Source organism: Hippichthys cyanospilos, chromosome 1 (assembly GCF_059441005.1).
Source record: "Hippichthys cyanospilos isolate Australia breed blue-spotted pipefish chromosome 1, RoL_Hcya_1.0, whole genome shotgun sequence".
NCBI classification, from domain to species: Eukaryota; Metazoa; Chordata; class Actinopteri; order Syngnathiformes; family Syngnathidae; genus Hippichthys; species Hippichthys cyanospilos.
Window position 1 is genome coordinate 35762046 of NC_142369.1, and position 61040 is coordinate 35823085.

At 39.7% G+C, this 61040-nt stretch overlaps 2 protein-coding genes across 3 annotated transcripts; both read right to left on the reverse strand.

Moving 5' to 3' along the window:
• Positions 1-4005: 4005 nt before the first annotated feature.
• On the reverse strand, positions 4006-8626 carry LOC148430237 (uncharacterized). The gene has a single exon (XM_088418451.1). It carries the CDS (start codon positions 8581-8583, stop codon positions 7357-7359), a length of 1227 nt encoding a protein of 408 aa, XP_088274577.1. The 5' UTR covers positions 8584-8626; the 3' UTR covers positions 4006-7356.
• Positions 8627-25746: 17120 nt separating this feature from the next.
• On the reverse strand, positions 25747-56117 carry oclnb (occludin b). Of its 2 annotated transcripts, XM_088419879.1 has the most exons (9): positions 56009-56117; positions 48629-48705; positions 43412-44108; positions 38334-38492; positions 36021-36136; positions 31463-31567; positions 31131-31302; positions 26361-26402; positions 25747-26272 (listed from the first exon to the last, which is right to left on the reverse strand). In XM_088419879.1, exons 2-9 carry the CDS (start codon positions 48679-48681, stop codon positions 26174-26176), a joined length of 1443 nt encoding a protein of 480 aa, XP_088276005.1. In that variant the 5' UTR covers positions 48682-48705; positions 56009-56117; the 3' UTR covers positions 25747-26173. The 2 variants fall into 2 exon arrangements, with proteins under 2 accessions (XP_088276005.1, XP_088275997.1); XM_088419871.1 differs by lacking the exons at positions 48629-48705; positions 56009-56117 and adding an exon at positions 45749-45979.
• Positions 56118-61040: the final 4923 nt, after the last annotated feature.

Sequence of the window (61040 nt, forward strand, 5' to 3'; positions counted from 1 at the left end):
AAGTTTCATAGCTGTAGGTCAAACCAAACAGGTTTGACTGTAATCTTTCGACTAATGACATTTTTTGCAGCCACTAGGTGGCGCTAGCTGGAATATATTTTTGTCGATATGTTCAGGAGAATATTTTCATCCAATGTGTGAAATTGTGAGAAGATCAGATCATCTGGGTCAAATTACAGCAAATTTTACTGGACAGATAAAGCTTCGGAATGAAAATGGTCGTAGAGGCCACGCCCGTTATCAAAACTTCGTAAAATTTGGTGGAGGTCAGCAGGGCTGTCTAGAGGCTTTTCAGACTTAATTTCAGCGATATTACTTCAAAGGGCTCAGCTAAACACATAAAAACGTTTAAAAAACGCTATATTTTTGACTGCCACTAGGTGGCGCTCGCATTATAACAAAAAAATACGTTGATAGGTGTATTCCGCATTGGAAACCCATCAAATATATGAAGTTTAGAAAAGATAAGACCATCTGGGACCAAATACAGCAACTTTGTTCGTTTTGGCGAGACATCAGACTGACATTTTTGTTTGCCACTAGAAGGCCTTATAAGCAATTGAAGAAATTCTTAAACACATGTGTTAAGGCTTTAAGTCTTCATGTGTCTGTGAAGTTTCAGATTTTTCCAAGTTTGTAAAGCTGAGTTATAAAGGTTTGTGTCACATGTGGCAAAGTAAACATCAAAGGCATAATATGAAGCCCCGCCCCCAACATATTTGATGGCGGATCTTCACAAAAATTTGAACACTTGTGCCTCCCAGTCTGATAAAACACCACAGCAAATTTGAAGTCGGTTAAGTAAAGCGTTTAGGAGAAAAAAGGAGCAGGTTGGGACCTGCAAATGAGCAAAAACGGGCCAAAAGTGCACATTCAAAAATTCATAACTCTTTTTCTGTACATCTGAGCATATGACTCGCGCTGACTTTTTTGTAGGGCTTGAGGTCCTACATAAGGCTACAAATTTTTGTAGCTCTAGGTCAAACGGGCCGGGAGTAAGAAGCTATTTTCCACTCATAAGGCCATTTTGGGGCCAATTACAGCCACTTTTTTCGTTTTGGCGAGTCATCTGACTTTGAGGTGGCGTGCAGACCACACCCATTATCGAAAAGTCGTAAAATTTTAAAACCGTTATAATCCATGTCTTAATAATATTCTGACCAATTTTCAGTTATTTTACTCTAACAGACTAAGCACAATACATGAAAGAGTAAAAAATGACATTTTTATCAACCACTAGGCGGCGCTACTAGCTATTACAAAATTGTTTTCACCAAGATGTTAAAGACATAAATCTCCATGTGTCTATGACATTTTAGATTTTTTTAAGCTTGTATATAAGAGTTATTAAGGTTTTTGTCACTCTTGGCGAAGGAAAAATTGAACACATAATTTGAAGCCCCGCCCCTATCATATATGTCGGCGGATCTTCACCAAATTTTGCCCAGTTGTGCCCCTATGTCTGATAATGCACCACAGCAAATTTGAAGGCGACTGGGTAAAGCGTTTAGGAGAAACAAGGAGCAGTTTGGGACCTGCAAACGTGCAAAAATGGGCCAAAAATGCACATTCAAAAATTCATAACTCTTTTTCTGCACATCTGAGCACATGGCTCGCGCTGACTTTTTTGTAGGTCTCTAGGTCCTACATATGCCTAAAAATGTTCGGAGCTCTAGGTCAAACGGGCCAGGACCAGCTGCACTTTTTCAACCTTGGGTGGTGCTGCAGAGCCATTTTTTTTTGCATTGTTTTAGAAAACACTAAAATATCACATTTTTCAACAGGCCCGACAACTGTGCAAAATTTGGTGACTTTTTGTGCATGTTTAGGCCCTCAAAAATGGAAAAGTTCTGCACAGTAAACAATAATAATCCGGAGAAAAACAAGAGGGCTCTTGCAGTGGTAGCTGCTTGGGCCCAAGCTAGAGCTGCAAGCAGCTATAAAGGGCCCTCGCAGACCTGTGCACGTTGGGGTATGAACAGGTCGGGGTATGAACAAGGAGTATGAACGATGAAAAATTAGTTGTAGATGACTTCAGTGCAGGACTCTTATCAAATATGTAAAATTTAGAGGTGGGACAATGTGGGTTGAGTAACTGCAGCTTTTATTGTTACAGTTGTGTGACTTCCAATGCTGTATAGGCCAAGCCCATTGTCAAAACATCGTACTATTTTGTGGAGGGCATTAGGCATGGCCAATGGCTTTTCAGACAACATTTAAGGCATAGGTGTCGAACTCCAGTCCTCGAGGGCCGGCATCCTGCATGTTTTCCAGTTTTCTTTCCCCAAACACCTGATTCAAATGATTAGCTCATTAGCAAGCTCTGCAAGAGAAATGATCCCAGTCATTTGAATCAGGTGTTTTTGAGGGAAAAGGTTTCAAAATGTAGGATACCGGCCCTCGAGGACTGGAGTTCGACACCTGTGATTTAAGGGATATCACTTCAATGGGCTCAGCAGAGTACATAAAAAATGTTAAGGAATTGCTATATTTTTTGCTGCCACTAGGTGGCGCTCACACTATGATAAAAAATAGGCTTGTAGGTGTGTTTCACATTGGACTCCCATCCCATATATGACGTTTGAAAATATCAGATCATGTAGGTCCAATTACAATAACTTTTACCGTTTTGGCGAGACATCGGACTTTGAGTTGGCATAGAGGCCACGCCCTCTATTGAAAAGTCATAAAATTTAAGAACCTTCATGTTCCAATGTCTCAAAGCTTTTCTGACCATTTTTGAGTTCATTTAGTCAAACAGGCATTGCACAGTACATAAAAGTGTAAAACATGATATTTTTGTTTGCCACTAGGTGGTGATGTAAATGATTTGGAAGTTTATCACATAGCTATGTTTAGGCCCTCAAAAATGGAAAATTTCTGCACGGTAAATAATAATAATAATAATAATCTGGAGAAAAACAGGAGGGCTCTCGCAGCAGTAGCTGCTCGGGCCCTAATAATAATAATAATAATAATAATAATAACTAGAAAATGTGCAATTCCTGAAGAAATTGCGTGTGAAGGTGTAACCTTTGAAGGTTTGGGAGTTGAAAAGTTTGAGTGCTTGAATCTGTGACATCATGTGAATGATACAGATTTGGAATTGTTTGAAAAGGTCAAACAATGTAGAAGATACAAGAAAACACTGAAAAATGAGGAATTGTGGGAAAATCTTGAATTGTAGGAAGAGAAAAATGGATACATGAATGGAATAGCGGGAATATGGGGAATCGATTAAAGTTGGAATGGTAGGAATCGGATGAAGAATGGCAAAGATATAAGGGAAAAACTGAAAAAGTGGAATTGTGGGTGATTTTTGAATTGTGGGTAAAAATGCATTGGCGGGCATTGGGGGAATTGATTAAAATTGGAACGGTCGGAATTGGATGAAGAACGGCAAAGATATAAAGGGAAAAACAGAAAAAGTGGAATTGTGGGTAATTTTTGAATTGTGGGTAAAAATGGATGGGCGGGCATTGGGAGAATCGATTAAAGTTGTGACTGATCTGCTCTTACCGCAGTCCTGTCAGCTATCTGAGGACAACTAACAGTCCTGACCGACTCTCCGTGTAAAGGGTTAAGACGTCCCGTTAGTCCAGCACAGCTCTAACGCTGTATCGCCAGGCGACGGACATCTGCGTAAGCCGGTGTCGAGGAGGATACGTTCTGGTGCTCACAGCCTTTAAGTTTTTAAGCGTCTACCCATCTTACTTTAATCCGCCGACTCGGTGAGTAACCGTTGAGACGAGAAGGTAGAAAAAACACGCAAATTATATATGGCTGCTCCTCACTCTAAAAGATCATTTGCACTTGTTAAGACCAGAATAGGGTTTAGCAGTCTTATACGACCACTCGGGTACGTTTGTTTTAACTTCAACCAACTCTGAGTAACTAAACTTTAATCAAGAATGGCACTGCCGATGTAAAGGCAATATCATTATTTCACTTACAAAAGACTAGGAGGTTCTCTAATTTTGGTCTATAAAAATGACAGAGATAGAATAAAGGATGAAATTTTGAAGTATTTATTTAGCGAAAGCAAAGCAAATAATTATTCACAGTATCAAAAAGTACATGGCTGGGCCTACCATGCCCTCTTAATACATAAAACACAAAAACACATTCAATACATTTTGTCTTTCAGCTAATAAATGATTAAGATAAAACTTCGTCCAAGGCTATGAAAAACCATGCACAAAAACAAGTATAATGAAATAAAGAATTTAAAACATAATGAAAGGAGTGGAAAGTTTCTAAAAAGTCTAATACCAATTTTGGAAGGGAATCAACGTGATCAGTTTCAATTCTCCTACATTGCGAATTAATGACATTATTAGTTGGGCTATCGGATGGATTTAGAATTTAGAATGACTTCCTTACCGGTTTGCTGCTTGAAATCCTCCGAAGGCTAACAACGTCGCAAGAATTTAAAAAGTGTCCAATTCAGAGAGTGACAGAGTCCTACTCCGACTTGGTGTTTTACACCCGAAGCCTGGAGAGGGTCCTCACGCTTTTGGCAGGCAAAGGCAAAAAAGGAAGCTACGAGTTTTGGGTGTTGGCCTTTTTATAGGACCTCAATCCCATGACTCGATGTACGCGTAATGGAACATACTTTGAACGATCTTAGCCTTAAATGGAGGACTTTGAACGATCTTAGCCTTAAATGGAGGAAGTGAAAGTGTCACTGTGACACTTTGAGCACTTTTAATCGAACGATCGGACATGACTAATATCAACTCAAGGCCAGGCAGCAGCCTTTCCACCAAGAATAAGCATACATGGGCATTTGTTCCTCTTTTGGTATGCTGACCTGGCAGCTCAGTGTCTGTGCTGGCCGTTTAGTAACTTTCCACTTGAACACACGAACATTCCAATATGATTCAGCTGTATCTTGATCAAAGATACAGTTTAAAATGGTAATAACAAATTGCATATTTCAAATCAGGCTAAAAAAGGCAATAACATATCATATGTGCACATTTACAGAATAAACATGAACATAGGTCTTAACATTTGTGATCAATTGACACTTTTTCCAATGGCAGTTACAGAGTAATATTGAGCATGACTTATTGCTAAAAGCTTGCTTTGATCTTATGGCCTCACAATGTGTCTTCATTGTGAGTTGACTTCATGGACTTCTTTAATGTTGGTTGTCTTCAGAGATGATTTGGTGTCTGCTGTTTATAATATATTTATTTATAATATATTTATATTTATATTCTATTCATTTATTTGTTTTATTCCAGTCGAGGTCAATTCTGACTGGTATCTTAAGCCAATAATTTACATGGTAATTTTACATCGATTTGGCTCAATGTTACATCAACATGGCGCATTATTCCATCACATCGCTGCACTACCTGCGTTCACCACTATGTGTCGCCATTGCCCTCATCACATGACACCCCCTCCTTGGATTCAGTACCAGGCAGCCTTGGCATGGCCATCCCGGAGAACCCTCAGAAGTCGTAGTCCAACTGATGTTCCCGCCTAATCTCGTCGAGCAGATCCTCAACCCCAGTGTTGGATGACTGCGGAAAGTCAGTCATCATAGCCAATGTGGATACATGCAATGCAGCATGCAGAGATAGCAGGGGCGAGTCAGCTCGAGGAGGGGCATCAGTGGGGGGAGCCTGGTCATCATCATCCACAACGTCCTCCTCCGAATCCCCATGGGTATCCCCATCATTAAGGTCTCCGCAATCGCACACCATGGGCGAGCGAACCTGGGGTGACAGGGCCGGAAGGGAGGTTGCTCCTGACCACATAGGCGAGACCGGTACAATTACCGGGCTCTTAGGTTGTACTGGGATGCTCAAGGGGGCCTCAGTGGTAACAGCGGGAGCCGACTCAGGGACCCCGGCGTCAGCCACCGGAGGACTCGGCTTGGGCATCCTTCTAGGGCTTGTAGCGACACAAAGACCACTGTTAAGGTGAGAGGTAATACAGCGACTGGAATCAGGAAAACGCCAAGTTAAATGAGTCAAAGAATGAACATAACCGAGCGCAGTACTTCCATCCCGGACAAGAGATGGAGGCAAACGTGAACTGCCTCGGGTCATCTTAACCAGTTTGGCTCCGAAAATTAGCCCTGTAAATCCTTCCAGGGACAGCCGAAGCTCTGAGAGCAGACATGCATCATTTCTGATATAGACACCATCAGGCAGGAACCAGTTTGGCCCCGAACAGTAGGGTGGAGGGAAGCAACAGGAACCCATGAAGGACTTCCCCACGACCCAGGCGAAGCACACTCGTTCGGTCCCGCACAGGAGACAGGAAGGGAGGCTCACCTATAATTTTCATAACCACAAGATCAAAAAACCGAATTGCTCCTATTCGGCAGGAGCTTCCTTAATTTTTTTGTACATTTTTTGGTTGCCCTTTTTTGCCGCTCGCTTCGACCGAGATACAGAAGAACTGTATTATTCGGGAGCTCCAGGTCGTCCAGCAATCACTGGTGATATAATCTCCAGAGACTGGTGAGGACTAGGGAGCGCGATTCTAGCAACATAAGAAGTAGAATTGGAAAGGTTGTGTCCGGTATAATTTGGTATAGCCGGTGGAGTATCAGTGTAAGGGTGCTGTTGTGGTATGGGTGCATGTGGTGGATCAGTGTGAGTGCGTCTTGGTGATGTGGGTGTTTGGGGTGTGTATGTATGAAGTCTAGGCAAATTATCATCATGATTGGCATTCCGAGGTGGAAGGGTAAAAAATGCAGAATAAGTAAAGAACCAGGCAATTAAAACCAATTGACTAACTATACCAAGCCATAGCAACAGGGAGATTATTCCCCATACTATGCCCCATAGTACTAGCTTGACTGTGCGTATAACCCAGACTTGGCTGGAGCTGGTGCGGCACTTAAGCCGTGTCACCAGGCCCATAACATACAAAGCCAGAGCCATGGCTAGCACACCTTCAAGAATAGTAGCCCCGTAGACTAGAGGGAAGAAAAAGGCAGACACAACGTCTAACACCAGCCAGCAGAGCAGCAGGACAGTTTCCGCTATCCCCACAGCTGTGTTGAGGTTGATTTTCACTCGCCCATGCATGTACACAAGAAAAAGGCCCATGCCATACGTGTAAGTACGGAACAGCAGCCTTAATACCAAAACTTTGGATATAGAAACAATTAGAATTAAAGGTCGAGTAAATTGTCGCCAATCCCAATATCCAGTGCAGCTATATCCTATCCAAATAGCAAAAATTATCCAAAATTCAATTTCATTACTTACTTCAGTGACGGTGCCAGGTCGTCCGTAAGTAGTATCATTAAGATTGTTTGCCATGGTTCAGCAAGGTTACCTTTCCACCTTTGAGTGCTCAGCTTGGACCCGAGAGACCAAGTGACTAGCGTGCCGCTGAGCCGCGGCTCTTATAGGCAGTTTGGCTCCACCCCTCGGGCGCGGTTTCATTTCGTGGGCTGGCTTTTGCGTCATTGGAGGTTGTCTTGGGTCGTCCCCTCGGTGAGATGAATCGCTGGACTCCGCCCTTGGTGATGAGGTAGATACATCCTGCAACGGCGATGATTCCGATTGCCAGCAGAATCCATCTCCACAGTCCCCCAATTGCTTCAGCCATCCAATCTCCAACAGCAGACATCCCTTCCCCCACAATCTCAACGCTGGTTCTAATGGCTGCCTTGGTGGTTTTGACAAAGGCCAGGCCAACCACTTCGTACCATGCGCAATCATGGAGGTCAGTGCCGCTGCCACACTGCAGCCAGTGTTCAGCGGGGGAGTGACAAGTCCCGTTGTTGTAGATCTTATTCGGGCCCACCCAGTCGTAGCCAATCACTTCCTGTCCCCAGCACAGGCTCCTTCTGAGCGCGTGTCCTTCAATGATTTGGCGAAGGGGATGAGGTTGATCAGGCCGGTACCTTGTGGGTGCAGTCCGATGTTTTGCGATGAACAGTTGGTAGTCTTTCATCCATTTCTGGCAGAAAGTCTCATTTCCGTGTCGATTGCGTTTCCATGTCCCGTCGGACTGCTTTGTCCAAAAGGCTCCTTCATCGTCAGTAGAACCGTCATCAGGAAAGTTCTCTTGACAATAATCTTTCCACTGGGGCCAAGTGTTGCAAGGTCGTCGGGCCAAAGTAACTGAACATTGAGTCTTTTCTTTGTTACAAATCATCCTCCAAGGTCTAGGAGTGGCATACAAGTACGGAGTGTACGAGGGCCAAATGTCCTGTTCTTTGGAGTAGACAGTTGCAACATACTGATACTTGACCCAGTAGTTGGTCGACACATTTAGGCAAGGCATTACATATTGTTTCATTTCAGTTTTCCAAAAACCCCACCATGTTCTTGTGAGATCTCTGGTGTGGAATTCTTTCCATTGCTGTAAGATTCCCTTCACAGTTTTGTTGGTTTTTAGGCCAGAACAATTATATAACCATTGCACCGAAATTAGCTTTTGAACTTCGTATAGGGGGCACCTTGGTGAGTTCCCTACAGACCATTGTTGTTGGTGCAGAGCGTCGTAGATTCTATCTGCTACGCATTTATCAATTTTGTCAAAATCATTTTGTGGTACAGACATCAGATCATCTGGGTTTGGGAGTCGCTGAACCCACATGTTCTGAGGCGTTTTGAAAAAATGGTGAGAGCCTTGGGTGGTCCTATATTCATACCAGAGGTCAAGTCTTTTCTCCCATAGCCAGGGGAGAGACACATTCAACCAATGTTCATAGTTTCTGATCATCCGCTGTTTTCCTCAGCTTGGCGTACAGCGGTCGTGCATTTTTCTGGTAGTAGGGAACATGATCTCTGACGTAGTTGCACAATCCTAATATTTTCTGCAGGTCATTCTCGGATTTCGGTGGCTGGATTGCTTCAATCTTGTTCCGATATCCTTCTGATAGTCCCAGGTCCTCAGTCACTTGAAAACCCAAGTAATCCACTTGGAATCTTGCAAGTTGGCATTTCTTCAGATTGAGTTTGAGACCTGCGACTGAGACTCTTTCAATCACCTTTTGCAGCGTGTCCAGATGTTCTTCTTCCGTGTCACTGGCAATGAACACATCGTCAATGTACACTGTGACATCCAGTCCATCCAGCACTTCCAAAACTGCTGTCTGGAACACGTTGGGTGAATTCTTGTAGCCTTGTGGCAATCTTTGCCACACATAGGCTTTGCCTTTGTGGGTGAAGGCTGTTTTTCCTTGCGAAGCTTTGGCTAGTCTCATGGAGAAAAATCCATTTGCAAGGTCAATGCACGATTTGTATTTTCTTACTGTCAGAGTCTTCAGTGAAGCTTGGGGGTTGATGAGGCTGGCTCGATTCGCTACTGTCCGGCGATTGAGAGCCTTAAAGTTGATCACTGGCCTCCATCCTCCTCCAACTGCATCTGGTTTCTTCACGGCTTGTATTGGGCTGTTTGTGATGGGATTTTCTTCTCTTCTGATTATGTCAAGTGCCAATAGTTCTCTCACTATTGTGTCCATTTCTGCTACAGCTCCCGGATTGATTGGGTACTGTCTCACTGGTGGGTGCACTCCTCCTTCGATTGTGTGCACATACCTTGGTCCAAGGTCTCCGCAGTCGTTCTTGAAGTGTGCCACAACTGCTTTGTCCAAGATCTTGGCCAATTTTTCTTTTCCTTCAGGCGACAAATCGCTATCTTGTACTTGTTGTTCTCTTACAGCGGGCACGTCCACTGGCTTGTACCATTCTTGCGGTGGTGCAATTCCTGTTGGACCTACTCGTATTGCTTTCATCTTCAGTCTTTTCAATCTCTTCTGCATTGATTGTCGCTTGTTTTTGGGTCTTTGCATTTCTTCCAAATCTCTTAATGACAATAAATTGTAAGGGCCAAGGATCCAAACAATTCCTAGCCATATTCCATATTTCATTTGTTCTCTTCGTCCATTTGCAACTATTACTGATAGGTGTCCTAGTGGCTTTAAGGCTCTACGGGTCATCGACACCTGTGCTCCTGTGTCCACCAAGTAGGGTACTCCCTCGATGTCAGCATAGAGACAGTCTCCTCTTCGGTAGGCACCTTTCAACAGAATGACCCGTGCCTCGTCTGCCATCATTGCTGGGGCTCTCCAGAGCTCGCTTCTTTACGAGCTTCATGGAGAGCCTTCTTTTCTTCTGGTGTCATTTTCAAATATTCTTCTTTTGAGACATATGCTCCAGGTCCTGTCTTTTTGTAGACCTGCTTTAAGTTGCTGTTTGAACTTTGTCCTTGGTCTTCAGCTGGTTTCTGCTGTCGATCCTTAGAGTAGTTCGATCTCGATTGTTGTTGAGGCTTACTGTAGGCTTGCTTTTGTTGTTGTTGTTGTTGTTGTTGCTGTGGTCTCGGCGCTGGCGTTTGTTCATTCCCTCGCGAGCGATTAGGGGTGGCCGAGGCCTTCCTCTTCTCACTGTAGTGCTTGGCCAGCCGGTCCCATTGCTTGATTGACGCCTCAATTTTGTTTAAAGTTGCATCTAGACCCATCCTTATGAAAGTTGTATCACTTCCTCTTTCTTCTGTAATTCTTCTTAACACTTTGACATATCTAGTAGGGGTTATGACTTGTTTCAACTTGTACCACACATTCAGTAGTGTTACCCCTTGTTTCAGTTGATCTTTGGCTCTGTCGATGTAGGTATCTTCATCCTCCTCTTCGTCATCCACCCATCTTTTGTAGACCTCGTCTGCAGTTTCTTCCGGGCCGACGGGATCTCCGGTGACGAATTGGAGCCACATCTTCTTTGCCACTTCTCCCCATGGTGCATCTCGGACCAGGGGCCATATTGCATACAAGTATTCTCTTGTTGTCTCTCTTTGGTACTTGGGTCTAACCATTGTTTTCAGGGCCTTGAAGGCTTTCATGTCCTTCTCAGGGTTTTCGTGCACAATTCCATATCCCACGTTCTGGACAGGTTGGTCAACCGTGGCCTTGATTCCTCTTTTTGACAAAGTCACTACTCGTGGTGTTGTTTCGAGCGGTGCGGGAGCAGTTGTTGTAGGCTCATCGTCTTGATCCAACTCTTCATAAGCTTTGAGCGCCGCTTTAGCATGATCATAAACGGCCTGCTTCAAAACTCTGCCCATTACGTCATACAAGATAGTCACGAATCCCTCTCTGAAGTTCTTGGTTAGGTCTGTGCATCTCACTAGATTGTGGTATGTTGGCAGTATCAGCAGATTCATGGCATCACTGTAGGTGATCCTCACATTTATGGTCACCTTTTCTTCTTTTCTTTCCAACCAAAACATGGGATGCAAGTACTCTCTTTGTCCTACTTCGGGTATGAAAGTCTTCCTCCCATCCTTGGTCATGAGACATCCTATCTCAGGATTTTTAGCCATTCGTTCAGACGCACGGTGGATGTCCAAAATTGGCTGCGGCTTTTTAATGCCCTTGCGAGTAGCTCCCCTAATCACCTTCAGAGCCTGACTCCCCGTACTTACGGGGGAGGCCGATGATATTACGGACTGTCGATCCTCTTCCTCAGCAGAAGTCCCTCCGTCAGTGCCTGCTGTTTCGGGCACTCGCTCATCTTCGGATGTTTCGTTCTCATCATTGCTGAGGTTTTCTTCCTCGCTCTGCGGGACCTCTGGTACTGGTTCAGGGAACGCAGCCATGCCTTCGTCGTCAGTGTTGTTGTCTGCGCTCTGAGGTGCTGCTCTTAGTGCTTCTAAAACTTCGACACGAGGGGTTCGCGGTGGTAGAGGGCAATAGGAGTCCGTTGACTCCGGTGGTGTTGCGGCTGCAGGGTCAAATGTTACCACAGTGGTCTGACGTCTTTTCTTCTTTGCTTGCTCCTCTCGGGGCGAGCTATTTTTTCCTGGAGTCGCAGGTATCCCGCTGGGGGTTGGTGCTCCTCCGCTCACGTTAACCATTCGTTCTGCTTCATCTGCTATCTCTACTTCTTCATTTCGTACAGGTACTGTTTTGGTTCTTGGTGTGGGTACAGGCGATGGTGTGACACTCCTTGGCGTGGAGGTCAAAATGGATGAAGCCACGCTGGGTGGTTTCAGCCTCGCAGGTTGTCTCATTTCCTGCTGTTGTTGAGCTTCTTGTAGCTGTTGCTCAGCTTTCTTGAGAGCTTGTTCCAAGTTAACTCTCATGGCTTCCTGTTCTCTTTCTTTTTTCTGCCCCGTAGATATCCCTATGACAAACTCTACGTTTTCTTTGGCAGTCAAAGAAGACACATGTACCTTGAGGGCTCCGGCTGCGATGTCTTCAGCAATTTTCCATGACATCCGTCCGGACTTGATTCCATTTACATCAATGGCTACTCTTCTGGCTCCTCTTTCCAATGCCATGTCTACTGCAGTGGCAAGGCTTTGGGCCATTTCCTCTAGGTAGTTTTTCTGTTCCACTTCGATTCCCCACTTCGGGAAGCGAACATGTACCAAAAGATAATGATTGGAGGCTCCGCCGCTCAACACGATGAAGCGATCTCCGGTGTCTTGGTCCAGGAAGTCTATTCTTTCTCTTCTGTAATCTTCTGCCCCTTCACTTAACAATTCCGTTCGGAATTTCTTGTCATAAGGGAATAGGGTCTCATCCGTGATCATGATGAGGGCATCCCCTACTATGTCCCAGATACTACCATAGTACTGGTACAGGGTGATTCCGTTTCCCATGTAGGTTCTCTTGGAAGACGGTATAGGTGGCAGAGATTCTGTCCTCACGAGAGGGCTGAATTGTGATAAGTAGCTCTGTCTCTTGGGAGGTTCTCGGGAACTTCCTTCGGTGCCTGTCACCACCTGGTCTTGATCTTCCTCCTGATCAAGATTTGTGATTTCCATGTCCGAGTCGTTTCTTTCGGACAGGGGTGCGACTTTTCCTTTTTTCTTCTGAACTATTTGAGCTATCTTGTTGTAGAACTTCTGATGCTCGGTGTAACGGGGTGACGCTTTCGTCTCTTTTGGGCCGATCAGCTCACTGGAAATTCTTGCTTCAGCGGCCAACATCTTCACTACGGCGTCCCAGACTTGCGCAGTGCTTGATAATGTTATCACATTGTATTTTTCCAGCATTCCAATCCACCATTTGAGCCACCCCTCGGCTTCGTCCTTGGAATACTTCACTGTGGGGTGTCCTGTCACTAGGATCAGCTGGCCTCCAACGCCAGTGAGCTGGGTGTAGAAGATTCCGCTTGTTCTGACGGCTTCTTCCACTTTTTTGTCCAGGTCTTCTGGTTTGGTGGATGGATTCAACAGTTCGAGTGTTCTCTTTTCTTCTTGGGGCCAATACTGCAAGCCCCCTCCGTACAGCACAAGCTGTACTGGTAGGTCATGTTGTCCAAAGTCTTGAGGTGTTGGTGCCTCTTTCATGGCTCCCTCTTCAAGGGAGAATAGACGGTTTTCTGTCGTCTTGCTGCTAGTGGCCATTGTCTTCCCTAGCAACTTCTTCTTATGTTGTAGGAGTGAAACTGTCGTTTTCCGAAGCCTCCCCTTTGCGCCTTGGGGCAGGGACGTACTACAGTTTCTGGTTACTCAGCTTCACTTTCTATAGCGTTGCTTCAAACTTTTCCAAGACTTCCAACTTAAGCTCGTCGTCTCTTCGTTGGATGTCTTCAACGGTGGGATGTTTTCTTGTCGATGGTTCTAGAGTGTCTTCATTCAAAAGTCACCTTTACTTGTGCACGCTGGTAGGCGAATTCCACGCTGCAAGTCACTAGGATCCACAGGCAATAGAACCCAAGGGACCAACTGGTCCCGTGTAGGCTTGCAATTCCTGGAAGTCTGTATTCAACAGAGTATTGCCAACCACTGCAACAAGTGTTCATTAAAAATCTTGTTCCTCGGATGATTGCTGTTCTCATCTAGGAACCCAAAAAAATCAAAAAAAGGGAAGCTTTGGTCTAAAACTCTTTGAGTTCTTCTGACTTCCAGTTTTCTCTTTTTCTTCTGCCAATCGATAGATTACGCAATCCCATGACACAGTTCCTCTGACTATAGCATTTTCAGCCGCTCTTTCGGCTAAATACATTAACATTAATTTTACTGCGCACCAAAGCAGCAATTGGCAGCGCATTTCAGCCACACTAGGCACATCAGCCACACTAGGCACATACACAATGAGGAAACTGGTCGCCGTTGTCTCACTTTGATACAAGACAGTCTTATTCTTTTCGCCGCAAGACCGCACTAGTTTCGCTTTGAAAAGTTCTTTTCTAGGACGGGCTATTCCTTAAAGATACTATCCTGTATCAATTTAAGCTTTCAGTCATGAAATTATTCAAGGTTAAGTCGCGCTCGCAACGTTTTGGGAAGAAAACGTCTATAAAACCGACTTCTATTTTTCGGAACCGTGGATTCAAATACTCGTTTTTACGCAATATCTGTTAATCGGGTCCCATCTGGGGTGCCACATGACTGATCTGCTCTTACCGCAGTCCTGTCAGCTATCTGAGGACAACTAACAGTCCTGACCGACTCTCCGTGTAAAGGGTTAAGACGTCCCGTTAGTCCAGCACAGCTCTAACGCTGTATCGCCAGGCGACGGACATCTGCGTAAGCCGGTGTCGAGGAGGATACGTTCTGGTGCTCACAGCCTTTAAGTTTTTAAGCGTCTACCCATCTTACTTTAATCCGCCGACTCGTCGAGTAACCGTTGAGACGAGAAGGTAGAAAAAACACGCAAATTATATATGGCTGCTCCTCACTCTAAAAGATCATTTACACTTGTTAAGACCAGAATAGGGTTTAGCAGTCTTATACGACCACTCGGGTACGTTTGTTTTAACTTCAACCAACTCTGAGTAACTAAACTTTAATCAAGAATGGCACTGCCGATGTAAAGGCAATATCATTATTTCACTTACAAAAGACTAGGAGGTTCTCTAATTTTGGTCTATAAAAATGACAGAGATAGAATAAAGGATGAAATTTTGAAGTATTTATTTAGCGAAAGCAAAGCAAATAATTATTCACAGTATCAAAAAGTACATGGCTGGGCCTACCATGCCCTCTTAATACATAAAACACAAAAACACATTCAATACATTTTGTCTTTCAGCTAATAAATGATTAAGATAAAACTTCGTCCAAGGCTATGAAAAACCATGCACAAAAACAAGTATAATGAAATAAAGAATTTAAAACATAATGAAAGGAGTGGAAAGTTTCTAAAAAGTCTAATACCAATTTTGGAAGGGAATCAACGTGATCAGTTTCAATTCTCCTACATTGCGAATTAATGACATTATTAGTTGGGCTATCGGATGGATTTAGAATTTAGAATGACTTCCTTACCGGTTTGCTGCTTGAAATCCTCCGAAGGCTAACAACGTCGCAAGAATTTAAAAAGTGTCCAATTCAGAGAGTGACAGAGTCCTACTCCGACTTGGTGTTTTACACCCGAAGCCTGGAGAGGGTCCTCACGCTTTTGGCAGGCAAAGGCAAAAAAGGAAGCTACGAGTTTTGGGTGTTGGCCTTTTTATAGGACCTCAATCCCATGACTCGATGTACGTGTAATGGAACATACTTTGAACGATCTTAGCCTTAAATGGAGGACTTTGAACGATCTTAGCCTTAAATGGAGGAAGTGAAAGTGTCACTGTGACACTTTGAGCACTTTTAATCGAACGATCGGACATGACTAATATCAACTCAAGGCCAGGCAGCAGCCTTTCCACCAAGAATAAGCATACATGGGCATTTGTTCCTCTTTTGGTATGCTGACCTGGCAGCTCAGTGTCTGTGCTGGCCGTTTAGTAACTTTCCACTTGAACACACGAACATTCCAATATGATTCAGCTGTATCTTGATCAAAGATACAGTTTAAAATGGTAATAACAAATTGCATATTTCAAATCAGGCTAAAAAAGGCAATAACATATCATATGTGCACATTTACAGAATAAACATGAACATAGGTCTTAACATTTGTGATCAATTGACACTTTTTCCAATGGCAGTTACAGAGTAATATTGAGCATGACTTATTGCTAAAAGCTTGCTTTGATCTTATGGCCTCACAATGTGTCTTCATTGTGAGTTGACTTCATGGACTTCTTTAATGTTGGTTGTCTTCAGAGATGATTTGGTGTCTGCTGTTTATAATATATTTATTTATAATATATTTATATTTATATTATATTCATTTATTTGTTTTATTCCAGTCGAGGTCAATTCTGACTGGTATCTTAAGCCAATAATTTACATGGTAATTTTACATCGATTTGGCTCAATGTTACATCAACATGGCGCATTATTCCATCACATCGCTGCACTACCTGCGTTCACCACTATGTGTCGCCATTGCCCTCATCACATGACAGTTGGAACGGTGAAAATCGCAGCAGGAATGGCAAAGTTACAAGGGAAAAACTGAAAAAGTGGAATTGTGGGTAATTTTTGAACTCTGGGAAGAAAGCTTATACCACCGTGGAATGGCGGGACTTGGAGGAATCGATTAAAGTTGGAACGGTTGGAATCGAGTGAAGAATGGCAAAGATAAAAGGAAAAAACTGAAAAAGTGGAATTGTGGGTAATTTTTGAATTGTGGGTAAAAATGCATTGGCGGGCATTGGGGGAATCGATTAAAGTTGGAACGAAGAAAATCGCAGCAGGAATGGCAAAAATACAAGGGAAAAACTGAAAAAGTGGAATTGTGGGTAATTTTTGAATTCTGGGAAGAAAGCGGTTATCACCATGGAATGGCGGGACTTGGGGGAATCGAATAAAGTTGGAACGGTCGGAATCGAATGAAGAATGGCAAAGATATAAGGAAAAAACTGAAAGAGTGGAATTGTGGGTAATTTTTGAATTGTAGGTAAAAATGCATTGGCGGGCGTTAGGGGAATTGAATAAAGTTGGAACGGTCGGAATTGGATGAAGAATGGCAAAGATATAAGGGAAAAACTGAAAAAGGTGGAATTGTGGGTAATTTTTGAATTGTGGGTTAAAATGGATGGGCGGGCATTGGGGGAATTGATTAAAGTTGGAACGGTAGGAATCGGATGAAGAATGGCAAAGATACAAGGGAAAAACTGAATGAGATGTCTGATCAGATATCCAAGATGGCTGCCCCTGAGGGTTGATGGGAAATGGAGTCTCAGTGTATGTAGTCAAGTGTCCAAGATGGCCACCTGACGACCCCATGGGAAATGGAGCACTTTGTCTACCTAAACAGTAGTTCGTGCAGCCCAAACGCCCACACAATGAATTACCTCATTGAAAATGACTTGGTTCATTAAAGGTACAGTATGTTGAATTGTGTTTCTGTAAAGAGCAGGGTTTCCAGTTTGTAGATAATTGGCCCTCTTTCTGGGGCCGGCCCGACCTGCTGAGAATGGATGGCCTTCACCCTAACTGGAAAGGCGCCATTACTCTTTCTAGAAACATAGATTACTGTTTGAGCCTTCCATGACTTCCCACATTAGAGCATGTCGGGTCGCAGGCGAGTAGCGAGCCTGCTAGAACGGGTGTGGAGTCGTTAAGGCTAGAGTTAACCGGCACTAGGCTGGACTGTTACAACACACATAGCATACTTAGTCTAGGTCACTGCAATCCACACACTGTTTCAATACCTAATGCTGAATGCCCTAATGATAAGACTTCTGCTGAGGTGGTGTGGATTAAGGAAAAGAGCCCTGCCTCTCTAATCAGTAAGACTAGTGACAAAGTGCCTAGGCGGAATATTAGCATCGATACGCGCGCTGTAGTCGTCAACAATCGAATTCCTACTTTACTAACATTGCGAAGAGGTTTTAATTACTCAAAATACAGAGCAAGCCCCAGCCATAAAAATCTTGTTGGTATTAGTACTACCAACACGAGGACTCAGAATAGTCTGGGAAAAATGTCCCAGTTTAAATTCGGCTTTATAAATATTAGGTCACTCCCTTCAAAAGCCCTTCTTCTAAACGATCTTATTACAGATCAAAATCTTAACGTGCTTGGTCTCTGCGAAACCTGGCTAAAACCAAATGAATTCCTACCATTAAATGAGGCCTCACCCGCAAACTTTGTGGGCTCACATGTTGCCCGTCCTTGTAAAAAAGGGGGGGGGGTGTCGCCCTAATTTCAGAATCTGATTTTAGGCTTAGCACGAGCACGAGTCACACTTTCAAGACATTTGAGGCTCTCGTTATGCGATCGAGCTCCTCACCACCATTCTGTGTGGTAGTTATTTACCGTCCTCCTGGCCCATACTCTGGATTCTTAGATGAATTCCCTGAACTTATGGCTGACTTAATAACTCACACAGATAATATATTAATTATGGGTGACTTCAATATTCATATGAACTCCCCACTAGAGCCACTTACTGTAGCTTTTCAAGCAATAATCGATGCATTTGGTTTTACACAAATAATAAAAGCAGCAACACACCAGAATGGTAATATCTTAGACTTAGTGCTAACCCATGGCCTAACTGCCTCAAACGTCACAATTCGGCCGCATTCTAACGTTATGTCTGATCATTATCTTATAACATTTGAAGTCCTAGCTCAGTGTGGTCTTGTTGTCCACAACCAAGGCTTTAAGAGCCGTGATATTAATTCTTTAACCACTGCTGTACTTTCTGAATTACTGCCTTCCGCAACAGCTGCCTTTCCGTCTTTCACTGGCTCAGTCGATAAGCTCACGAATGATTTTAATTCGGTTCTTTTAAATTCCCTTAACTCTATTGCGCCGCTGAAACTTAAAACTCGTCCGAAGCGGCACACTCCGTGGTTTACAGAGGAAACGCGTATGTGTAAATTGTTAAGTAGACAACTTGAGCGTAAATGGCGAACAACTAAACTCGAGGTTTTCCGTCAGGCCTGGTGCGATAGCTTGCTGAAATAAAAAGAGGCTCTTAGGTAAGCAAAAACCAATCACTTTTCCAAAATGATTAGTCTTAATAAAAACAACCCAAAGTATTTATTTGAGACGGTAGCGCAGCTAACACAGCAGCAGCAGGTTAATCATAATTCTCTCCATTCAGCACACGATTTCATGCAATTCTTTACTCAGCGGATTCAGCTAATAAGGGAAGAAATAAAAAAGGCAGCGTCGCTCACCACCTCGACTATGAGTGTTGATGCTAGTTCGGACAATCAGGTTCATGAAAGTCTGGCTACCCTGTCCCAGTTTGATTTAGTATCCCTGGAGTGTCTTACACAACTAGTTAATGCAGCAAAGCCGACGTCCTGCATGCTCGACCCGCTTCCAGGCAAACTCGTCAAAGATTTATTCCCGGTCTTAGGGTCATCTGTCTTGAATATTATCAACCTGTCACTCTCCTCTGGCATTGTACCTGAGACTTTTAAGACGGCTGTCATTCAACCATTACTTAAGAAACCTCACCTAGATCCTGAAGATCTCTCTAACTATAGGCCAGTGTCATACCTTCCGTTTATCACCAAAATTCTTGAGAAAGTTGTAACACAACAGCTTAGCGATTTTATGATAGACAACAATAGATTTGAACTCCTTCAGTCAGGTTTTAGGGCCAACCACTCAACTGAGACAGCCCTAGTAAAAGTGACGAATGATCTTCTATTAGCCTTGGATTCCAACGTCTCATCAGTATTGTTACTGCTTGATCTTAGTGCCGCATTTGACACTATTGATCATCATATTCTCATAGAACGTCTTAGATCATGTGTTGGTATCTCGGGATCAGCACTTTCTTGGTTCAGCTCTTACATCCTGGGAAGGACGCATAGTGTTTCTTATGGTGATGCGATCTCTGAGTCTTTCTCCGTCTCATGTGGTGTCCCGCAGGGGTCAGTACTTGGTCCCTTACTGTTCAACATCTACATGATTCCTCTCAGCGATATTATACGCAAACATGCTATTAGTTTTCATTGCTATGCTGATGATACCCAACTCTATATGCCCTTAGAAATAACGGATCCGTGCAAGTGCAGTAAACTGGAGGCTTGCCTTGCCGAGATTAAACAATGGATGTCTTCCAATTTTCTGCTTCTCAACCCTAATAAAACTGAGATGTTATTTATTGGCCCTGCTCATCATCAGCACTTGCTTAAGAATACCACGCTGAACCTAGAAAACTGTATTATTTCCCAAAGTAGTTCTGCAAAAAATCTCGGCGTGATATTTGACTCCACGCTCTCCTTTCGAACACATATTAATAACATGACAAGAACGGCGTTTTTTCACCTCCGCAATATAGCTAAAATTCGCCCTATTCTTTCTCTTAGCGATGCAGAAACATTAATTCATGCATTTGTTACGTCGCGCCTAGACTATTGCAACATTTTGTTTTCTGGACTTCCCATGTCCTACATTAAAATCCTGCAGTGTGTACAGAATGCAGCAGCGAGACTATTGACAAGGATGAGAAAGTTTGATCATATTACTCCGATTCTAGCTGACCTGCATTGGCTTCCAATACACGTGAGATGTGATTTTAAGGTGCTGTTAATTACTTATAAAATTCTACACGGTTTAGCTCCTTCCTATCTCGTCGACTTAGTATCACCTTATGTTCCACCCCGACAACTTCGATCGCAAAATGCCGGTTTGCTATCGACCCCACGGGCTAAAAAGAAGTCTGTGGGATCAAGGGCATTTTCCATTCGCGCGCCGGTACTATGGAATGCCCTACCTATGGAAGTTCGCGCAGCCACCTCAGTAGAAATCTTTAAATCCCGACTAAAAACACATTTATATTCAAAAGCATTTAGTTAATTTAGCCTGTCTGTAGCCTTCTTCTTTTTTCTTTTTTCCTGCCCCCCTCTTCCGGCTGCGAGAGGGGGCTAGCTAGATGGTGAGGGTTGACTTGACCGCCTCCATTGGGTCCTGCGTTGGTCGACCATCACGGGTTAGGAGTTCGGCCGTCTGCAGTCCACCTGGCTGGAATGTGGGATGGTTCCTGCCCAATGGCCTTGCCTGCTGTCAAGACATCACTGCAATATATAGTACAATATGTTTTCTGTAATTTATGTTGTTTCTGTGTCTGGTACATGCAGCATCCACTTCAACCTGTGGGCCTTGAAGGGGGCTCCTCCCACCTGTGGTCCCTTCTGGAGGTTTCTGATTTTCCCCAAATTTGGGGTTTTTGAGTTTTTCCTTCCCCTTCTGGAAGCTTTGACAGCGGATGCTGTTGTGTACCCTATACTGAAAAGATGTCTCTGTACGACCTCTTTTCATTCTGTGAAGCCCTTTGAGACTTCGGTGATTTAGGGCTATATAAATAAAATTTGATTGATTGATTGATTGATTGATTGTGGGAAAATTTAGAATTCTGGTAAGAGGTAAATGTATACACCAAAGAATTGGTCGGGATGGATAGAATCAATTAAAGTTGGAACCGTGGGAATCGGATGAAGAATGGCAAAGACAGAAGGTTACAATGTTTTGGCAAGAACAGTTAACTGAGGAATTATGGGTAAAAAATGGGGAAAACTTGAAATGTTTGGTGCAAGGGTGTTCTTGGCAATCTAACCCATAATGGGAAACACCTAAAGTTGGAACGATGAGTATAGGTCGGACGCAAATGGAGATATCACAAGAGGAAACATAAAAAATCTGATTTTTCGCGAGTTTTAGGGGGCTATTACTTATGCAAAACAGATGCATTGTGGGTAAATGACACTCTGAGGTCATAGGCAGGGTCAAGATGAACAGTTAAATGCTACATTGACCAGAATCGGACAAACACCTGTCGTCATTAAAGTGAAAAAAAACTGTTTTTTAACTTTATAAAATATCACAAAATTTCAAAAAGTGAGAAAAAAGTACACTTAAAGTTCAAATTCTGAATTTTGGGAGGTTATATTTAATAGTTTGGATGTTCAACATTTGGAGAGAGTCGCTTTTATTGTTCTGAGTTAACCAAGATGGCCGCCATCCTGGGTGGAAGTTGGGCTGAGCGCTCATGAGATGTCTGATCAGATATCCAAGATGGCCGCCCCTCAGGGCTGATGGGAAATGGAGTCTCAGTGTATGCTGGCAAGTATCCAAGATGGACACCTGACAACCCCATGGGAAATGGAGTACTTTGTCTACCTCAACAGTAGTCCATGAAGCCCAAACGGCAACACAATGAATGACCTCATTGAAAATGAATTGGTTCATTAAAGGTACAGTATGTGGAATTGTGGGTAAATTTAGAATTCTGGTAATAGGTAAATGAATACACTAATGAATTGGCAGGGATGAATGGAATCAATTGAAGTTGGAACGGTGGGAATCGGAGCAGGAATGGCCGAGATAGAACGTTACAAAGTTTTGTTGAATAAAATGGGAATGAGGAATTATGGGTAATATTTTTAATATATTTATGAAATACTGGAATGTGTTATAATGTGTAATGATGACAATGTGAAATGCATTAGCTGAATGATTTGAATGTGGTATTGGGAAGCTTCAAATAAGAAATGTTAAATCGGCCATTGGAAATGAATTATGAATTGTAATAGGTGAAAAATATGGAATTATGGGAAAATATGAATAATTATGAACTCTAGGAATGATGGGAATGAGCCATAAGGCAGAATGAATGAGTTAAATGTTATGAATATGAAAAAGGAAAGCTCAAAATGTGAAGTGTTGAATCTCCCATTGGGAATGAATGGGAAGCCCTCCCATTGGAAATGAATTATGGATATTTAAAGATGGAAAAATATGGAATTATGGGAAAATATTGAAATGTATTAATTACTGGAATGACGGGAAGGATCCCTAAGACGAGATGTATGAGTTAAATATTGAAAATATGAAAAGGGAAAGCTGTAATAATGAAACGAAAAATGACCCAATGTAAGTCAATGGAACTTTTTGGGGTGGAAAACCGGGAATTCTGAGAAAACTGTGAATATTTGGAATGTGAAAAATGGAAACCCCTCATTCCCGAATAAGTGGAATAATATGAAAGTGGAACGGGGTGAATTAAATAAACTGGGAATGAGTTGAAAGGTGCCGAAAAACCAAAAATTATGAATTCTACAAAGTTGAAAAACTGAGAAACTGAAAAAAAACCGAATGTTTGAATCATAAAAAAGTGTGGATGATCCGAAGTAAAAGCAGAAGAAAAAATACAAAGTTTTTCAACTTTGTATTATTCACATTTCTTCACTGATTCACATCAATCCACAATCCACCTCATTCAAATGATTAGCTCATTATCAGGAGTTTAAAAATGATCCCTAATCAAACTTTTTTAGTTTTTTTTTACTGCTTTAAATATGAATAATACAAAATTGAAAAACTGAAAAAAACTGAATGTATGAATCAAGCTGAGTTAACCAAGCCAGATGCTGTACTAGGTGGAAGCAGTAGTGAGAGGTAATGAGATGGCTGATAAAATATCCAAGATGGCCGCCCATGAGGGCAGATGGGAGTTGGAGTCTTCAGTGGTCTAAGATGGCCGCCCAATGGCATCATGGGAAATGGTGTACTTTGTGTAACTAAACTATAGGTGTCAAACTCCAGTCCTCGAGGGCTTGTATCCTGCATGTTTTTGAATCACACCATTCACTTAACATTAGGCCATTTTTCACGGTAGAAAAACTTGAATTGTAGCTGAAAGTTGAACTGTGGTATAATGTTAATGTGAAGAAATATGAATAATACAAAGTTGAAAAATTGAAAAAAGTTGAACTGTGGAATGATGTGAATGTGTGAAAAAATATGAATAACACAAAGTTGAAAACTGAAAAAAAAACAAATGTTTGAATCATAAAAAAGTGGGGATGATCCGAAGTAAAAGCAGAAGAGAAAAAACAACTGGAAACGTGAAACGCGATTTGCCCGAACCGGGGCACGGACATGTTGAAGATGACAACTCTACCACTGGGCCACGGGGGGGCGGTGTCAGACCACACTGTGAAAGCTTTAAATAAAGAGAATGACGTATGTTTGAACGTGAATCTGTGAAGAACTACGAATAATACAAAGTTAAAAAACTGAAAAAAGTTCAACTGTGGAATGAAAAGTAAGATGAAATGAAAGTAAGAACAGTTTGAAAAGGCTAAATTCTTTAAATATGAACAGTATAAAAAAATGTGAATTGTAGGAAAACGATGTATAGTTGAACCTTGCAAAATACAAAAGCACTTCACGTGAATATGTGGAATGATATGAAGTTTGAACGGCATGCATTGGATGAACTGGGAAGGAGTTGAAACCAAAAGAAAACACGGAATTAACTGAAAAAAAACACTGAATGTGTGAAAAGACATAGAGGGGATCGAACGCACAAACTTGAAGTGATAAGACGTCAATGGAACGTCTGAGCCACAGTGACACGGGAAATGACGAAACCGTGAACGGTTTAAAAGAAAGTAGGAAGAACGCTCCAATCACTTAACATTAGGCCATTTTTACGGCACAAAAACTTAAATTGTAGGAAAACGATGAAAAGTTGAAACTTGAAAAATAGACCCGCATTAAACATGAATATGTGGAATGATATGAAGTTTGAACGGAATGAAATGGATGAACTGGGAAAGAGTTAAAACGAACCTAAAAAACGGTCGGAATAATAAAAATAATAAATAATAATAATAAAGGTGGAGAAAAACATAAGTGTGAAGGTTTCACCTTCACACAATAACTAGAAAATGTGCAATTTCTGAAGAAATTGCGTGTGAAGGTGAAACCGTTGACGGTTTGGGAGTTGAAAAGTGGAATTACGTGGAACGACTGAAAGGTATGAATCTGTGAAGAAATATGAATACAAAGTTGAAAAAGTGAAAAAATGTTGAACTGTGGAATTTGAAGATGAATGAAAAACTGAAAAAAGTTGAACTGTAGAATGATGTGAATCTGTGAAAAATTATGAATTCTACAAAGTTGAAAAACTGAGAAACTGAAAAAAAAACGAATGTTTGAATCATGAAAAAGTGTGGATGATCCGAAGTAAAAGCAGAAGAGAAAATACAAAGTTTTTCAACTTTGTATTATTCACATTTCTTCACTGATTCACATCAATCCACAATCCACCTCATTCAAATGATTAGCTTATTATCAGGAGTTTAAAAATGATCCCTAATCAAACTTTTTTAGTTTTTTTTTTACTGCTTTAAATATGAATAATACAAAATTGAAAAACTGAAAAAAACTGAATGTATGAATCAAGCTGAGTTAACCAAGCCAGATGCTGTACTAGGTGGAAGCAGTAGTGAGAGGTAATGAGATGGCTGATAAAATATCCAAGATGGCCGCCCATGAGGGCAGATGGGAGTTGGAGTCTTCAGTGGTCTAAGATGGCCGCCCAATGGCATCATGGGAAATGGTGTACTTTGTGTAACTAAACTATAGGTGTCAAACTCCAGTCCTCGAGGGCTTGTATCCTGCATGTTTTTGAATCACACCATTCACTTAACATTAGGCCATTTTTCACGGTAGAAAAACTTGAATTGTAGCTGAAAGTTGAACTGCGGTATAATGTTAATGTGAAGAAATATGAATAATACAAAGTTGAAAAATTGAAAAAAGTTGAACTGTGGAATGATGTGAATGTGTGAAAAAATATGAATAACACAAAGTTGAAAACTGAAAAAAAAAACAAATGTTTGAATCATAAAAAAGTGGGGATGATCCGAAGTAAAAGCAGAAGAGAAAAAACAACTGTAAACATGAAATGCGATTTTCCCGAACCGGGGCTCGAACCAGATGATGCCATCGGGCAGTTGGATATTCCTGAAAGGTGCACATCGGGGGAGTTTAGAAGTGGGTATACGCTATGCTTACTCTAAATTAAGTGGGTATACCCTCCACTATACCACTTTCCAGGAGTATCCAATACAATAAACGAGTAAGTAACAAACATTAAGTTTAGAGGTATGTATTTTGATTAAATATCCAAATGTGTGACAAAGAACACAAGACCTATAGTGACATTTTATTTCAGTTACACTGAAAATTAGAATCAAAAAGCAATGTACAAATGTAAATCAAAAACTGGTCAATGATTTTAAATGCTTTAATGAGTACACTATTTGCCATATTTAAAGTGTTTTTTTTTAACAAAAGATATCTAAAATGCTTTAAAGGAAAGGTATTATTCCTTCATTTCGACTTGAAATAAAATAAGCCTATAATTTATGTACTCTACATATGAAAAAGTTGCATGTTATTACTCTTCATAGTTGATGAATTAAAAAAAGGCAAGAAATGCCCTGCAAATCCCCAATATTAATTCTAAAGTATATATTTAAAAGAAAAAAAATGTACAGGCTTGTGATTAGTCATGAAAAAATTAAAAATGATTTGAGAGGTGCTTCTGTTTTGCGCCTTTGCCCGCATAAGGCAAAATTCAAGGTCGATGATCATAGTCACTTATCATCCTTTTGATGTGGGACAGCTTGAACCTGAGATATTTGCAGCGGCTCCTATTGATCTGGTAATTGTGAGACTAAAATGAAAAGAAAGGCAAAACAAAATCTGAAACATTGTCAAGTTAAACACAAAAAGGGCACACATGACACTTGACAATGACATACTTGCTTCAGATTTTTCAGTTTGGTGTACTGTTCCATGGCATCCTGAAAATGAAAACAAAAAAATTAACAAATTAAACAGGTAACAACAGTAATAATAAGCAGACTGGGGTAGATCATGACGATTCTTTGCAAATCATTCGATTAAAGCAAAAATCATTGTCAGTTCAACCAATTTGAATCAAAATTCGTTTCTGAATCGATTGTGGACCCAAAAATCTGAATCGTATGCGAGTGAAGTTGCATTTTTTTTTTCCTCTGGAATTTTTAACCACTGGTTGGCACGATGGAAGACTGGATAGCATGTCCGCCTCACATGCGGAGATCGACGGGATAAACAGACACACCATCATCAACGCTGTATCCAGTGGCAAATATTCCAGGGCACGAAACCTCTCCGTGCCTGCTCTTCTCGTTGAGAAAATGTCCATCAATAGTCAAGAGCCCAGCTGAACAATTCCATGGTTGGATTTTGGAAGAAGACTATTGCATGAAGCTAAAATAATAATAGCAGACAGCACAAAGCAGGAAGATATAGAGTTGGAGTCTAGCAGAGCAAAAATAAAAATCATCCACCTCTGCCGAGAGCTGAACAGAAAAATCAGCACAGAATTCTTAAAGGCTCTGGATGTTGTGGGGCTGTCCTGATCGACACACCTACAATTTTGCGTGGACATAAAGAGCTGTGCCTCCAGGTGGGAGACTGGGGTGGTGTTCTCTTTTTTTTTAAAGTAAGTGCAAGAGGGTGTTTCAACTATAAAAGGATCGCACTACTCAGCCTCCAGGGGGTATATTCAGCGGTGCTGGAAAGGAGCATTGTTCCAAAAGGAGTCGAACCTCAGATTCAGAGTTAGAGTAGCAATTTGGTTTTCGTCCCGGCCATGGAACAGTGGATCAATTCTAGACCCTCAGAAGGATACTCATGGTTGCATATAAGATCACCTCATCATTCTACATGTATTTTGTTGATTTGGCGGAGGCACCTTCTCATGGTGTGGAAACACACATCTCAGCTGCATGCTATAGACTGGAGCAGCATCAATTGAGTGGAGAGAGGGCAAGACAGAACAGGACAGTTGTTTTCCAACTTTGTTCCCAACATACTCATTTTCTTTTATGGGCTAAATCTAAATGCAAAGTTCATGTACACTAGTTGGGCATGGTAGTGTTGAAAACGACCAAAACCATTCAATCAAAACAAAGTGCAGCTGACAGAGTATGAGTCATTTAACTAGACCTTGCACGATCAGGATTTTTGGGGTCGATCACAGATCAAAAAGTTTAAAAATAAACAATGGAAAACCTGATCAATAATCTAGTCACAAGGTGGGGCAATATGGCTAGATAATAGTGTTTATTTACTGCGTATATTAGTATACTGTTTATAGAGATTCAAGAAAAATGTGTTTATACTGTACAGTTGCTACACCAAATATTTATATAACTACTATAAAATGGACACTTGAGTAAATGAAAGCTGTAATGTTGCCACTTAAAACCCTCATACAACATAATAATTTCAGAACATATCTATATCATTCATTGGTCAGTGCAAATTAAGTCGATCATTGATTTTGCATGAAATGCCAAATATCGTTTGATCAAGCAATCAAAGACGTGAACATGTTCCTTTGAACTAACATGTAAATTAGACAAACTTATGCAAAATTGTGACCTACAAAACTGCATGGTTATAGCAAGCGCAAAGCCAGGGGCATCATCAGGTTTTAGAGTTTAAGGTTGGTACTATGAATAACTATTAATTGAATGTGAATGAAATAAAATAACAAAAACATTAAAAATGAAACAAAGAAAGAAAATGCTATCTCTGACCAAAACAAACGGCGGTCACAATCGATTGGTGTTTTCAATATGTCCTGAATTTTCTTCCTTTCCCTCTTTATTTTGGAGCTGTCTTTGGTCCCTTCATACTGAGATGTACCGCGGACCCACTCCGGTGTTCCCAAAAGTTTTTTTTAAAAGCACCGCAGCACATTGAGGAGCTCTCTTTATCTTCGAGCTAAGATGTATAATACTATATATCCACTCAGGTGTCCCAAGAAGTTTTTAAAAGCACCTTAGTGCATGTGTCCAGCTGTGCTTTGGTGTCTCGAAATCGATGCTTTGCAAACTTAAGGCATTACCAGCAGAACCCGTGACATGTTAGCTAATAGCTACACACTGCCTTGAGCAAATATGTTACATGTTTTGCAAAATCCTTTGATTTCTTTGTGACATCGTAACAGAACCAATCGAGAAAAAAAAACAAAACACTATTTCCAGCAGATAGGGTAGGGTTGGAGTTTAGTTGGACTTTGTTTGCATTCGGTCGGTGGAGAGTGGGGTAAAGCTCAGAGGGATGGAGGCCGAGCCTCCACGTGCTGCATCCGCCGTGAGCGCTTCTTGACTGCGAGAAGAGCTGCCCGAAGCTTGACTTAGGCAAATTATGAATAAAAAAATTAAAAAAACTACATATGTATGGATAGATTTGATGCCACCGAACAATTTGAGTCGAAAGAAAAATCAATATTCATAAATAGCTTAGTTATTACGCAGTTACAAAATTTGGAAAAAAATGACGTGTAACTTTTCCACTATAACTGCAAATACCAACAACATGTGCATTCATTAAAAAAATATACTGTTATGAGTTCTTTTCTTATTCAAAGCTCTAATGTGTCATATGGAATTTTCAAGTAGAGAAATATATATATATATATATATATATATATATATATATATATATATATATATATATATATATATATATATATATATATATATATATATATACCCTTCTTTTTTTCATTTTTTTTTCAAATTTCAAAGGTTGTAATCGGCCCAAAGCCAACGTCGAGTAGTTTGGTTGCTGAGCATTGCACCCGCCTTATTGCAGTAAGCATCCACTCACGTCATGTTCAACGTGAGGCCTTTAGATGGCGATTTTATGACTCAATTGGCTATTACAGCTGTCTATTTAACATGGGCCGTTCACATATCCATCTGCACTTGCGCAGAAGCCCCAACTGTTGAAGCGAATACTCTAGCGCCTCCGGGAGCAGGCAGATTACATACAGGCTGTCAACACAAGTTAGCTGAATTCTAATCTGCTAAAAACTCTAACTTAAAACAACACTTGAAGGAGCGTAACCAAAGACATAATATGAAATGAAAAGAACAGAATATGGAGAATAAGTTTATAAATTCAAAAATATTAATACAAACCAGATTCAGTTGAAGTTGGGAAATTGTGTAAAATGTAAATGAAACAAAATACAACAATGTGAAAATCCTTCTCAACCCACATTCAATTGAATACACTACAAAGACAACATATTTAATGTTCAAACTGATAAACTTAATTGTTTTTGCCAAATAATAATTAACTTTGAATTCCATGGCTGCAATAGGTCCAGTAGAAGTTGGGAAAGGTGGCAAAAAAACTGACAAAACTGAGAAAAACTCCTCAAACACCTATTTGGAACACCCCACATGTGGGTCAGGCTAATTGGGAACAGATTGGTACCATGATTGGGTATAAAAGGAGCCTCCGCAAACATGCTCAGTCATTCACAAGCAAGGATGAGACGAGGTTCACCATTTTGTCCACAACTGCATGAGAAAATAGTTGAACAGTTTAAGAACAACTTTTTTCAAGGCAAAATTGCAATAAATTTAGGGATTTTAAGATCTATGGTCCATAATATCATCAAAAGGTTCAGGGAATCTGGTCAAATCACTGCACGTAAGCGCCACGACCGGAAACCGAGACTGATTGACCGTGACCTTCCATCCCTCAGACAACACTGCCTTAAAAACCGACATTAGTGTGTAAAGGATATAACCAAATGGGCTCAGGAAAACTTCAGAAAACCACTGTCAGTAAATACAGTTCGTCACTACATCAGTAAGGGTTAAAACTACCAAGCAAAGCAAAAGCCGTATGTGAACAACATCCAGAAATGCCGCCGGGTTCTCTGGGCCCGAGCTCATGTAAAATGGACTCATACACAATGGAAACGTTTTTTGTGGTCTAATGAGTACACTTTTCAAATTGTTTTTCGAAACACTGCACATCGTGTCCTCCGGACCAAAGAGGAAGCGGACCATACGGACTGTTATCAATGCAAAGTTCAAAGGCATACCTTTGAAGGCAAAGTTCAAAGTTCAAAGGCATACCATCTGTGATGGTATGGGGGTGCATTAGTTCCCATGGCATGGGTGACTTACAATCCTGTGAATATAACATAAATGCTGAAAAGTACATACAGATTTTGGAGCAACATATGCTGCCATCCAAGTGACGTCTTTTTCATGGACGCCGCTGCTTATTTGAGCAAGAGAATGCCAAGCCACATTCTGCATGTGTTACAACAGTGTGTCTTCGAAGTAAAAGAGTCCAGGTACTCCCCTGGCCTGCTTGCAATCCAGATCTGTCCCCCATTGAAAATGTGTGGCGCATTATGAAGCGTAAAATACAACAGAGAAGACCCCGGACGATTGAATGATGTCAGGTTATATTAGGCCAGCAGAGAAGACCTTGCTGGCCCTTACGGCTCACCACTGATGTAAGGTATAATTGATTTCACTTTGTTTTAGACCAAAAATACTGAAATGATACACCCGAAAAATAGATAAAATTTGATGTATAAAATATTTTCTTCAAAAACTGTGAGGACATAATCTATCTTGAAAAATATAGCAGAGTCCAGATTGATTTAGTTCTTGTTCAGAAAACTTAAAATGGTTGGCGTAGCCTTTCTTTAGCCTTACCAGAAACTGAGGGCTGCCATCTGGATGTTTGGCCAGTTCTCGATCCAGAACAGCAAGGTTCTGGTTTATATCCTCAAACTCAACTTGAATTCTCTTGTACTCATTGTAATCCCGCCCAAATTCTTGTTTGTAGGCCATACGTTCCTCCTCATCGACTATGGAAGGAAACAATCTACAGAGGAAGGGAAGCTGCATGTAATGCAAATGCAAAGTAAACTCGGAACACCAAGAGTAAGCTCTTATCAGTGTCCTTACTGGCAATGGTAATGAATCAAACACAACTCTACATTTGTATTAGCAAGCCAATCAAAAATATTGTCTTATCTACTTACTTGCTTAAGTTTTCCTCCTCAAGGCCATCACCTGAATCTGGACCAGTGTCATAATCGTTTAGTCTTGCCTTTGGGTCATCCACAAAGCTAGAGTTATCAGAATTCCTGCAAACAAATTTCAGCTGTATGACCAGTCCTAAAATCCAATCGCAGGGGACACAGAGATAAATGACCATTCATACTCACAAACACACTTAAGGGCAATTTGGACCATTTTCCATCTATTGCATTAAGATAGAGGCGGTTATGATAACATTGCGTTTTGTTTTTTTTGCATGAACTTTTAATTGAATTGAATTTGTTTAATCTCGGGGGAAAAAACAGCACAGCTTCCAATACATACATAATGATGTAATGACGCTGTGAATTTTTTTCTTTTAGGATTATAGTGAAAGTAATGTTGTTTATACAGTACAGTGGGCCCCCGTTACGAACTTAATCCATTCAGCGGCTATGCTCGTAACTCAAATTGCTCATATGACGGACAATCCAAACCTATCTTAATTAGTGAATGCGTGCAAAAACCTGAGGTAAAAACTTCGAATTTATACACATATTAAAAATTAGTAACATAATCTACTGTACAGTTAAATTAAATAACATAAATATACAAAGGAAAAATGACATTTACCTTTGGGGCGACGTGACTTGAGCTGGGTGGAGGCGGAGGGGAAGAGAGACGAACTTGCAGAATTTATTTATTTTCTTAAACTAGAACTTTTCTTAAACGAGAACATATCACCGGCGATTTCCTTCTCTTTAATCCATAACAGAAGAAGCCTCTCCATTTTGTTGCTGACCGAGGTCCGTCCCCTGGCAAGGAAAGTCTTGCCCTTAGAAGATTTCCGAGTGGTTACGGCGATACTCACGAGCGAGGTTAACTATGCGTGCGCCTCCTTCATATTTTTTTATTATCTCCTGCTTTGTTTCTATTGTCATCATCCTCTTACTTCTTCCTTTACCGCCACTAGCAATTTTAGAAGCCATGTCTAACAGATAAAGTTTGCAAAGTCTTCACAACACACCGACCACCTGTGCCATCAAGCTAGATGAAGGCGTTCGGCCAATAGCATATCGGCATTTCTGTGATTGACGTGACGCCCGCTAATAGCATATCCGCATCTCCGTGACTGAGACCGGGACTGTGACCTTAATCGACCAATAGCATATCGGCATCTCCGTGACTGACACCATGACTGAGACCGTGACTGTGACCTTATAAGACCAATAGCATATCGGCGTTTTCGTGTCATGCGAGAACAGTTGATTTTGTTGATGCAGCAAAGCGAAAATAAATAGCACGGACACATTGACATCGGCATGTTGGGGCATGTTTGATTGTTCGTAAGTCGAAAGGTTTGTGCATAAGAAAAATCGCCGCGGTCCACGTTCGTAAGACGAAAAGTTCGGAAAAGAGGGAGTTCGTAAAGAAATTCTGCGGGTTGGTCTCTCCGCCTCCACCCAGCTCAAGTCACGTCGCCCCAAAGGTAAATGTCATTTTTCCTTTGTATATTTATGTTATTTAACTGTACAGTAGATTAGGTTACTAATTTTTAATATGTGTATAAAGTCGTAATGTTTTTACCTAAGGTTTTTGCACGCGTTGCACGAATTCACTAATTAACATAGGTTTGCCAGTCATACGAGCAATTCGAGTTACGGATTCGAGAACGGATTATATATATATATATATATATATATATATATATATATATATATATATATATATATATATATATATATATATATATATATATATATATATATATATATATATATAATCCGTATAAATAACACAGTTCCATGTACACATTATTTTATTGATATATTGAATTTGAAAAATATGAATTTCCTTCAATATATATATATATATATATATATATATATATATATATATATATATATATATATATATATATATATATATATTGAAGGAAATTCATATTTTTCAAATTCAATATATCAATAAAATAATGTGTACATGGAACTGTGTTATTCTAATAAAGATTGAGACGACATAATGTCAGTATAAAGCAGATATGGTCCTGGCCCAGGGGAAATAAAGACAAGTCGGCACCTCCAAAAGGAACAGATGGCATCCCCTGACCAACATTCCACCATGGGCAAAAGGCTAGGTGTGGCCTTCAAGAGAAGATATCAGTCAGAGTTTTATGGTGCTCAGACTTCCTCCCGCTTCAAAGAATGGCCGGCAGAACAAAGACTTTTGAAGACACCATCCCCACGCAAACAGACCCCCACGCACGCACACACGCACACACCGACAGGCACGCACGCACGTGCACGCACACACACACACACACACACACACTTGCATTCCACAGTGGGACTAGATGCCCCAAAAGGGTATAAGAACTGAATGTTGAAGGTGAAAGGTTGCCATTTTCTGCTCCGACCTGTGGCAGGACTGGCCCGAGGCCTCGTGTACTTTCCCACTCTGTCTGGATTAAATCAATTGTTTCACTATGTTGTGGTATGGGCGATCTTTCAACAAAAACGAACACGCTAGGAACTAGTTTAAGGCAAGAAGCTTTTTCTAGATTCCTTCAGTATATATATATATATATATATATATATATATATATATATATATATATATATATATATATATATATATATATATATGCCCACTAGAGGTGAGAGGAATGGTAATTAGTGATGCTTCCCATAGCCGTTGAAAACCCGAATATATTGTGCAACCAAGTTGTTTTTCACTAACTTGTTTTTGGTCAGGGCGTTTTGACCATGTTACTATCTTGTTTTCATACCAAAGAAGAACATTGTTGTGGGAGGTTGACAGTTATTATTGTATAAGATGTTTTCATCAAAGGAGAACATTATTGAATAAGATGCTTTTCAGAGCCTGAAGGACACACTTAAGTGTCAATAGCAAATCGGGAAACAGGTGTTGCGGCGCCAGGGCGGACGGGTAGGCCACCTGCCCTTCCTCGCGCAACTGAAAAGTACAAAAGAGAAATGCAGAGTACAAACAGGTAGAGTCTGCTGCGGGTTGCGTACGAACGGCCAGCTGGTTGACAAGCGGAGCTCTGCCTGGGTGTTGGCTCTCCACCTTCTCGGCATAGGTAAGAGGCTCATATGATGATTTCACGCAATGTCAATTGTATTTTGCGAACTTGCATTTGGTCAAAATAAATACGCCAGTTATTTGGGCTAAATAGCATTTGGGAAAGTTGGTCTTTTGTTGAGTGTCATCTTTGTCTCCTGAGCGCCGACCAGCACCGATCCTTTCAATAAAACAAGAGGTATATGTATATAATCAATATATATATATATATATATATATATATATATATATATATATATATATATATATATATATATATATATATATATATATATATATATATATATATATATATATATATCACTAGAGGTTAGCTGCTACGGTTAGCTAAAGGGGGCCCAAATAAGACACCCAAGCGCCACCAATCAATTGGGGTTCAGCACAACCCTCCCCCTCGAAAGTTCCAGCTGGACCCAGAAAGGCCCTAGTTGCTTGGAGGTACTTAGAATGACTCCAGGGTGTTGTGTTTTCTGCTTTTAAGTTGTGCTTTTTGTTTAGGCTGAATTCACAGTCCCCATGTCATAAAGGGTGTCTTTTTAGGCTGAGTTCACGGTCCATCACGAAGGCTTTATAACCAGCCGGTGCGGGAGAGATTTTTGCCGGGTTATTGCTTCACCACACTCCACGCACCCTTGCCATATCTCCTGCTTTCTCATCCTGCGTTCTTCTTTATTGAGAGACTTTGGGTTTGTACTTTGTTACTCTGAATTGATACTTTACCTTTTGGGACTGTTTTTGTTTCCAAGCCTGGCGTGGAACACTATCATTGACTATCCAATTCCTTGTGTGGTTGGCTGGGGTCCTGAAACCGCTCGAGTTTCATGGTTATTCGTAACACAGGGAACCACTTTACCTGAGTAAAACAGTTTGATGGAGAAACTGCACCATCTCAAATTTACCCAGGTAAATTGAAATTTTCTTCAAAAGTTCCTGCGGTGGAAATTGGTATGTTGTTGTTATTTTTGCTTACTTTTTTAATTGCTCTCCCAAACGTAAAAAAAACTTACTAGAGGGTTTAAGGTTACATTTAAATTCAGGTTAGGTAATTGCAGTGCTTCTCAAATAGTAGGGTGCGAGGTGATGCCAGGGGTAGCCGATGATGCCTAGCCTATGACCCCCAATGAAAAGGCTTTGTTTTTGTCATGTGATGTGTAACAATGTGTAACAGTTCTTGAAAGTTGAATTATACTTATTAGTTTTTCTTGTGTTAATCTTCAAAAGCATACAGGTTTAGGTATACTTACAGTATACAATTTTCATGGATAATATAATCTTATTTATAGTCAGAGCGTCAAGTGGGGGAGTGCGAAAAATGTTCTTTTTCCTAGTGGGGACTTGGCAAAATATAATTAATCAGAACTGGGTCATAGGCACGATTGCCAATTATCATTTTGAGAAAATATTGAAAATATTTGTATATTTTTACATGACTGCTGCTTATGATATGTGGCTTACCCTGGCATGTAAAGAGGCTTGTTTTGGTCCATTTGTTCCATATAGCCCTGAGGTGCCCCAACTTGATCGTTATAGTCGTTCAACAATGTTTCTGGTTCGCCTGACACATTTTTCACCTGTGGCAAGAGACAATGTCACAATTGTTTACACTTAAGTATTTTTCTCTCCGGAAGGAGGAAAAGTTGTGCAGCAAGTCAAACTTGTTCCATCTCTCACTGCATGCCTGAATAAAACTGCACAAATACGTCCAGGAGCCAAAGACAGCCACTACAGAAATGTGAATGTCAGCTTTGATGTCTTTCCTGGGTATGAAAACCCAACCAAGAAGGCTATTAGTATAGTATTTTCGTAGGTTTTGACTTTCATAGAACAATATGATTTCTGGAATTATCGGAGATTGTCATTTATACCCATACACACACTTACAACAATTCCCAAATGACCACACCCAGAAACTGCTCATGAAACACCACGCTTATCACTCTGTGGAAGCACAATGGTGTTACAGATCGCAAACATACATTTTGCAGACCTAAAAATATGATTAAAATACAAAAACAGGCCAAAAATGTAAACATTGGCCCTAAATACACAACAGAAAACCAGATAGGTGTTAGAACATAATAATTTATGATATTCTCAGATGATGTGCACTTGGACATCTTTTTTACGATCACCTAAAAATAAGGTTGTTTCTCCTATTTGCTTATATTTGTGTATTTATCTCACATTATCTTAATTCTTCTGCTGTCAAGCAATGAAACCTTTTCAACTAATTAATCAAACCATTCATCAGTGTTCAACCTCTATTTTCTACAAAACTTTTAACAGATAATTAACTCTAATAAAAATTCTTGAATCAATGTAGAAATCATCAAATAGAAAATATAATTGCATTCAAAAAATTTCTAAATGGACTCTGTTGTGTTTTCTTAAAGAAAGAAAAGTAAAAATTAATAAATTAATAGACAAATAAAAGGCCACTCTTTAAATATGACGTCAGCAGACGTCCTGATTAAACATCTTTGTCACCTGTGCCGCCAAGTCACGTCAACGGTCTTTCAACCCAGTGTGAGTCAACTGGTAACACATTTCTTTCTTTCCTTGTAATCTGGACCTTATTTGAATATTTTAATTGTATTTTCGGACTGTGAAACAACTTTACTTTAGCGTTCACGTTCGTGCTGTTACGTTTATTCGGTACGCGTAAGGATGCCGTAGTGACGTGCAACATTTGCTCGGTACACGCAAGGACGCCGTAGCGACATGTAAAAGCACCTTGATTGTTTAGTTTGATTTGATGTGGGACGCGCACTTTGATCGCTTCTTTGGTTTAGTTCTTCACTAATTTATCCCAAGTTTTGCCTGGCTGTCAAATTGCTCCCTACAGCGGCAAGCATTCTGAGAAATGTAGTCGATTATGTGACGCTACACAACCTTCCTTTTGGGTTGTCATCAGACCAATATATTAAGTACAACGTATTATTATTATTGTTGGTCTTATACATGTATGATATATTTAGCAATATATATGTTATACAAATGACAAATGTTTGGTTTGCAATTGTTTGAAAATGACCATATTTGACAGTGTTTAAATTGGTTAGGTTACTCCTCCTACTGTTGCTGCAGTTTCACCTGCCTCTTTTCATCCATTTTCATGTCACAACCTTGCTTCCGTGAGGAACTTCAAAACAAAAGGATTCCAAGGCTGTTCGGTTCATATAGTACAGGCATGTCCAACCCGGGTCCTCGAGGGCCACCTATCCTGCATGTTTTTGATGTTTCCGTCATCCAATGCAGCGGATTCAAATGATCAGGATTGTTGTCAGGCTTCCGCTGAGCTTGCTGATGACCTGATCATTTGAATCAGGTGTGGTAGGAGGACAGAAACCTCTAAAACTTGCCGGATAGGCGGCCCTCGAGGACTGGCTTTGGACATGCCTGATATAGTACTTGATATTTTATTTTGAAGCATTGTCTGGCTTTCTCACAATGTTTGGCTGTTTGGTGAAAATACAGTGGCTTGAAAGGAAGCAGATTCTCTGCATGCTTCAGTTTACTTCTGGGCCAGCAGGCTAAAGATAAAAGAAAACAGATCTCATCTCTTGGTGACTTCCAGGCAAGTGTCATTTTACTCTTCCCGGCCTGAAAGGAGAAGCGATAAGTATTGCAAGTCTAAGTAAGCTGAGCGAGTCACACTGAGTCTTTCATACGCCATGCCCAAGTGTTTGTTTTTGCTGTGTGGTTGACAGATTAAGATTTTTTTTTTTAATGTCATTTTGAACGTACCAAACAAAAATATGCACTCACCCACTCTCCAATGCTATGACCATCGTTGATAACCTTAACCTCCTCCCATAAAATGCGGTCTCTTCCCCAGCGCCTGATGCTGGAGCGTGTCTTAACAGCAAACACCAGAAGTATGATGAGGGCTATAAACACCAGGAAACCCAAAACGATTGCTATAGCCTGAAAAATCACAAGATCAACTCAGTGTTGAGCAAGATTTAAATGACAAACCAATGATTAAAATCTTGAATATTGTTAACTCCATGTATGGCAGGTCCTACAAAAACAACTGTAAACACAGTAAAAACATAGTTTACACAAGAGGTGCTCAATAGGTTGACGGTGGTCAAACAGTGGACCATCTAGATATTGTTGGTGTCCCGCATAACATCGCACTCCATAACAAACAGCTGAAAAAAAGTGTCAATTGAGAAAAAAAACAAAAATCAATCAAGAAAAAAAAAGTGACAATTGAGAAAAAAGTCATTGCTTGATTTTGTTATAATTGCCCTGAATTGACAATTTAACGTGATCTAAGAAGAACACTGTGTTGTTTGCATCAGAAGCTGCTCACTTTGTGAGCTAAAAATGATCTAGTTGACTTTGCATAGTCGTGTAACCTGTATAAACGCTGTAAAAAATAATTAACAGCTGTTGAAAGTTGAATTATACTGTACAATTATACAATTATACTATGCTTCTGAGAGGAACTTCAAAATAAACTAGAGCTGCAAGCAGCTATAAAGGGCCCTCGCAGACCTGTGCACGTTGGGGTATGAACAGGTCGGGGTATGAACAAGGACTGTGAACGATGAAAAAGTAGTTGTAGATGACTTCAGTGCAGGGCTCTTACCAAATATGTAAAATTTAGAGAAGGTGGGACAATGTGGGTGGAGTTACTGCAGCTTTTATTGTTCCAATTTTGTGACTTTCAATGCCATATAGGCCACACCCACTGTCGAAACATCGTACTGATTTGTGGAGGGCTTAAGGCATGGCCACTGGCGTTTCAGAAAACATTTACTCTGCTGTACTCAGCAGAGTACATAAAAACATTAAGAATTTGCTATTTTTTGCTGCCACTAGGTGGCGCTCGTACTATGATAAAAAATAGGCTTGTAGGTGTGTTTCACATTGGACTCCCATCCCATATATGAAGTTTTAAAAATATCAGATTGTCTAGGTCCAATTACAGCAACTTTTACTGTTTTCGCGAGACATCGGATTTTGAGTTGGGATAGAGGCCACGCCCTTTATTGAAAAGTCATAAAAGTTGAGAACCTTAATGTTCCAATGTGTCATAGCTTTTCTGACCATTTTTGAGTTCATTTAGTGAAACAGGCATTTCACAGTACATAAAAGTATAAAAAATGAGATTTTTGTCCGCCACTGGGTGGCGCTCTAAATGATTTGAAAGTTTATCACATAGCTGTATTATTGCATGACTTTTAAAGTCCCAGGAAAGTTTCAGATGGTTTGAAGGTGTCATAGCTGAGTTATTAAGATTTTTGTCACTCTTGTCGAAGGAATTATTAAACATAATTTGAAGCTCCGCCCCCATCTTATGTCAAGAGATCTTCACGATATTTGGACGATGTGTGCCCCTCAGTTGGATAATGATTCATGCCAAAGTTGAAGGTAATGGGGTGAATCGTTTAAGAGAAAAAGGCACTAGTTTGAGACCAGCTAATGTCTGAGAATGGGACAAAACTGCACATTAAAAAAATTCATAACAATTTTTCTGTACATCCTAGCATATCATTTCTATTGACTTTTTTGTAGGTCTTACAGTCCTTCATTTGCCTAAAAGGTTTCATAGCTGTAGGTCAAACCAAACAGGATTGACTGTAATCTTTCGACTAATGACATTTTTTGCAAACACTAGGTGGTGCTCGCTTTAAACTGGAATATATTTTTGTCTATGTTCAGGAGAATATTTTCATCCAATGTGTGAAATTGTGAGATCAGATCATCTGGGTCAAATTACAGCTAATTTTACTGGACAGATAAAGCTTCGGAATGAAAATGGTCGTAGAGGCCACGCCCATTATCGAAACTTCGTAAAATTTGGTGGAGGTTAGCAGGGCTGTCTACTCTAGAGGCTTTTCAAACTTAATTTCAGCGATATTACTTCAAAGGGCTCAGCTAAACACATAAAAATGTTTAAAAAATGCTATATTTTTGGCTGCCACTAGGTGGCGCTGGCACTCTAACAAAAAATACGTTGATAGGTGTATTCCGCATTGGAAACCCATCAAATATATGAAGTTTAGAAAAGATAAGACAATCTGGGACCAAACACAGCAACTTTGTTCGTTTTGGCGAGACATCAGACTGACATTTTTGTTTGCCACTAGATGGCCTTATAAGCAATTGAAGATTTTTTTAAACACTTGTGTTAAGGGCTTGAGTCTCCATGTGTCTGTGAAGTTTCAGATTTTTCCAATCTTGTAAAGCTGAGTTATAAAGGTTTGTTTCACATGTGGCAAAGTAATCATCAAAGGCATAAATATAAAGCCCCGCCCCCAACATATTTGTTGGCGGATCGTCACAAAAATTTGAACAATTGTGCCTCACAGTCAGATAAAACATCACAGCAAATTTGAAGTCGATCGGGTCAAGCGTTTGGGAGAAAAAAGGAGCAGTTCGGGACCTGCAAATGAGCAAAAACGGGCCAAAAGTGCACATTCAAAAATTCATAACTCTCTCTCTGTACATCTGAGCACATGGCTCGCGCTGACTTTTTTTGTAGGGCTCGATGTCCTACATAAGGCTACAAATTTTTGTCGCTCTAGGTCAAACGGGCCGGGAGTGAGAGGCTATTTTCCACTCATAAGGCCATTTTTGGGCCAATTACAGCCACTATTTTCGTTTTGGCGAGTCATCTGACTTTGAGGTGGCGTGCAGACTACGCCCATTATCAAAGTCGTAAAATTTTAAAAGCTTAATATTTCATGTCTTAATGATATTCTGATCAATTTTCACTTTTTTGTGCCCCTATGTCTAATTATATACCCCAGCAAATTTGAAGGCGATTGAGTAAAGCGTTTAGGAGAAACAAGGAGCAGTTTGGGACCTGCAAACATGCACAAATGGGCCAAAAATGCACATTCAAAAATTCATAACTCTTTTTCTGTACATCTGAGCACATGGCTCACACTGACTTTTTTTGTAGATCTCTAGGTCCTACATATGCCTAAAAATTTTCGTAGCTCTAGGTCAAACGGGCCGGGACCAGGTGCACTTTTTCAACCTTAGGTGGCGCTGCAGAGCCATTTTTTTTGCATTGTTTTGGGAAACACAAAAATATAAAATTTTTCACCGGGCCCGACAAATGTGCAAATTTTGGTGACTTTTCATGCATGTTTAGGCCCTCAAAAATGGAAAAGCGCTGCACAGTAAATAATAATAATAATAATAATAATAATAATAATCCGGAGAAAAACAAGAGGGCTCTCGCAGCGGTAGCTGCTCGGGCCCTAATTAGGCTGTTTGTGTCATACAAGCAGTTCTGGTAGTTTATTTGGAAGCATTAGCTGGCTTTCTCACGTTTGGGCATTTTACTATAATACAGTGGCTTGACAGGCAGCACATTTCTCAAGTATGTCTCATTGCACTTTTGGCTCAACAAATTACTGCATTTCTCTGTGTACAAGTCAACTTCATGCATAAGTCAACCCACCCTTTTTTACTTCAATTTGGGTGAATTTTACAAAAACGCAAGTATTAATCTTCTCCTGATTTAAGTGGTTAGACATATAACGGCTGTCCAATTAAAACACACTGTGTGTATTATTACAATGACGAAATTATGGTACTTTTATATGCATTTTCTCATCCTATATGAATAAAATACTGTGCAGTTATTGGGGAGGAGGGGGTTGGGTGGAAATGAGACAAGTGCAAGACAATGTACGTGTGCGTAGAAGCAAATGTTTAAACTAATGTTGCAACAATAAAAAGATTTGAAGTTTCAATGCTTTATTTTTTTGACACAGCTGAATATGAATTAGTCGAAAAGCCCTAAAAGTCACCATCACTATCTGACACCAAAGCGCACGTCCCATTTAACTTGCGGACGTCTGCTCCTTCCTTTTTGTCATTTGCACAAACATCCTCGTAACTTCCACGGGTAGCCATCTTTGGATTTGTCCAATTTGTTTGAAATGGAGGTCTCCAGAAATGCTTTGCTGAAGCTTTCTTAACCCAAGTGATGCCTGCCGCGAGATCAGTGTGTTCTGCGCCGTGTTTCTACCCCCACCTGGTGATTCCCACGGGTGCCATGCCAATGCGCTTGCATTTTTGTCTTGAGTCAAGTCAAGCCATTTTTTCCTTCTCATAATGGGTCAAAGTCCACCGGAAAAATTCTCCACACAACCTAATTGTTGACAACAAAGAGGCAATAAGGTGGCTCTTGACGAAAGTACATTTGAAAGCGTAAATGCGCTAAACCAGATGTATATGATATCAAATTAGAGGTACTGTGTATATACTGTAATGATTTTAAGGCTCAGAAAGGAAATTATTTTGCATTCCAATTAATGTTATTCAAACACAGATATGGGGATAAAATTGGTCTGGTTTTGAGTTATATATAGGTACTGTTTAAGTAGACTCGCCCAAGTAGACTCGTGGGTTGGAAATGAGGGGGAAAAAAAAACAAAACTTGACTTGTACACTGAGAAATACGGTGAAGAATAAAACATATCGTCTCATGGTTACTGCCCGGTAAATGTGTAGTTTCACATATCATTTTAGTCTTCCCTGCCTGAAAGGAGAAGCAATAATTACTGCAGGCCTAAGTAAGCTGAGCGAGTCACTCTCTCTCTGCAGTTGGAGGAATCCAGAGACATGACACAGTCCAGTAGTGTATTTTCATTTCTATGTTTACTAAACTGATATCACATTTGATATCACTGAAAGAGTAACGATTTAAATATGTTTTTGGGTGCTGAACTGTATTTGCCGCCCATCACTGGTTATTGCTTAACAAAAAAAAAAAATGTGGGAATTTCTTGGATCTTATTTTGGGCATGTATTTTTGTTATAAAATGAATGTCTGAAAATACAAGTACAAACCAACAATGTGAGTAACTCACCTCTTGAGGTTCCACGACACAGTAGTGGTACAGGTATTGGTTGAGAAAGATACCCTGAGCCTGGTTCTGGTTTTGATACTGAGCACATAGCTGGCGAACCTGATTGTAGTAAATAGACCCTGAGGACTGGGCAGTTGGGTTTACAGCCACCAGATAAACAATTGTGGCAATGATCATCAAAAATGCCAAGATGGCACAGATGATGATTGTTACTAGATAGAACTTTGATGAGTGAGCAGCTCTTTGTCTGGACACAACCAGCACAAAAATGATGAGCACAGCTATAAAGGTGATGGCAGCGATGGCGATGATGAAGCCTTTTCCAGCTCTAGGATCCATTTGTGTCGTTCCTCCATAGCCACCATAGGAACCGCCGATGCCTCCTCCATAAGCACCTCCATAACTGCCGCTGTATGCACCACCATATGACCCACCGTATGACCCGCCGTAGGAGCCAAAGCCTGGGACCAAGCCGGTGCCACCGCCCAGACCAATGGCGTTCATATCATAGTCCCAGGCAAGTGTGGATGCCACGCAGGCAAACACAGCTACACACATGATGATTATCAAGATACAAAGTATCTTCATCACACCCGGAGGTGAACTCCAGCGATAGAAGTGAAGCATCTTGTCTGCTGGATGATAGGAAAATGCTGGGTTGGACATGAGCTCACTATGCCTGTATCTGTTACTGTGGCTGCAACAAAAAAAAGACAGGAATTAAGATTTTTTTTTTCAATCAAAAACAACTGAGGATGTATTGCACGTTGTAATAGTAAAATGCCTAAGGTTTCCAGCATGCCAAACAGACGAGTCGATTATAAACACACATGCCATGGACACTCCTCGGATGTGGACATATAATAGTCAGCTCGTAGCTGACCAAACAAGACATAGCAGTCGGTTGACAGCTGAAAATGATGGAGCACTATAGTAGAGTGGACCCCCGTGTTACAGCATCCCTGTCTTACGTTTTTTTCAAGTTGCGATGTGGAATACTGAGTTTTTTCATACCCTCTTTACGGTATTTTGCCAGCTTTGCGACAAAACAACTGTCATGATCCTAGGGGGTGGGCTGTATTTGTGTTTTGTCTCCATCTGCAGGCGTTTTTAGGTAATTGCACTTATTTTCTGTTGCCGACGGAGATGCTGGTCTGCTATTGGTTAGCCTCACTTATTTCAAAATGGCGGAATGTAAAGCTTTTTCTATCGCGAGTGGTTACAAAACCTTATATATAGTGCTTTTTACTGCTTAATTCAAACTTGAAAAGGGTTAGTCATGGGTCCAAAGATTGCTAGTGATCTTTAAAGAGAGAAGTAAGAAGATAATTTATATTGCACAAAATTGGAGATAATCAAATACAAAGCTAGCCTAGCCTAGGCTGCCCTTAACTAGGGAATATGGGCACAACAAGTACCACTCAAAAGTAAAAAAAAAAAGTCCTTTCTAGATTTTTTATTTGTCATGTTTTCTGATTGTATACATGTATATTATATCTACATAGCGCTTACTATACTATTTTGGTACCAATTTTTAATATGTATGTACAAGTTTGATGTTTTTACCTGGGGTTCTAAACGCATTAGCAATTTAACATAGGTTTGAATTGACCGCTATACGGTGAATTCGCCTTACAAGCCTTACGAGATTAATCTCGTAACACGGGGACCCACTGTATTCATTATTAATTCAACAATGTAAAAATGATCCATGTACTCAATTGGGGTTTTTGGTTGTGAAGGAGGAGGTTTCAAGTTCAACAGGAAGACATAAGGCCATTACAATCAATCTAAATGATGGAGGGGGTGACAAGTTTTCATCAGTGCAAGCCCATAAAACGTCTTTTCTGAACAAATGTATGTCCAAATTGCTGCTTTAAATATGAAAAAAGTACTTTGTACTTGTTTTGTGTAGTTTTTTCAAAGCATGTATTGAAGGAGTAAATGATAGTTTTGCAATTATAATAATGTTAATAAAATTCAATCATGTGTTCATCATCAGTCGTTCCTTAAATGTGCCTTTGTTGACTGTTGGCTAAGATTTTCATTTCAGTGCTCGGCCCACTGTCAACAATGTAGCTCGTGTTGTCAATTAACCATCTAGTACTGCAGAAATATATTGCTTTTTTTTTTTTCAGACAAAATACAGCCCATACTGCTCAATGTATCCACGTGACTAAGGCGTCAAAAGTTGCCTCTCGGTTAAACTTTGCTCGCAATTATTTCTTTAAGATTCCATGTTAGCAGGGCGATGCCAGACCCCAAAAAGCACACCAAAAAGTCCACTGAAATGAAGAAGGGAGATTGGAAAAAAAAAAAAAAGAAAAAGAAAAGCACCTTTTTCCAATCGCTATTGTTTTCATCACTGCTTCCGTGATTATCAAGTAGACAGTTGTCACAACCATGCCTCCAGGAAAACAGTGATCCCTTGCTACTTCATGCGTCAATTTTTGCGTCTTGGTCTTTCGCAGATTTTTCGGGGAAAAAAAAAGCTACTGTATTGTATACAAGCTATTGTATTGTGACGGTTTCTTGAATGCCAGACAGACGAGGTAACTATAAACGCACTTGCCACGGGTCGTCCTCGGACGTTGAACTACTGCAGTACACATATTTACTTAAGTCGTAAATGATTAAACCTTGTACACTGTACAGTAAGTGAACAGCTCCCCTTCTCTGAAGTCTGGCGCAGCTGCAGTCATATTAGAAGCGGCCTGGACATTGAATTAAAGTCAAATCTGTACATGATCAAACATGACAACACTGGAGAGTTTACACTTGAAATACCATTTTATTATAAAATAAATCTAGGTAAGACATTTACAACGGTCTGGTGAACGTCGTCTTTGGTCCTCTGTCTGTTGACAACATGTGCCAGGGTGTGTTTAAAGAGTTACACAGCACATACCTGTGGAGTTGCAATCTACTCCCACCCCAACTCCCTCTTATACACCCACAGGGACATGCCGTGTTAGTCATCAAACGCACCCACATCAAAGGCACACACATTGTCGAGGCAAAAAAACAGGAGCAGACGTTTACCAGACCGTTGGAAATCTCTTATTTAGATTTCTTTTAAAATAAAATGGTATTTCCAGTGGAAACTCTCCATTGTTATGTTTGATCATGTACAGATTTTACATTAATTCAACGTCCAGGCCGCTGCTAATATGACTGCAGCTGTGTGAGACTTCAAAAGAAAGGGCTAACTGCTCACTTACTGTACAGTGGTACAAGGATTAAGGTATAAGGTTTAATCATTTAAGATTGAAGTAAATATATGTACTGTAGTAATATTTGTCTTAAATAATATGTATACCATGAATACTTTTTATATTTAAAAAGAAAAATACATTTCAAAAGCGGGGGTACTACTTAGCGGGTTTTACTTTTCGCGGGGGGGGGGGGGGGGGGATTCCCTTCCCATCTCATCCCCATTAACCGTGAAACGAGGGATCACTGTATTTTCAAAATAAAAGCATACCAAAGCCATATATGTCATAAATTCATATTAATGGTACAGTTTATTTTGAAGCATTGTCTGGCTTTCTCACAACGTTTGGCTGTGTCACTATAATATAGTGACCTGACATGCAGCACATTATCTCGTGCTATATGTCTAGTTGCACTTTTGGCCCAACAAACTAAAATAAAAAATCTTGACCCATAATAGTTAAGTGATATGTCGGTTGAAAATTACAGAAAATTGTTCATATTATTTGCACCAAAACCAAATTCCCTCTAACAAAAAAAAATCACTTTTTCATCATTAAAATACCAACATTTTTCTCATTTAAAAAATTCTTCTTTCATTTTTATCCTTTAATTTCTTCATTTAATGACCTGTTTAAGTCTGTCTTACTTTACTTTTATTTTTCAACAAAAAATACAATTTGCACCTTTTCTTTTGTTTCTTTGTGTGATTTAGACTTTTTGACTAATTCATAAAAAAATGTTTTTTTTTTCCTGTAAATTCTACGTTTTGTTTGATTAAAGCTGATTCAACATTAAACTGTTCCTCCTACCATTATAAAACACCCACGATAAAAAAAAAAAACAAAACTGATCAAAAATTTCTGACGTACCATCCTACCAGATAATCAATGTGAAAAACTCCCCTTTTCAACATTTTCACCATTCACGTCGGCGGCGGCTCCTGCCCGACCGATTGCCCTTGACAGTCCCGCTTGCCCGACAACCCCCCCCCCAGCAAGCCACTCTCATCAGCCTCCATCTCAGCAAGTATGTCACGATAAATAAATGCTCAGTTGCTAAACCCACATACCTGTGTGTGCTCTTGGGTCCTCCATCCAGTAACCCTGACAGTTCCAACTTTAAACTGTTCAGATTATACGTCTGAATGAAAAACGTTTTCACAAATGTTTTTACATCACGTGGTTTCACCTTTAAAATGTTCATATTATCCCTAATACGCAAAGAATCCCACTTCAGCATTTTCACCATTAAAAAAAAAAAAAAAAATTAAAAAAATGAAAGTATAATATTGTTTAGTTTTTCTAAAGTAATTAATGCATTTAACAGCCATTCCTACCTAAAAATGTTTTTCTTTTCCACTATAATACAAAAAAATTAATTCTCACTTACACTTAATGTATCATTGTCATCACAAACCCCTTCCCCCCAGGTGGCGCCCATCTTGGTCAATTTATTAGGTACACTCAATACTCTATATCAGTCGTCCCTAACCACCGGTCTGCTGCCCGGTCCGTACCAGTCCGTGGAGCCACTGGTCCACTACTGTCTGTAAATTGTACTTTCTTTGTAAGAATGTTGATGTATGATAATATGCCCAACATTAGTTTGTCTGTTCATCAAACTTGTGACTGTGGATAACATGCTAGCTAATATTAGTTCTTATCTTCATCATGTTAAATAGTGCTGCACTGTATGCGTTTAGCTCGTTTGCATTTTCGTCTGTGCCAAGTATTTCCCTTGAAATGAATAGCTTTTGTAATTCAGTTTTATGATTGACTTGGTGAAATTTGCATAGATTTTTGTACATTTTGAGCCTCCCGGTCTACAGTAAAAATATCAAGCAATGACCGGTACGTGGAGATAAAAAGGTTGGTGATCACAGCTATTTACTGTATAAACCAAAGAAATATTATGTGCATATCTGCTGCCCTAAAAGTGAGGGCATGTGTTTTCACTTACAGACAAAATCTATCATATTATAGAAAATATTAGTACACTCACTGTTTGCTGCCACTTGGCTGGTATGGTGGGATGCTGATTTTATCGCCCGGCATAGTGAAGTCCACATAGAATGCACACTAAAACAAAATCACACATGTTCACTTAAAAGGCAAATATTTTCTTTGCAATAAAATATTCTATATGCCCCACCAGTCTACATATGGTATTTTGTTTAATATTTCTCTTGTGGAATAGGAAATAAGTGGATTAATTCTCTCATTTTCATCAATCTTTGACTACTGCCCTTTCGGCCTATACTCTGCTGTCTGGTTTTGACTGGCTAATGTAAGCCAGCTAATGTAAGCGCAATGTCACGGCTCACCTGTTTTCTGAGTTTGGTCATGTGACATTGATTTAAGTTGACTGCAGAAGGCAGTACAAAAAAAAATGGCAAGACCCTGAAACCCATGAAAGTCCATGGATTTTGCTTACTTCTTTTTCTACAAATGCAACAAACAATATGGCAACCTCGAGTTACATTTTATGTACTACCTTTCAAGTAACGCACAAATTTGTGGGAGAAAAATTTACCCCATTTATATACTGTAGTCAATATATAAACAGCAGTGGGTGGCTGTATTTCCAACTAGGAAATGAAACGGTTGGTTACTTTAAAGCCTACTCTTAGTTCACTGTAGACAACAACAAGAGTGCGGGCATTTGTTTAATCTGCACAGAATGTATAGGAGCAGTATGGGGGCGATATGAGGGTATACCTTGGTTAGTGATGTCACCAAGCGGACAAAGCGTTGCACTGTTTTCCCAGATCGGGGTAAGACTTTTTGGTGTGACCTGAACTTATTCTTGGTTAGAAAATTGGACATCCAAATATGTTTTAAAATTGAGTATGTCTTATTTGTTTGTTTTTTTTATGTGATTCCTGCCCAAAAAGATTATGTTCTTAATCTTGTATGTTTGTTGGCCAAATTCCATATACATGCCAGCAAGTTTGCCTAGCAGAAACCAAGTTTTGTTGTCTTCATATCATATTTGAGAGCCTACCTGGACACGTTAAAGCATTGCACAAACTCGAAAGCTGTGAAAACTAGGACTTCTTGTGAAAATTTTAATTTAATTGTTGACTAAATGGGCCTTATTTTTGTTTATTTATTTTTCTTTACGTATCTTGAGTATGCTGTGTTGTTCCTGTTGCTTATTTGTTGTTGCTCAATTTCGACATTTGGGTGACTGAGTTGTTAGAATGAGTGGCACTTGTAAATAAAATTAAAAAAAAAAAAGTTTTCCCAGATTGGGTGGGAGTGCAGCTATGGGCAGGAATTCTTAGAGTTGGGTCAACAACAAAGGAAAATTACATGTTGGGGAAATTGATGGTGATTAGCATTGCAACACGGTTAACCCCTGGGTGTCTGGGAATTTTTCACTAGCCTGGCCTTATTGTCATCCAACTTGGGCTGACTTTGAAATGCTCACAACATTGTCAAATATATATTTACTTCAACCCCGACCCACATACAGTGGCTTGCGAAACTATTTGGCCCCCTGATGGAGTCCGCAAAAGACCTGAGACTGGGACGGAGATTTGTCTTCCAACAAGATAATGATCCAAAACATAAAGCAAAAGCTACAATGGAATGGTTCACCAAAAAACATATCAAGGTGTTAGAATGTCCAAGTCAAAGTCCAGACCTCAATCCAATTGAGAATCTGTGGAAAGAACTGAAAACTGCTGTTCACAAACGCTCTCCATCTAACCTCACTGAGCTCGAGCTGTGTTGCAAGGAGGAATGGGCAAAAATATCCGTTTCTCCATGTGCAAAACTGATTGAGACTTACCCCAAGCGACTTGCAGCTGTAATTGAAGGTGGCGCTACAAAGTATTAACTCAATGGGGCTGAATGATTTTGCACGCCCAATTTTTCATTTTTGAATTTGTTAAAAAAAGTTTCAAATATTCAATAAAATGTGTTCCACTTGATGATTGTGTCTCAATTGTTGTTGATTCTTCACAAGAAATTAGTTTTATATCTTTGTTTGAAGCCTGAAATGTGGCAAAAGGTCAGAAAGTTCAAGGGGGCCAAATAGTTTCGCAAGCCACTTTATATATAAAAAAAAATGGCAGAAGGAACCTATACCCCCTTTAAGTAGTTGGATCAAAATTTCCCCCAAGGGTTAAAAGCTTCAAAAAGTTGGAATTACCATGATACAGCCCCTTGAAGTGTTGCATTTCTTCATAAAAGCAGATTTTTACTTATTTCATTATCACATTACATTTTTAACCACACACTGCTTAAAATAATGGGCAAGTGTACTTAATTTTGTGGCTGGAATGGATGAATTGCATTTCCATTATTTTCAATGGGAAAATTAGAGTTAGAGGTTTAATTGAGGTTGTAACGAAGTGTAAGTTACATTGTGCCGTGTAACGTGGAGGCACACACAATATAGTATTGCAATGAAAAAACACATCTAGACATCTAGCAAACTGAATCACGCGTGTCGTCACAATCTGAGCTATGCTCAATACCCATTCATCAACAAATTTGCTCAGACAATTTACCAAATAAGTAGCTGTTGTCTCTTGTAACTAAATGTGACAACATAAATATTAGAAGCACCTGGGAATACTATGCAGCACTGATACCACAATACTACAGTATACTGCGAGCATAATAATGAACTGTTAAATGATTGTGAAACTATACTATGAACAACATAGAACATCGCTGTTTTGTCACTAGTAGTAAAGCAGTAATACAGATTGATCCTCACAGGTTAATGCCCTATGGAGTTCAAGTACCTCATAGCAACACAATGTGAGGACCCTCTGATGATGGAATTTGTCATCTTCATTTAAATAACCTTTTACCATGCCCAACATGTGTCAATTTTTTATTTAATATGACCAATTTTAATAGGACATGAAAGCTGAGTGACAGTACTGTTGAATCTGAGATAATGAAAAAACAGTACTACAGTACATATAGCATTTGCATGAAAGCATACAGTACTGTAGTCTGTGTGTACAATGCATTTTCTTTTACCTCAAGACAGCAGGTCTGAATCCAGTTTGCTGTTGTTTTGATATTTTAATCACGCTCATAAAATCACACATATGGGTAATGGAAGACATCTTGTGCTCTAGTTTCAAAGCAATTAGATAAAGTAAGTTTGTGCTCTGTGTGGAAGTGCAAATTCATACTTATAGAAGTCGATTGGTACAGATTGTTCAGGATTAACCCTTTCCAGGGCACAGCGGCTGCTTTTGTCCGAAAGTCAAAAAAAGCAAAATGGCCGAAAGCGTCCGTAACAAACGCAACCCTAAATTTTTCTAAAATCCTGAAAATTCTTCCCTGATTAGGTCTTAAAAATAGAAAAATGTGTGGCTACAAGTGTATTTGATACTTTTCAGTCACTTAATTTTTAACTATTATAATTCACTAAACAATTATAATTAATTTTAGAAAATAAAACAAAGGTCAATTTCCCCCCCAACGGTTGCTGCCAATTATTTTGTCAAAAACTGCATTAAATTTCCTGGCTTCATGGCCTCATTAGCAAGCAATTGTAGACACAAAATGCTATTTTACAATTTAAAAAATTATTACATTTTTAAAAATATATTAAATTGGTTGAATTGGTTGCTTTATTGAAGAATCGTGAAGACTTTCACAATTTATTATAAAATAAAATGAAATGAACACAAATGTCTAATCAGTGTTGGGAGTAATGCATTACAAAAGTAATTATTGTAATGCATTACTTTATACTGTAACGCGTTAATGTAATATATTACACACAAAAAATTGTAATATTGTACTCATTACAAATGAAAGTGAAGAAATGCATTACGATTTCTCCCCCCAAACTCGGCAAAAACACTGCCAGATTGGAGGAGAAAAGTCTGGGGCAAAATGTTTACTTGATGATCTACTACAGCTGGGTGAATATGGACAATATGTACACAAGATGGACATACATCACTTTCAGGTCATCAGAGATAAAGACAAGAAAAATATCATCGCTGAGGGATAACACTTTGACACCACTTTCCACAGTGGATTCACCAGTACTGTATTTAAAAACCTTGTCAGCAAGATCCCTGTCGCAACTAATAATAATGACAAGGTAAGCGTACAAAACTCATAATAGCCAGTACGTTAAAACACCTTAACAATGTCGACTAGCTGCTAATGTTAGCTCCACCGAAACCATCTATTTTTGAAACATCCATCCCTAAGCTTGCCAACTGAACTTGAATTTCAATACAGTACTGTGAAGGGAATCATATATTAGGTTGTTATCATTATGTGCTTAGTTCATTGTTACCCATTTATGCAATCCTAGTTCATCTTGACCCTGTCCTTAGATAGAGCTGTTGACGCACGAAAGTGTGAGCTGGGACCTTGGCCCAGCTGCCGGTGGCGCCCGGCTGGCTCTCTTGTTGTGTCTTGTAATCTGCTATGCTTTTGCTCAATAAAAGCCAGGGGGGGACGGCTGGGCAGTGAAAACTAGCGTTGGAAGACCCACGAGTTACATTTGCCCAAGCTTTTTCCCTATGCCCGGCATAGAAAAGTCAATCTTGGCTGGTCTGAGTTACTCTTTTTGCTGTTTAAGCAGCTAGACTTGTCCTAGTCTTCTTTTCTGAGATTTCTCTGACAAGTACTAACACTGAAATTGTGAAATGCACTGTTTTTGCCTATGGCATAAACAATGCATCACTATGGTGTGAAGCTAAGTAATAAAGGGATTAAAATACAATAAAATAGTGTCCTGTCTTTAATGGTTTACAATATATCCATCCATCCATCCATCCATTTTCTAGAGGCGGTTATCCCCACAGTGTTCGCAGGCTTGCTGGCGCCTATCTCAGCTGGCTTCGGGCAATAGGCGGGGTGTGGCGGTTGGCAAAGAAATACCGTGCATTCGCCGGAAGAGGGCGGTGTTGTATTGAAACATAACCTAATTTTGTTCTGTTCGATTTCTATATTTTGTATTTCGGTTGAAATGGCAACATATTATTTCTAAGTCCACCGGAGCAATAGTGTTAATTTATGGATGATTTTCAATCCGTCAGCTAGCAGAGTTTATTTAGGGTTGCGAAAGGGGCTTCTGGGAAAATCATTAACGCAGCTCTCATCAAGTCAGACGCGACGGCACGCGCATATTCATTGAAGACATAAAGTGTTTCCAGCTTTGTCTATCTTTAGTGGCCCAAAGTGGTATGTATGAGTTTGTTTTATGTTTAAATACATATTATGTTGTCCGTAGCTGACATCTCTTTGAATGTGTCAGTTCTACGGTGTGAACTGTTGCAAACAAGTGCACTCAGTAAACATCAGTACGAAGAAACTTGGTGTCTTCCCCTTTTTTTTTTTGGACAAAGCCGGCATACGGGGGACACCCTGAACTGGTTGCCAGCCAATCGCAGGGCAGACAGAGACAAACAACCATTCACACACCCAATCACACCTAAGGACAATTTAGTATGTCCAATTCACCTGCCATGCATGTTTTTGGAGTGTGGGAGGAAGTGGGCTCGGGGAGAACATGCAAACTCCACACAGGAAGGCCGGAGCTAGGTGGATTTGAACCGGGACCTTTGAACTGTGAGAGGGACGTGCTATTCACTGCGCCAAAGGGCCGCAATTTACAATACAATACAGATGAAATTATTTGTACTGGTTTTTGGCTTAAACTAACCTTTTGCTGGATGTGTAATGATGAGCTACAGTTACACGTAGAAAATCCATATTTCCAGTTATATAAACATAATATAACATAATATAAACATAATGCAATAGTAGTGCAATGCATTACATTTCAAAATACAGTAATATTATAATGCAACTACTTACATTGAAATGACAGTAATAAGTAATTAATAGTGTATTACAGTTTTGAAGTAAGTTGCCCAAACAATATCTATTATAACCCAATGCTATGTCTTTCCTAGATGTTATAATGGATTCTATCTACGTAGGTAGACAGACAACACACTATCAATGCACTACCAAAAGCGATCAAAGGCAGGGTAAAAAAAAAAAAACAAGACTTTGTTGAAGAAGGCACAAATCTGTAACTGTTAAAAGATAAACTAAAACACTTCAAAAACACCCAAATTATTCACAGACCCATGGGGGTCTGTGAAGTAAAGAGTTGACCAAACTTTTACAAGCAAATAATCATCACTGATCCTACATCATCAGTCTGATTTCAATAAACTACTGCTCCTACTGTTGTTTGGTGTGAACAGAAATTCGTGGGCCACGCTCAAAAACCTCGGACCAGGCATTGTTGCTATTTGAGGGCTTTTTGGTCTCAACGCCACTTAAGTGGCTCAAAAAATTGGATCAATCTCTCATTGAAGTAAAACACAAGTTCAATATAAATAATGCAATGGCAATGTCCAACGGCAACACTTATGCTGAACACAACAATTTAGTAAAACATAAATAATGTGACCAAGATCATTGGACTCTGGATCTTTTTTTTTTTTAAGTACAATCCTCTGAATTGCAAATACGTTTTGATTTTGTAAGTCCTCCTATGTAAACAATGTATGTATGAAACAATTCTTTTCATACATTCAGCAAAACAAGACATTCATTCCATAGTTTAGACTTAGAAAACATAATCAACATTTTAGCTTACTCTCTTCTTATGTTTTAGTCCAGTCATTTCCATAATTCTGCCACATTCCAGTACTAAATCTGAAAATTTCCCTGAAGCCCACCAAAACCTCAAGAGAAGAGCCTATTAATAGGGTCAATAATTCTCAAATGAATCATGTATGTGAACAGGCATGCATAAAAAAGAGATCTTGTTGGTAAATCCAATTCACTCTACTAACATGAAGAGTAACTTAACCATTGAATACTAAACGGTCAACAAGAAAATGTCAACATTAAATCACTGATTTACACATTCCAAAACATTGATTTTGTATATTGTAATCATTCAGATTCAAGTGTCTTTGATAGTATCATGATGTTTGAATTTTACTATTAAACAAAAAAAATTGCAAACCGATGAGTTAGCTAACACTTTCATTTGCTCAGTTCATCCAGTCAAGTGATATGTGGCATTAGGTAGTCATCAAAATAAATAATTATTTTTTCATGTAAGTATCTGTGAAATCCCGTCAGATGGTAATGTCTTGTTTTTAACTACTGTGTCAATGTATTAATCAAAACACAATTCTGTGCAACTGACAGTTGCTTCAAATTGAAATTTCTGCACATGGTAGTAGGCCAAAACCAATGCGCACCACGAATATCAACAACAGCTCAAAAATTCACCTTCTGATAATTTAATGGGCGTGAAAATGGCATATAAATCATTTAGCAGCTAATTCAACAAAGCAAGAATAATACGTAAGGTCATCATTCAGAAACAATCAAAATGACTTTTATAACTCACCTATCAACGCGATATATACGATTGATCCTAATGACGTTGCGAAAGTTGCTGTGTACCTGGAAAAAGAGGCTTTTAAGGCGTGGGCTACTGTGCTCATGATACTTGCTCCTCCTTTATACAACTGGACTAACCTGTTAATCCCCTGTCTCATCAACACAAAAGCACAGTGCACTAGTCCCGAAACAAAAACAGGTTTGCATCCCACTTCCTATAAATCTGCTATTCAGAGCATATATATATATATATATATATATATATATATATATATATGACATTGTTTTTAACACACACACACACATATGAGATAAGGAGGCGCTGTGGTGATATATATATATATATATATATATATATATATATATATATATATATATATATATGGACTACTAGCTACAATATAGCTAGTAATATAGCAATATATATATGGACTACTAGCTACAATATAGCTAGTAATATAGCAATATATATATGGACTACGAGCTACAATATAGCAGTATAGCAATATATGTATGGACTATGAGCTACAATGGCAAAAAAAAACATTTGTAAAATATTTAAATCATCTGTTTTGCTGAAAAGACGCCACTGATCTCACTAATCTGATAGGAGACAGGTGCACAGCTGGTGACGCCGCCCTCCCAGGAGCGTTCCTAGCTGTTCTACAATGCCCAAAAAATCCTACAGGGGGACACCAAGAGCAGAGACCATAACAATAAGCATAACAAAAATACCTCCAAATTAGGCAAAAGGATTTATTAGAAAACCAGAGTTTGTAGCATGAAGGAAGGGATGTGAAAGATATGTGTGGTTATTTTGGGATCTCTAACCCAACAAACAGCCAGGCTATTGATGAATATGTTGTCACGGGGGACCCCGAGCCTGAACAGGAAACGACCGACAACCGAGGGGTTGGGTTCAAAGAGTTTATTACAACAGAAAGCGCACATCCGGCGTGGAAAATAAGGGTGTCCAAAAAGGGAATGGGAAAGTACAAACAAAAGTCACAAAGTATGAAATAAGGGAGAGACGAGAATGTCTAAGTGGGATCAGTCCAACTGAGGAGTAAGGCAACGAGGGGGCGGAGGCTACAGGAGAACAACTAGGGACAAAAAATGTAAGATAAACTGGCTGATTTAATAGTGCAACAGCTTTGCTTAATGTATTCTAATTGCTACTTTTCCGGCTGATTTAATAGTGCAACAGCATTGCTTCATGTACTCTGTTACTTTTTCAGACACCACAGCGCCTCCTTATCTCATATATATGTGTGTGTGTGTTAAAAACAATGTCAAGGTCAAGGCCTGAATCGCAAGTTATCTGCAAGTTCTGCCACGGTGCACAATGCTCATGTTGTGTGACGGTTGGAATGTGAGACCCCCACACCTCATTAACAGTTTTTTAATAAAAGGACTGCAGTCCGAAAGCTCGGAGAGAGAGATAGAGAGAGAGAGAGAGACTTTGCAACGAGGCTGACATGGTCACGCTCTCCTTCGAGCTCTCCCCACTGCAGTGGTAAAACTTAATCTCTGACTCCTGTGTTGTTATTTACACCTTTCCTCGGGTCATTTGTGGGGTATCGAGCCCACTTCAAACCCAACAAAAAACATTAAGCGAGCAAAAATACAACTAGAGAAAAGTACCAACCAAAAGATCACAAGCGAGAGGGACGCGAGGCATGCGAGTTCACTGGGCGCAGGGAGTATGACGAAGGAATGACCCAGCCTCGCTCTCTTGTAGCGACCAGCCTTAAAAAGACCCTGATGGGTGATGGGGAACAGGTGTGCAAGGCTGGTGACCCCGCCCCCTCGTGGCACAATTGAACACTGCCTTAGGCACGGAGCAAAACGACACATGACATATATTGGTAATTATTGATCAATAAATATAAAAAATACCCCAAAATGAGGCAAAGGGATTTATTAGAAAACCGGGGATTGTAGCATGAAGGGAGGGATGTGAAAGATATGTGTGGTGATTCCGGGGTCTCTAACCAACAAACAGTCGAGCTATTGATCAATATATTGGTAATTATTGATCAATAAACATAAAAAAAATCCTTAAAATTAGGCAAAGGGATTTTAGAAAACCAGAGGTTGTAGCATGAAGGGAGGGGTGTGACAAATATGTATGGTGACTTTGGGATCTCTAACTCAATCAGCCGCAGAGCTACTAATCAATATATCAGTAATTATTGATCAAAAAGCATTAAAAAAAAATCCTTAAAATGAGGCAAGGTGATTCATTAGAAGACCAGAGATTGTAGCATAAAGGAGGGGATGTGGGAGATATGTGTGGTGATTTTGGGGTCTCTACCCAACAAACAGACGATCTATTGATCAATATATTGGTAAATTAGGATCAATATGCATAAAAAATTCCTTAAAATTAGGCAAAAGGGATTTATTAGAAAACCAGAGCTTGCAGCATGAAGGGAGACAGATGTGTATGTTGATTTTGGAGTCTCTAAACCAACCAAACTCAGCGCTATTGATCAATATATTGGTAAATTATGATCAATATGAATAAAAAAATCCTTAAAATTTTGCAAAGGGATGTATTAGAAAACAAGAGGATGTAGCATGAATGGAGGGCATGTGACTGATGTGTGTGTTGATTTTGGAGTCTCTAAACCAACCAAACTCAGCGCTATTGATCAATGTATTGGTAAATTAGGATCAATATGCATAAAAAATCCTTAAAATAAGGCAAAGGGATTTATTAGAAAACCAGAGGTTGTACCATGAAGGGAGGGATGTGACAGATATGTGTGGTGGGTTTGGGATGTCTAACTCAACCAACCATAGAGCTATTGATGAATGTATTGGTAAATTATGATCAATATGCATAAAAAAATCCTCCAACTTTAGGCAAAGGGATTAATTAGAGAACCAGTGGTTGTAGCATTAAGGAGGGGGGCAGAGTGTAATATAAGGCAAAGTGATTTTTTTTTTCAGACAACCAGAAGTTGTAGCATGAATGGGGGGGATGAGAATGATGCTTGTAGCGATTTTTGGAGTATCCAAGCCAATCAACATTTAAACTATTGATCAATGTATGTGTAAATATTGATCAATAAACATTAAATAAATCATTAAAATTCGGAAAACTATTTATTAGAAAAACATGTAGCATGTTATGGAGCTTGTGATTTATGTGTGTAGTTATTTTGGTGTCTCTTACCCAACCAGCAGTTGAGCTATTCATTAATTATTGATAAATAGTCATTAAAAATATATCAAAAATGTGCAATGTGAATCATTATTAAACCAGCAGCTTTTGCATGATTAGGCTGCGACTGATGTGTGTAGTCATTCTGGAGTTTCTATACAATACATTTTTTTCTTTTCAGTGCTTTGCACTTTGTTGATGGCCCCTGCGCATTCGCTCTGTTGCCGCCTGGCGAAGTAACATTATAAGTCTTGCTGGAAGGACGGCTTGTTTTTAATATTCATCCATATTTTTGCCATTGTAGCTAGTAGTCTGTGTTATGATGGAGGCACAAAGACATATTTGGTGTTTAGACAACGTTTTGGCTGAGAGGTATTGATCGCGAAAGTCCGAATCGGCCAATGTCTTGCCACATTTACGTAACTTATTTTTGGAATGTGGGAGGAACCCACACGGGCTCTCTCTGTCTCTGTCTCAGTCTCTCTCTCAAACGGTTTTTGTAGGAGTGTGCAAAAAATGTTTCACATAAGAATAGGGTTTTAACAATTTAAAACTTCACTATATTAAATTTAAAAGAATAGAAAAAAAGAGATTGATACACGTCCAGTCAGCTTCTGTTTTTTTGTTTAGTTTTTTTTTTCGCTGCCCACATCCATTTTAGGTGCTCTGAGCAATAACGTCACCGCACAGTCAGTTCTGGAATGTCCTGCATGACGCATATTAACTAACAATGGAGGAAATTGAACCGCCCCATCCTAATTGAAAGCAGTCTTGTCCCGTTCTGTAAACTTGTGTGACTCACGAATATGAGTGCAACGTTTCATACTAATCTTTCTGCCGCCTTTCTAATGAATACTTCAACGACAATAGCGGTCAGCCGCCGCCAGTCCTTTCATTCTACTTTTCTCTCAAACATGCACACATGAATTAAATTAGCTAACCAGAAGCAAATGAGTACAGGGCAGAAAGCAAATGGTCCGTGATCAACACAACACAAAACTGCAGAATGTACACAACATAAAATAGACCAAAACCAATTCCAAAACAATGTATGTAAACTACCAAATTAATTCACACACACATATTACTCCCATACATTCAAAAGAAATCATACCTGTATGTTATAATTGGAAAAGGGAAAAGCCTTCACACATGTTATTTCTCTTTGGCACATATGTTATATCACTCATTCCAAATATTTCCATATTTCCCACAATTTCCTGTTTTCCACGCAAAAAATTCCCACTTACTTAACATTGGGAGATTTTACATTTCATATTTACAGCTTTCACATTTCATATTTTCACTATTTAGCTCATTCATCTCCATCATTCCAGTAATTCACACATTTCAAAATGTGCTATAAATCCATATTTTTCACACATTAATATTTCACAATCCATTTTTAATGGCAGGATTACCCATTCATTCCCAATGGGAGATTTAACATTTCACATTTTGAGCTTTCCCATTTCACATTCATAATATTTAACGCTTTCATTTCACCTCATGGATCATTCCCATCATTCCAATAATTCATACATTTGAATATATCCCGTAGTTCCACATTTTTCACCTATAATAATTAATAATTCATTCCCAATGGCATATTTCTCATTTCTCATTTGAAGCCTCCCCATTTCACATATACATCATTCAATTAATTCCTTTCACATTTTCATCTTTACTAATATTTACACATTCCAATAATTCATAACCATTTTAATATTAATCCCCATAATTCCTCATTCATTCCCACTGTTCTCACCAAAACTTTGTAATTTTCCTTCTTCGCCCTTTGTTCTTTTGTCTTGCAAAGCAGACTGAAGTTGTATGAACTCTTTGCACATCTATATATTGAAGGAGA

Coding starts and splice junctions, on each gene's coding strand:
- LOC148430237 (XM_088418451.1), bottom strand. CDS start 8,583: ATGTGGGTTCAGCGACTCCCAAACCCAGATGATCTGATGTCTGTACCA.
- oclnb (XM_088419871.1), bottom strand. CDS start 45,816: ATGGTTGTGACAACTGTCTACTTGATAATCACGGAAGCAGTGATGAAA. Junction 31,303..31,462: donor GAGGAGGAAAACTTAAGCAA/GTAAGTAGATAA, acceptor CTTCCTCTGTAG/ATTGTTTCCTTCCATAGTCG. Junction 26,273..26,360: donor AACTGAAAAATCTGAAGCAA/GTATGTCATTGT, acceptor TTTTCATTTTAG/TCTCACAATTACCAGATCAA.